At 43.1% G+C, this 72,089-nt stretch overlaps 1 protein-coding gene across 1 annotated transcript; it reads right to left on the bottom strand.

Annotated features, from left to right (window-relative positions):
* Positions 1 to 23,015: 23,015 nt before the first annotated feature.
* Positions 23,016 to 58,423, bottom strand: ETNK1 (ethanolamine kinase 1). The gene is made up of 8 exons (XM_079992935.1): positions 57,795 to 58,423; positions 44,764 to 45,023; positions 41,711 to 41,851; positions 41,124 to 41,266; positions 35,218 to 35,301; positions 32,132 to 32,292; positions 30,450 to 30,523; positions 23,016 to 29,369 (listed from the first exon to the last, which is right to left on the bottom strand). Exons 1-8 carry the CDS (start codon positions 58,008 to 58,010, stop codon positions 29,297 to 29,299), a joined length of 1,152 nt encoding a protein of 383 aa, XP_079849061.1. The 5' UTR covers positions 58,011 to 58,423; the 3' UTR covers positions 23,016 to 29,296.
* Between the last annotated feature and the right edge of the window lie 13,666 nt (positions 58,424 to 72,089).

The raw sequence follows: 72,089 nt of genomic DNA, 5'->3' as shown, positions 1-72,089 counted from the left end.
CAGCTGAAATCTGGGGCCTTTTAGGCTCACCGGCTTAATTTTCTCCCTTTTCAGTATCTCACTGTGGCACTCTCCAAAGTCTTAGTAATCAGTGGTCATCATTTTGTTCTTTCCAGGATCCACTAGAGTATAGGCAAGAAATTTACATGGTGTGGTACTTAACCCCGGTGAAACTAGCAAAAATCTACCACACTAATGATAATCTATGTTGGAAATGTAAAGAGAAAGAAGGCACTTTTTATCATATGTGGTGAAAGACTTCTGGGAAAAGATTGATAACGAATTAAAAAATATGTTGAAAAATACATTTATTAAGAAACCAGAAGCCTTTCTACTTGGAATAACAGGACCGGATTTGCCCAAGAATGATGTTAGACTGTTTTTGTATGCCACTACAGCAGCAAGACTTTTATTAGCCCAAAACTGGAAATTGCAAGAAATACCAACACTAGAAGAATGGCAGGTGAAGATGATGGAGTTTTCGGAGCTGGCTGACCTGACTGGAAGAATCTGCAACCAGAAAGAGGAGGAAACACAAGAAGACTGGAAGAAATTTAAAGAATATTTAGCGAGATATTGTAATATAAGATGATTAAGAAATTCCTAGAAGTAACAGATTAGGCTAAGGGATAGAAAAAGATTAATAATAATGACTATTATGGATTACAATTGGAAGTAAGGATAAGAAGTCCGTAATGAAAGAGGATATTGATGCTATAAATATGAAATTGGGAACTGCTAAATAGGTGCTATGATGAAATTCAGATTGGAAGGTGTTGAGGAAGTCTTTTAGCAATGTAAATATACCAGAGAATAAGAAGGAAAAAAATCTTCTTTTATTTTTTGTGTTTTAATTGTTGTTAAGTTTTTATGTTGTGTTAAATGTAATGGGTTGTTTTTTTCTGTGTTTATGTCTGTGTGCTGTAAGAGAAAACCAATAAATTTTTGGAAGAAAAAAAAAAGAAATTTACATGGTGGTGTGATGTCACTAGAATCTAGAAGGCGCTATTGCCACTGCCAGTAATTTCCCTCCTGGCTTTAGTTAACTAGATAACTCAGTTGGTTAGAGCGTGGTGCTGAGAACACCAAGGTTGCAGGTTCGATCCCTGTGCTGAATATTCCAGCCTGGCAGGGGGTTGGACTAGATGACCCCCCAGGGTCCTTTTCAAGACTACAATTCTATGATTTTACTAGAGTCATAGGTAAACTAAACCTTCACCCCTTTCCTTTTTCTGCCTCCCCACTTTGCCAAAATGCCATCCTAAGCAAGGAATAGGCAAGACTCTTCATTTTGGCTTCCCTCTGTCTGTCATTTTTCCCAAACTTAAGTTCAGATAACCCCTTTTGTGCAGGTTTGCTAATTTAGTTAAGTCTGTGTGAAAACACTTACGCATTTGGATTCACATAACATCCAATGCACACATTTTTGCTTCGTTTATGTGTGTTTTTTTGCAGCCAGATTTTCCATAACAGAACTCCTTTTTAGACTTATTTATTCATTAATTTCACAAAAGTTATATACCACTTGACTGTTAAAAACCTCAAAGCAAAACTGCAAAGCAGGAAAGAATAAAACAATAAAATTACTAGTAAACACAGATATTTAAAACATTCCAAAAATTAAAATCAGTGCCAATAGTTCCTTCAGAAACACACTCTATTTGGTTTAAATCATTTGTTTTGTCTTTTTTTGTATACTTTTTTGAGGGGGGTTTCCACAACCAAGCAGTGTATAATTTTATGAAAAATGCTAAAATAAATAATATCTTATTTATACAAATCCCTTGTCTACAACCTTTTCCTTAATGTGGGAAAGGTTTAATTTGGATTATATAGCTCACCTGTCCATATGTTAAGATCAACCTATTTTAACCAAGTTTTGCTATTTACCTTTTCATTTGCCACACCTAAGCTACTCAATTGCCCATCCTTAAATCTTCATCTTTAATACCGGTAATTGAATAAATAAGATGGCACCATACGAACATTGCTGTTTATTGTTTATATTTCCTATGGCTATTGTGCCATTGTACATACATTGTCAACTGCTTTGAGCATAATCTATTTGTGGAAAATGCAGTATGTAAATAAACTAAATATCACAACTGTGATCATGTAGGAATTACGTTGAGTTATTTCCTTTCTGGGTTTTATTTATTTATTTTTATTGGTAGTGGATCAATTCAGATATCCATCCAAATCATGATTTGCACCACCCATAGATTTTAATCTAAACCATGGTTTGAATTTTCAAATGCACCACCGAACTATAGTTTATTGCTGCACATCTCAGTTGGTTTTTCATCTGCTTGGCACTCCCCATTTCTATGGGGGTCTCTGAAAGTGAATTTGCAACCATCAGCATGCTTTGTCCAAACCTATATATTACACCCAGGGGTAGATAACTAGGGGTAGCTAGCATGTTGTTAGACAGCAGATCCCATCCTACCTGACCATGAGACTGGCTGGCTGGGGCTGATGAGCAGTCTATTTTGTATTTTTTTATTCAGTTTTACCTTATACATTTGAATTCAAACAATAATCATAATCATCAACATATAGGATTGCCTGAATCCTTAGACTTCCCTCCATCCCTCCGTGGTTTCCATTGTCAAATTTTGTCTATTGCATCATATAATTTCTCCATTTTTCTTTTTGAAAAATCCATTTTTACCTTAGTTTTAAATACATCACAAGTGTTGCTAAAATCCTGCCAAAGTTCTTAGTTGTTTACAGTGTTCTCTTAGGTAACTTGTAAATTTCCCCCAATCCTTATTAAACTTTCTATCTTCCTGGTTTCTGATTTTCCCAGTCATTTTCGCCGTTTCGGCATAGTTCATCATCTTTATCAACCATACATCTCTGGTCGGGACTTTATCTTCTTTCCATCTCAGGGCCAGTAGCATCCGCGCTGCTGTCGTCGCATGCATAAATATTTGTTTCTTTTCCTTTGGTATTTCTACCTTTAGAATTCATAGTAAAAATGCTTCTGGTTTTCCCACAAATGTTATGTCAAACTTTTCCCCCCAACTCATTATATATCAGGCATGTCCAACAGGTACATCGCAATCTACTGGTAGATCGCGGGGCACTCCTGATAGATCCTGGTAGATCTCTGGCCCCTCGGTGATCTCCCTCCCCCCTTTGGGTCCATCCAACGACAATGGGTAGATCACTGCCAGTTTTTCTATACTGTGAGTAGATCGCAGTCTATTAGGAGTTGGACGTCCCTGTTATATATCATTTCCCAGAATGTTTTCGTAATTTTGCACTTCCACCGCATATGGTAGAAGGTGCCTTCCGGGGCTGATGAGCATTCTAGTCCAACAATAATTGTGCACCATCTTGGCCAGGCATAAGCAAACTCGGCTCTCCAGATGTTTTGGGACTACAACTCCCATGATCCCTATCTAACAGGACCAGTGGTCAGGGATTATGGGAACTGTAGTCCCAAAACATCTGGAGGGCCGAGTTTTCCTAAGCCTGATCTTGGCTATCCTGGCATCAAACCATAGTTAGCACAAACTATGTTTTGCAAATCCGTTTTAACTTTCCTATGTGCCAAAGAATTTTAAGAAGCGCTGGGAGCAATCAGCAAACACTTAAAGATTCCCCTGAATTCCAATTGAAAGGAAGACAACAGTGTAGCCCTCTGGATAAAAGCAAAGGGCTGGATAAAGACCTTTCCTCCCATGAACAAAAGGGCTCCTTCCATTCATGGGAGACTCATGATAGGGTTGCTGCTGGCAGAGCAGGGTAGATTATTTTCCCCTAGTGCTACCTCCTATTATACCCCAGGAAGTCACGAGGTGGAGGCAAAGGCCATGAGCAAAAGTTATCTCCCTCCATCAACGGTAGTGAAGTCTGCACCCAGTTCTGACACTCTGGATAGGAATGTCCTTCACCTTAAAGCAGAGGTGAGGTTTGTAAGCAATGATGCTTTATCTGTCTGTGTGCGACAAAAAAAGGGGGGATTAAGGGGGGGAAGCAGCAGGGTGCACAAACATGTCAATCAAAATGTTGCAAGTATAGAAATGTCATTAAGTGGGAAATCCTATTTTTACTTTCCCCAATCTAGCAAGCAGAAATATCAAGCAGGTGCAGGAGTAGGAGAAATAACAAACGTGAACCTCCGGAGAAAACCATCGAGGAACGAGGATGTGATATATGACGAATGCGAGCAAAAAATAAATAAATTAGCATTTAGCTCCATGGAGTCAATCTGATGTGCTGAAAGAATCGGGTTTTTCTGTTGTGAGTCTGTGGCCATTGCTGGGCCATGGGCAGCAACCAGAGGAGGGGTGCCAGGAGCCAGGAATGAATAATGTGTCAAAATCTGCTCTCCGGTTTCTCAAAAGTTTTCTCCCCCTGAGAAAGAGGCTTTCGTTTTCCCGACTCATCCTCACCTGAGAATTCCTGAACCATTTTTGCAATGATAATCTTATCTTATCATTGCAAGGTGGCCAGGGGAGGTCCTTGTGGGTTTGTCTGTTTCGAGGCCCCTTAATAGGTTCACAGTAAAAAATTGTATGAGGGACGGTATTTGCGTCACAGTTTTGTATCCTTTCTTTAGGTTACAAATTCCCTACAAATAGAAGAAGAAGAAGAAGAAGAAGAAGAAGAAGAAGAAGAAGAAGAAGAAGAAGAAGAGGAGGAGGAGGAGGAGGAGGAGGAGGAGGAGGAGGAGTTGGAGTTTGGATTTGTTATCCCGCTTTATCACTACCCGAAGGAGTCTCAAAGTGGCTAACATTCTCCTTTCCCTTCCTCCCCCACAACAAACACTCTGTGAGGTGAGTGAGGCTGAGAGACTTCAGAGAAGTGGGACTAGCCCAAGGTCACCCAGCAGCTGCACGTGGAGGAGCAGGGAAGCGAACCCGGTTCACCAGATTACAAGTCCACCGCTCTTAACCACTACACCACACTGGCTCCCAAATAGGGGGCAGGGAGGGAGAGACAGCACAACCCACAAATGATTGGGAACAGAATATTTGTTCCCTCAATTCCTGGACTGAATCCTCTTTTAAATAAGGTGGAATTGCTTTGATCACATATCCTGTATTGGTAACTCTCTTTGACGCCTTAGCACAGGGTGGTCCAACTGGTGGCCTGAGGGCCTCATTTTTGGTGACCTTTGGCAACATTTGACACATACACTCACCCCAGCCCTTGTGCCACCTTCCCAAAGCCGAATAAGTAAGATGCTGTGCTTTGGGAAGAAGGCATGAGCAGCCATGCCAACTCCTAGGGGCGGTTTCAGGGGGCCATATTTTTTTGAGAGAGAGAGGCCTGAGGCCCCCCCCCCCAATTTTCAGGGGGCATTCGGCTCCACCCTCTGGCTCCTTGTGGCATTGCACGTGTGGCGTCAGGGTGTTGTGTGGCACCACACACGGGGCACCTCACTAAAAAAATTGCTTCCCTGGGTATAAGGCTCTGATAGGGTCCTGGAGTCCCTTCCCCTTCTCCTCAAAGTCTAGTTAGTGCTTTCCCAACTTTGGGAGGGACATGGGAAGGCTCTGGCACTGTGCCAGAGCCTTGAGCCTCTTTCCCAAAATGCAGCAACTCGCTTGGCACAAGGCAGCGCAAGGGCTGGGGGCAAATTTTGGCCTCACTCCCACCTCCTGCAGGGCAAGGCAATGTGGGAGTCATGGGTGCCGTGTCAAAGTCCTATTGTGGCCCACTTGGTATCAAAAGTTGGGCCACCCTGCTTTACCAGTAAGTTTCAGCACTCCTACCTGCTTGAGGAGGACACGGGTGGCGCTGTGGGTTAAACCACAGAGCCTAGGACTTGCCAATCAGAAGGTTGGCAGTTCGAATCCCCGCGACGGGGTGAGCTCCCGTTGCTCAGTCCCTGCTTCTGCCAACCTAGCAGTTTGAAAGCAAATCAAAGTGCAAGTAGATAAATAGTACTGCTCCGGCGGGAAGGTAAACGGCGTTTCCATGCGCTGCTCTGGTTCGCCAGAAGCAGCTTAGACATGCTGGCCACATGACCCAGAAGCTGTGCGCTGACTCCCTCAGCCAATAAAGTGAGATGAGCGCCACAACCCCAGAGCCGGTCATGACTGGACCTAATGGTCAGGGGTCCCTTTACCTTTACCTGCTTGAGGTCCAGAAATGCAACCTACAGGATGTCAAGTTCTGCAGCCGGTTTCTGAATGTGTGTGACAAACCTATCTACACTACACCTGCAATTAAGTCCATAGAGCATAAACTCATGATGAGCCATGAACTATCTGTTTCCCCAGGCCTTTAGAGCAGGCATAGGCAAACTCGGTCCTTCAGATGTTTTGGGACTACAACTCCCACCATCCCTAGCTAACAGGACCAATGGTCAGGGATGATAGGAGTTGTAGTCCCAAAACATCTGGAGGGCCGAGTTTGCCTATGCCTGCTTTAGAGGAATTGGTTAGCCTGCTTTGGGATTTTCAAGGTTTGGGGTTGCCCTGCTCCTGTATTGCTTGGTTAGTGGTGACTGGCAGTTCAAAGCATTACAATCCATTCTATCACACCACACACACCCGGCCTTCTCATTTCCCCACTTCTTGTGTAGTACAGCCCTAGTGAAGGATGGACAGTTTAGTCTGTTTCGGGTTCATGCCAGTTTCCCATTTGCTCATTTACAAATTTGTTCTGTCCTACATAGATCTACTTTTTCTTAAAGAAAAAAAAAATCTGTACAAAAATCATATTTAGAGACATATTAAATTTCAGACTTAATCTCATGAATATGTGTTTTATCTCCATGCACACATTTCTAAATGAATATCCTAAATTACTTTTTTAAAAAATCTTGAAAAATTCAGTATTTTATTCTATTTGAGCCGGGGAACTGTATCCACAAGATTTAGAAAAGTGGAAAATGCAACGGATAATGGCATTCTGATCCCGTGTGTTAGACTAGGAGGTGGAAATTAGGTCAGTTCGCTTTGAAGTAAGGACCAGACTTGATTCTCTCCCTTTCCTAGGCCTTCCTTCATGCTTTCAGAATCCGTTTCTCAAACAGCATCTGACCCCCCCCCCCCCATCCATTGCATCCTCCTGTTTAAAAATAAATCACTGGGCACGTACAAAAGTAACTGCAGCTATCCCAGGCAATCTACTTAAACCGTGATTCATTCATCCATTTAACTCAGACACCTTTGTCCAGTGGGTCTACACACTTTGGGTACCTTACAGAGGATTGTATAATCTATTCACCATCGATTTGGAGGGAATGCTAACTTCCCCTCAGCATTCAAGCCCATGATTTCCTTCGTCCAAGTCACCTCGTTAAAGAAGAACTTCCTCAGCTCGAGAAAAACCTGTCTTTTAAAGAGCAAACGCCTCGTGGTGTTATTTCCAGCTTGCCCAACCAATTAAGGTGAATCATTCTGCGAGCACTTAATCCAAGGCCATTCGAATCTTCAGCAGCCGTGGTTTGGTCTACCATCTCTTCAGCACTGGCAGAGCCGGCTCTGCCATTAGACAAAGTGAGGCGATTGCCTCAGGCAGCAGATGCCATGGGGGCAGCAGAGGCAGCCCCACCAACTGTTTCGCTGAAGCCCCCAGCTGTTTGCCCTTGTTGGAAATCAGACCTGTATACAGTGGACGCTCATGCTGCGAACGTGATCCGTGCAGGATGCACGTTTGCAACCCGCAGCGTTCGCAACCCACACCTGCGCGTCTGTGCACGCACAGGTTGTGATTCGGTGCTTCTGTGCAAAGCACGATTTAGCGCTTCTGCGCATGTGTGACCGCCGAAACCCGGAAGTAACCTATTTCAGTACTTCTGGGTTTCAGCAGTCCGTAACCTGAAAAAACACAACCTGAAGCGTTTGTAACCCGAGGTATGACTGTACACCACCAGCCTGTCACACACTTCGTAAACAGTGCAGAAAACCTGCCCTCCCACTTCTCAAAAGTTTTCCATTTGTCTGTCTCGGTCTCAGGTCAGGTAAGAACTACTTCAATATTTTGGTAGGCACATGCTGTTGTTGTTTTTATGCTTACCTGATACTTACAAACTGGCAAAGGGCAGCGTGTCTGTTTTTCTTTCCTGTAAGCATTTATTCAGCACTCTGCCAGCCTCCCCTGCTACCCACATGTCCTAATCTGAAAAAGCCCTTTAGGAGGAAGACTTCACAACGTCTCGCTCTGGGCTCTAATTGAAGCGCAGGCACCCAGGGAGGCTGCAGAGTACAGAGCGACTGGTGACTTGATTGGCAGAATGGTGGAAAGGACATCTGCAAACACCCCTCAGGCACCTCAAAAGCAAAGTAAGGGGGGGCAAACCCCTGCACCCCACACCCATGAGAATTTCACACCAAAAATTGCTCTCCCCTTTGATCATTTTCAAATGCAATCTTATGTTTTGTTGCAGCTGGGGCAGATGACGGCGTCTGGCTGTGCTGCTGCAGACAGAGCCGTCTTTCCCATTGGGTTTACTGGCACATTGCGCCAGGGTGCCAGCCGCTCAGGGGCGCCCCAGTGAGTGGGGGAGCTGCACGGCTTTGCTGGCGGCCTCCCCTTTCCCTCCTGCACGCCCGCCAGCTGTGCCCCGTCAACCATATGGCTGGCGGACATGCAGCTTCCTTCCTAAGCCTCCACGGGAGAAGAGCAATCCCTACAGAGGCTTGGGAAAAGGTCGACAACTCTAGGAAACGGGAGGTGGGACGCAGGAGAGATCTTTGCACCACAGCACCGGATATGCTTAAGACGGCCCTGGCTGCAGATGCACCATTGCATGATATCTCTCTCTGCTTCTCCCAGCAGTCATTCCTCCTCTGGAAGTTGGGATGCATCCAAGGGAACGGGGGCAATTTGCAAGCCCCCAGCTGGCTCCAGCCCACCAGCCGGTAATCCAGGCAATCTCCAGTCCTTGGATCAGCTTCAGAAGCCTTCAGAAGCTGGAGCACGCAACACTCAGCAGAGTAAATAACATTGTGCAACAGAAGTGGCAGGAGACGGCTGTGAGAGCATATTTACAAGCAGTTTATTCAGCGTACATCAGGACAAAGGAAAAACATGTCTTCTCCCTTTGTGTCCAAGAGCAAGCAGCATAAGCAATAGCTATACACAAAACAGAAGTTCCCAGCAAGCTGTGCTGGAGTGTAAACAGACATGTGACTTACAACAATCCACACATCTGTTCTTAAGGTGGAACGGAATATTCTAACACTGGATACATGACCTGTCTGTCTGTGTCCAGGCACTGTGGTCGTCTGCAAGGGATTCCCACATTGAGGTTGATGTTGCCAGACTTCCTGCCACGTTTGCAGAATTTTTTTGTATTCATAGGAGTCAACTCCTAGGGGCTGAGATCCCTTCGCACCCACAATAATATATATGAGGCAGCCACCCACCCACCCCCAAAAATTGATGGGCATTGCCATCTTGTGATTGATTATGTGGGGTGGGGCTTACCTGGAGCCCTGCAATATTTCATTCAAGTTTGCACCCCTGTTTGTAATGCAAAGTTGTTCTGCCAACAGGCCAGGTGCCTGAAGCCAGCTCCCCATAGAGCACGTCTTTGGGGAATACAGAACAAACATCTCAAGGTTTTTATTTAAAAAACCATTGCTTTTGACTGGTCTCGTATACTTTCAGAGTGACTTAGATGTTCTTAAGAGCAGAAAGAACCCAGCAGCAAATCTGGTACTAAAGAACCAAGTTCGGAAGTTCTGTTATAAATGATTAAAGCAAGTGCATAATCAATTTGGTTGAAGCAACCTGATGAGTCAGCTCAGGATTTTGGCAGGAGCATCCGTTAGAAACAAAAAAAAGGAACCTGGGCAAATCTATTTTAAAAAGCAGTGAGAAAGAATAAACTACAATGCGTCACTCACAGAGTATGCTCTGCATCTACCTGCCATAAACTTATGCCAAGGATGCTTCCCAGCCAATATTATGTGGATGGGGGCAATTTTGCCCCTATCCCTAGGAATGGAGGACAAGAGGGGCTCTGGAATGGTTCAGAAAAGAGCAACCAAAATGATCGAGGGAATCACTGTGTCCAGTGTCTGACTACAGTGGGACCTCGGGTTGCATACGCTTCAGGTTACAGACTCCGCTAACCCAGAAATAGTGCTTCAGGTTAAGAACTTTGCTTCAGGATGAGAACAGAAATCGTGCTCCGGCGGTGCGGTGGCAGCAGGAGGCCCCATTAGCTAAAGTGGTGCTTCAGGTTAAGAACAGATTCAGGTTAAGTACGGACCTCCGGAATGAATTAAGTACTTAACCCGAGGTACCACTGTACTGCTTTTTGCCAGTCCTACACTGGGCAGGATATTCACAGGGAAACTAAAATGCCATTGTACTACCAATTTTACTGTATGCTTGCAAAACATGGACCACCTACAAACACCATCTCCAACTACTTGAAAGAGTCCATCGATGGTGTCTTCGAAAAAAAATTAAATATTACTTGGAAGAAAGGCAAGCAAATGTCATTGTACTGGAAGAAGCAAAGATCACCAGTGTCAAAGCAACGATTCATCAACATCAACTTTGTTGGACTGGTCATGTTGTTGGGATTATCATCTTCCAAAGCTATTTCCAATTTAAGAATGGAAAGCAAAATACTGATAGACAACAAAAGATGTTTCAAGATTATTTTAAGCCATTTTTTAATTAAAAAAAATATAGTATAAGCACCAATAATTGGGTAACACTGCCCTGCAAGTGCTCCAATCAGAGAATAGCCTCTACTAGAGGTGTCATGGATTTTGAAGAAGCACGAATTCAGGACACAAGGGAGAAATGTGCTAAGAGGAAGGCACACTTGGCAAACCCTCACCGTGATCAACTCCTGCCCGGAAACCTATGTCCCCACTGTGGAAGGATGTGTGGATGCAGAATTGCCCTTCATAGTCATTCACAAACACACCACTAAGACTGGGGTGCCCAAGCTTTTTCCAAAGAGGGCCAGATTTGATGAAGTGAACATGCGTGTGAGGGCTGACCAAAGTTGCTGAGCTTTTTTTAGGATTTTACCCCAGGACATATACTGCCACTGGGGCCGGATTAGGCCCCCGAAATGGACTTTGGACATGCCTGATGATGGAAGACAATCTTACTTGGTGAGTCAGGCACAAGTGTTGTCCGAGAGAGAGAGAGAGAGATTCTACTTCTTCCCCGGTTCTCTTAAACTTCTGATTTGCCTTCTCCTGCACTTCTTTGTCTCTTCACCTCTGTATCTTAGCGTTACAGCTTTGTGTTCGCAGGAGCTCCTCATCTATGCACCCCTCGCAGAGTGCTATCCCTTGTGAAATGCAAATTCCAAATGATCAATGAGAAACCACTCTCCTAAACTGTTTCATGTATCCTTATTAATGAGCATGAAAAACATAACATCCCTTTATTCCTCCGCCTGTGCTAAGACTAATGCAGAAACAAAGTTTCTCCTTAATTTCCACCAGAGAACACACAGAGCTTCTGATTTTTCCAGCCACTGACTTGCTCAAGAGAACCCCAAGGTTTGCAGAAGATCAAATCAACTTTAGGAGAGGAGGAACATAAAGAGGAGGCAATCCCCTCAAAACAACCCAACAGTGTTCTATGGCCATGGGATAGTTATTGACTGCTTCAGTTTGAGGCATCCGATCAAGGCCTGTATTTTAAAATGAGCTTAAAGATATATTTGCAAATGTTTGTATGTTTCATGCCAGGCAGAAAAGCAGCTGGCTAAGTACTTTGGCAGCTTATCCTCCTGAACAGGGCCCCCCTAATTTATAGCAGTAGCAGGAGACAAATTTCTCAAAGTTGTAAAAGGGAAATACAGGCTGGGAGCAAAGGTTACACTGACCCTACATATTACAGACCCCTTCATGGATCACTGCCTTGCCGTGGCGAAGGGGCTTGAAGAACTCAGAGAAGCTATGAACTATGCCGAGCAGGGCACCCAAGATGAACAGGTCATAGTGGAGAGTTTTGACCAAACGTGATCCACCTGGAGGAGGAACCGGCAAGTCACTCCAGTATCCCTGCCAAGAAAACTCCATGGACAAAGACAACAGGCATATAAAAGTTATGACGCTGGAAGATGAGCCCCTCAGGTCGGAAGGTGTCCAACATGCTACTGGGGAAGAGCGGAGGGCAAGTACAAGTAGATCCAGAGCTGATGAAGCGGCTGGGCCAAAGCCGAAAGGACGCTCAGTTGCGGATATGCCTGGAAGCGAAAGGAAAGTCCAATGCTGTAAAGAAAAATATTGCATAGGAACCTGGAATGTAAGAACCATGAACATGGGTAAGTTGGAGGTGGTCAAAAATGAGATGGCAAGAATAAATATTGACATCCTGGGCATCAGTGAACTAAAATGGACGGGAATGGGTGAATTCAGTTCGGATGACCATCATATCTACTACTGTGGGCAAGAAACCCGTAAAAGAAATGGAGTGGCCCTCATAGTCAACAAAAGAGTGGCAAAAGCTGTACTGGGATGCAATCTCAAAAATGATAGAATGATCTCGATACGAATCCAAGGCAGACCTTTTAACATCACAGTAATCCAAGTTTATGCACCAACTACTGGTGCTGAAGAAACTGAAATTGACCAATTCTATGAAGACTTACAACACCTTATAGAAGTGACACCAAAGAAGGATGTTCTTCTCATTATAGGGGATTGGAATGCTAAAGTAGGGAGTCAAGAGATAAAAGGAACAACTGGCAAGTTTGGCCTTGGGGATCAAAACGAAGCAGGGCAAAGGCTAATAGAGTTCTGTCAAGAGAACAAGCTGGTCATCACAAACACGCTTTTCCAACAACACAAGAGACGACTCTACACATGGACATCACCAGATGGGCAGCATCGAAATCAGATTGATTATATTCTCTGCAGCCAAAGATGGAGAAGCTCTATACAGTCAGCAAAAACAAGACCTGGAGCTGACTGTGGCTCAGATCATCAGCTTCTTATAGCAAAATTCAAGCTTAAACTGAAGAAAGTAGGAAAAACCACTGGGCCGGTAAGATACAATCTAAGTCAAATCCCTTATGAATACACAGTGGAAGTGAGGAACAGGTTTAAGGATTTAGATTTGGTGGACAGAGTACCTGAAGAACTATGGATGGAGGCTCGTAACATTATACAGGAGGCAGCAACGAAAACCATCCCAATGAAAAGGAAATGCAAGAAAGCAAAGTGGCTGTCCAACGAGGCCTTACAAATAGTGGGGGAGAGAAGGCAAGCAAAATGCAAGGGAGATCGTGAAACATACAGGAAATTGAATGCAGATTTCCAAAGAATAGCAAGGAGAGACAAGAAGACCTTCTTAAACAAGCAATGCAAAGAAATAGAGGAAAGCAATAGAATGGGAAGAACCAGAGATCTGTTCAAGAAAATTGGAGATATGAAAGGAACATTTCGTACAAAGATTTCCATAATAAAGGACAAAAGTGGAAAGGACCTAACAGAAGCAGAAGACATCAAGAAGAGGTGGCAAGAATACACAGAGGAATTATACCAGAAAGAAACGGATGTCTCATATACCCCAGGTAGTGTGGTTGCTGACCTTGAGCCAGACATCCTGGAGAGTGAAGTCAAATGGGCCTTAGAAAGCACTGCAAATAACAAGGCCAGTGGAAGTGATGGTATTCCAGCTGAACTATTTAAAATTTTAAAAGATGATGCTGTTAAGGTGCTACACTCAATATGCCAGCAAGTTTGGAAAACTCAGCAGTGGCCAGAAGATTGGAGAAGATCAGTCTACATCCCAATCCCAAAGAAGGGCAGTGCCAAAGAATGCTCCAACTATCGCACAATTGCACTAATTTCTCACGCTAGCAAGGTTATGCTTAAAATTCTACAAGGAAGGCTCAAGCAGTATGTGGACCAAGAACTCCCAGAAGTGCAAGCTGGATTTAGAAGAGGCAGAGGAACCAGAGACCAAATTGCAAACATGCGCTGGATTATGGAGAAAGCTAGAGAGTTCCAGAAAGACATTTACTTCTGCTTCATTGACTATGCAAAAGCCTTTGACTGTGTCGACCATGGCAAACTATGGCAAGTTCTTAAAGAAATGGGAGTGCCTGATCACCTCATCTGTCTCCTGAGAAATCTCTATGTGGGACAAGAAGCTACAGTTAGAACTGGATATGGAACAACTGACTGGTTCAAAATTGGGAAAGGAGTACGACAAGGCTGCATTTTGTCTCCCTGCTTATTTAACTTATATGCAGAATTCATCATGCGAAAGGCTGGGCTGGATGAATCCCTAGCCGGAATTAAGATTGCCGGAAGAAATATCAACAACCTCAGATATGCAGATGACACAACCTTGATGGCAGAAAGTGAGGAGGAATTAAAGAACCTTTTATTGAGGGTGAAAGAGGAGAGTGCAAAATATGGTCTGAAGCTCAACATCAAAAAAACGAAGATCATGGCTACTGGTCCCATCACCTCCTGGCAAATAGAAGGGGAAGAAATGGAGGCAGTGAGAGATTTTACTTTCTTGGGCTCCATGATCACTGCAGATGGTGACAGCAGCCACGAAATTAAAAGACGCCTGCTTCTTGGGAGAAGGGCAATGACAGGCCTAGACAGCATCTTGAGAAGTAGAGACATCACCTTGCCAACAAAGGTCCGTATAGTTAAAGCTATGGTTTTCCCAGTAGTGATGTATGGAAGTGAGAGCTGGACCATAAAGAAGGCTGATCGCCGAAGAATTGATGCTTTTGAATTATGGTGCTGGAGGAGACTCTTGAGAGTCCCATGGACTGCAAGAAGATCAAACCTCTCCATTCTGAAGGAAATCAGCCCTGAGTGCTCACTGGAAGGACAGATTGTGAAGCTGAGGCTCCAGTACTTTGGCCACCTCATGAGAAGAGAAGACTCCCTGGAGAAGACCCTGATGTTGGGAAAGATGGAGGGCACAAGGAGAAGGGGGCGACAGAGGACGAGATGGTTGGATAGTGTTTTCGAGGTTACCAGCATGAGTCTGACCAAGCTGCGGGGGGCAGTGGAGGACAGGAGTGCCTGGCGTTCTCTGGTCCATGGGGTCACGAAGAGTCGGACACGACTAAACGACTAAACAACAACAAACATATTACAGAATACAATCAAGCTGCAAAAACACTAATTAAGAGTTGGTAAATAGTAAGATTTATTGTTTAACAGAAAATAATACCATAAACCATCTGTTTTAGCCATTTGTTTTGGAATGCAGGGGCAACAGGGGCAAAAGGTGATCTGGTAATTAAGGTGCCTTGTTGAGGCAAATGTAAGATATATGGCTACTTGTCTGCCATTTATGGATAGAAGGAAATATAGCTCTTTGTCTCCCATAAAAGGTAATAGGAAATGGGTGTATCTTTTATGATTGGTTCTAGCAAACAGCCAATAGGAATTTCAACCAGGCTGATTGGACAGAGGCAGCCAAAGGAGGAGCAAGGGGGCTGGGTTGAGGAAATATAAGTGCTGGCCATCAGGGCTGGAGGGCAGGCAGAGCTTTGGTAACCATATACTACTGTGTCTATCATTTATTTGTCTGACAAATAAATTATTATTTTAATTTCTCTATTGCTGCGTTGAATATTTCATTCCAGCTAAGCGTTAACCACAAGCAGGGTGCTACAAGTTCTCCCATTGTTTTGAAAAGTGAGAATGAGGTAGCTTTGCCTTGAAATATGAATTTAGTTGATTTTTCCCCTCATCCCTACTCTGTACCTCCTAATCTAGCTTATTGCGCTCAGGAAAATGTGTTCCTTTCATCAGTGTTGAAGGAAGATTCATCAGAACAGCATCACTCCTCATTCACAAATCTCTTCTTTATCATGAGCAGCATGCTTATAATCTAAGTGTTGCTATTTTCTGATTTAGGGCTTCTTTCTTTCAGATGGAATGCTTTTTAAGGGAAAGAGTTGCTTGCTTGGGGTGTCACTGTATTCAAATATCTGAAGGGCTGCCACATGGAAGGTGGAACAAGCTGGTTTCTTGCTGCTCCACAGGATCGCACCTAAAGCAATTTATTTATTTCATGTAATTTATAAACCATTTGATTGTAGGGGAACAAATCTCAAAGCGGTTTACAATTACAGTGGTACCTCGGTTTAAGAACAGCCCTGTTTACGAACTATTCGGTTTACAAACTCCACAAAACCGGAAGTCGTGTCCCGGTTTGTGAGCTTTACCTCGGTCTACGAACGGAATCCAAATGGAAGGGCACCGGCAGCAGGAGGCCTCATTAGGGAAAACGCGCCTCTGTTTAAGAACAGTTTCAGTTTAAGAACGGACTTCCGAAATGGATTAAGTTTGTAAACAGAGGTACCACTGTATATGAAAAGGTATCCCTACATTCTATTGCGAGATCAAATTCCAGAAATTTGGTGTGCTGGGGTTTTTTTTTGGGGGGGGGGTGTTATCATTTCAGAAAGTGCAAATTTGTTAAGCTTGTCTTTAAATGCAAACTGAACCCCTCATTCCTAGCCGCAGGTACCTAGCTCAGCAAAACCTCTCACCTACATGGTAAAATTGGAGCTGAAGGCCATGATGGTATCTGCATCTCAAACCGGCCCTCCCTGGGCTCCGAGCTGCTGTTCACCAAAGTGCAGGAGACGGTCGTAAATGCATAGCAAGAAATGATTGTGGATCTCACTGAGAATTCAGACATCCGGGGCCTGGTCTCCTGTTGGAAGAGAGCAGCCATTCCTTAGCGGTATTGCAACGTGTCGCTGCACCTCCAGCAATCCATTACAGTGGTACCTCAGGTTACAGATGCTTCAGGTTACATACGCTTCAGGTTACAGACTCCGCTAACCCAGAAATATTACCTCAGGTTAAGAACTTTGCTTCAGGATGAGAACAGAAATCATGCTCCGGCGGCGCAGCAGCAGCAGGAGGCCCCATTAGCTAAAGTGCTGCTTCAGGTTAAGAAGAGTTTCAGCTTAAGAACGGACCTCCAGAACGAATTATGTATGTAACCAGAGGTACCACTGTACAGCTCTCTGAGATTTTCTTCCCGGTTTGCAAACTTTACCTCAGTCTAAGAACAGAATCCGAATGGTGGAATGGCACCGGCTGTGGGAGATCTCATTAGGGAAAGCACGCCTTGGTTTAAGAACGGTTTTGGTTTAAGAACGGACTTCCGGAACGGATCAAGTTCATAAACCGAGGTACCACTGTGATTCAAATCAAAATAAAGGAGATTACAACTAAACATGAGGAAGAACTTCTGGCGGTAAGGGCTGCTTGAGTGTGGAAGGGTCTCCCTTGGACTCTACATAGTTTGGGTGGCCACCTGCTGGGCATTCTTAAGCTGCGATTCCTGCACTGCAGAGGGTTGGACTAGATGATCTTTGGAAGTCCCTTCCAGCTCTAAAATCCTATGGTTTTATTATTCTATTTCTATAGCCCAGGCCACGTCAATGCCCACAGTTCCTGTTATTAGGGAGAAAGGGTTTATGTCATCTCCTCATTTGCTGCCATCTTCTCTCCACTTCTTGGTGTCATCTGAGTCACCGTGCAGAAAATAGAAACACAATAACAATAATGGCAAATTTCGGGACCGTCCATTAAAGTATTCCAGTGGCATACAATGCTACAGGGTGCCTCCTAATTAAATCAGAGAAGAATTAAAACTGCTGTGTGTTTCTGTTCACTCAGAGAGTGAAGTAATTATGCCTAATAAAAAGATCAAGTAGGCAAAAGCAGACGGTCATGGCAACCTTCCAGTTGCTTCAAAAACTGAGCCGGCAAGGACATCCATACATCTTGATCCTAGGAGCTTTGGTGCCAAGATTATTAATACAACACGGCTTTAAGAGAATAACATGAGCAAGAAGAAAATATACAGGAGGTCCCTGCCCAAATGACCTTGCAGTCAAAATGCTAGTATGTGTGAGCCAAGAATTAACAAGGAATAAGTGCACTGGATCAGGTAAAAAGTCACAAATCACCCAGCTGCTTTCATAAAATCTCACAAGCTCGGAAAGGCTCAGAGCCGGCCCTATTATTAGGCAAAGTGAGTAGACCGGGCATAGGCAAACTCAGCCCTACAGATGTTTTGGGACTACAATTCCCATCATCCCTGACCACTGGTCCTGTTAGCTAGGGATCATGGGAGTTGTAGTCCCAAAAACATCTGGAGGGCAGAGTTTGCCCATGCCTGGAGAAGACTCTTTTCACTCACCTTTGTTAGATAGGTTGTGCCAAAAAAATCCCCCCTGCACATTTTTCGACCATTCTCCATCAATTAAGGAGAAAAGAAATTACACTCAGAAATGATCAAATGGAAGAGAAAGGTTCAGAGAGCTTCTCATTGCTATGGGTGTATGGTTTTTGTTGCTTACCTTTCTCTCGAGGAGGCCAGGGGGTGTTTACGAGTAGTTTCCCTCCCTTTCACTCTAAAAATAAATAAATTCTGCAGCCTTCCTGGGTGGCCTGCACTTCTTGAAAATGTCATGATGACACCAGCTGGGCTTTTCTGTAAACACAGGAAGCTGGGGAGGCTGCCTTCTGGACACCCAACTCATGTGTGCATGTGACAAATTTAAAAATAAAGAAAGATCAAAGCCAGTCTTCCCTTGCTTCAATTACAGCTCTGAGGAAAACGTTGCGAGGTCACTTCTCCCATGGGGCTTTTCCAGATCAGGAAGTATGGTCAGCCAGGGAGGCTGAAGGGTGTGGGAGAAAGATTTACTGAAAAGAAATATACCACCTGGAGCCACCTCACAAGAACAAAGCGAGCTCCAGTCCACACTCACCAAAATTCTGAAGAAATCTAGATGCTCCCTGAGAATGAAGAAAAACAGAAGCCTTTCATTTGGGAAGACATCTTTTGAGAAATTGAAGGACAGGCATTGCTTTTTGCTATTGAATTTATTTGTTGTCCTGGCTGTTTTTATCTTGCCCTGCAAGTGATGTTATTGGACATCCTTACTCTGTTTTATCGTCCCCTGGTCTTGGGGTTGCTTGTCGATGGAAGGCTGATTAAAACCAATCTTAAATTTGATAAAATAAATGGTGCCAAATGCCATTTTAAATTTGCACGAGGATAAACTGCCCAAACAAAGCCTCACACCTCAACGCTCTGGAGGGCTCGGTAACTAATACCCAAACCGTTTCCCTCTTTGGCTGTACATTTCCCCTTTTGCATAGCAGAAATGGATGTCCTCAGTAGGAAGAAGATGGAGAAAGTTTTAAATTAGGGTCATCTGGCAATCCTCTGTGTCTAATGATGGGTGAACTCCCTTTGGCTCATTTTGGAACTGGACTCGGCTAATAAGGTTTTAAAAGAACAAAAAGAACAAAAAGAAAACCAGAGTTTCCCCACTGTAGAGTTTCCCAAACTGGGGTCTGCAGCTGTTTTTGGACTACAACTCCCATCATCCCTAGCTAGGACCAGTGCCCAGGGATGATGGGAATTGTAGTCCCAAAACAGCTGGAGACCCAAGCTTGGCAAACCCTGATCTAAAGCCTGGCCAGATATTCTGACCCACACACACTCGGTGATATGGAAATACTGTAAACTGTCCTTACACAGACCACTGCCCTATCTAGTTCAGTATTGTCTACCCAGACTGGCAGCAGCTTTCCAGGACCTCAGGCATGAATCTTTCCCAGTGTTGCCTGCACATGCCACATAGAGTGAATTCATGATGAATGTCTGGTCTTTAGCTCGTCCAGACAGGAGGGAGTTTCTGTAACATTCACCCATAATAATAATAATAATAATAATAATAATAATAATAATAATAATAATAATAATTTATTTATACCCTGCCCATCTGGCTGGGCTTCCCCAGCCACTCTGGGCAGCTTCCCAAAAATATTAAAATACTGTAATACATCAAACATTAAAAGCTTCCCTAAACAGGGCTGCCTTCAGATGTCTTCTAAAAGTCTGGTAGTTGTTGTTCTCTTTGACATCTGGTGGGAGGGCGTTCCACAGGGAAGGCGCCACTACCGAGAAGGCCCTCTGCCTGGTTCCCTGTAACTTAGCTTCTTGCAGTGAGGGAACAGCCAGAAGGCCCTCAGTGTTGGACCTGTGTCTGGGTAGAACGATGGGGGTGGAGACGCTCCTTCAGATATACTGCCTCCATGGACAGCTGTGAGTCCAAAATGACTCCCAGGCTGCGCACCTGGTCCTTCAGGGGCACAGTTACCCCATTCAGGACCAAAATGACTTCTACAGACTACTTGATCTCAGAGGAGACCACCACAGGAAAGATGGATCCTAGTTGCTAGGGGGAAAAGAAAGACAAACTTAGGAGAGTCCGAGTACTAGAAAATGAGAAGAGAGCAGGAAAAGTGCAAAAACGGGAGCAGCATTTTAGGATCCAAGTTTCCTGTTACCTGGTGTCCAAACAGCTCACTTATCAGTCACAGCTCTAACTCAGAGCAGACAGACAAGAGCAGCCAGGCTGGTTAATTTTACAGAAACTGCCTAGGATACCTTCACATTTTGCTTAGAATCATAGAATCATAGAATCATAGAATCATAGAGTTGGAAGAGACCACAAGGGCCATCGAGTCCAACCCCCTGCCAAGCAGGAAACACCATCAGAACACTCCTGACATATGGTTCATAACTTTCTTTCTAGGAAGGCTAGAGGTTTGCTTTAAAAAAAATAAATGAAAGCTTGAAGTCTGGGGCATCGCAGGTGCACCATCGACAACCCCTATCTTTCTTGTGTTAATAATGCCGTCCACTTTTGGATCCTTCAGGCCATAAAGGTAAAGGGTAAAGGGACTCCTGGCCATTAGGTCCAGTTGTGACCGACTCTGGGGTTACGGCGCTCATCTTGCTTTATTTGCCGAGGGAGCTGGCGTACAGCTTCCGGGTTATGTGACCAGCATGACTAAGCCGCTTCTGACAAACCAGAGCAGCACATGGAAACGCCATTTACCTTACCGCTAGAGCGGTACCTATTTATCTACTTGCACTTTGACGTGCTTTCAAACTGCTAGGTTGGCAGGAGCAGGGACCGAGCAACGGGAGCTCACCCAGTTGCGGGGATTCGAACCGTCGACCTTCTGATCAGCAAGTCCTAGGCTCTGTGGTTTAACCCACAGCGCCACCTGCGTCACTTCAGGCCATAAAGAGGCATATAAATACACCATCACATGTTTAAGCCACTGTTCTGGGTTTATTCAAGGAAAGGTAATATTCTGAGATAGTTGGACAGTTCCATAAAACTCCACACAAGACTCCCTATGAAAAAAGATCTGCAATAACGGTTGATAGAATATGAACCTCGGGCTCTTTCAAATATATCAGTAATAAGATGGTCAGAAATGATCATGCATTTGAAGCCTAAGGCAATATTAGTAATGGCTCGCTGTCACAAAAGAGACAGAGAAGCAGGCTAACAAATTCAAGAGGCTCTTAAAAGTCAAAATACTCGCTTGCTTCCTCTTAAAGTAGAGGGTTTTTTTTAAAAAAAAATAACCAGAAAATCAGGGGGGAAATATGCTGTTTTTATAGCACAACACAGTTGGCAATCCTTCACTTTCGCAAAGTGTGGGTTGGAACATGCCTGACTAACGATTAATGATGCTCATTAAAAAATGAAGTTCTGGTAAAATTCATTAATGCTTGGCTAGAGTCTTGCTAACAGTTACGCAACATTAAGAGCAAGGCAATTACAGATCTTGGCTGCAGCTCATCAGGAGATAAGCGGGGTGGGAGAAGAGAGAATAATACCTTTTTTCCTGGGTAACACAAGTGTACGACACGTGGGTTTTCTCGAAAGCGACTCGAAAGAGCAGCATGGCAGAGATACTTGCCATCTGGAACTAGTTCCTAGAGGTTGCCCTAGGACAGGCATAGGCAAACTCGGCCCTCCAGATGTTTTGGGACTACAACTCCCATCATCCCTGACCACTGGTCCTGTTAGCTAGGGATGATGGGAGTTGTAGTCCCAAAACATCTGGAGGGCCGAGTTTGCCTATGCCTGCCTTGGGAAACGTGTGGCTATAGCTCAGGGTAGGACGATGGTTCAATCCCTAGCATCCTCACTTTTGAAATAGGACAGGTCGCAGATGACAGTAAAGGCTTTGTGGCCAAAACCCTGGGCTTCCCTCGCGCTTGGATCTGGAAGCTGCCGTTTCCGCAGAATGCTGCAGCACAATTGCAGGCAGCAGGGAGACCCTGTCAGCAGGTTAGCAGCTTTGCTTGGAAACCTGCACCAGGTTGCCAATCTGCTACCGGGCCAAATTTAAGGTGCTGCTGTGTGTACATAAAGCCCTTAATGGCTAGGGACTAGTTTACTTGCATTATCGTACCTTGTGTAAGTCAACGCTTCAATTCGTGGAACCAGCACTGTTAGATGTGCCACAAAATATTATTTCCACACTTGTAAGAAATAAGATGTTCTCGAAGCCACAAACATGAGTTTGACCAAACTGTGGGAGACAGTGGCAGACAGGAGTGCCTGGCGTGCTCTGGTCCATGGGGTCACAAAGAGTCGGACATGACTAAACGACTAAACAACAAGAAATAAGATATTTTGGTGTGGCAACATCTGAACTGTGGAAGTCCTTGCCTATTGGACACCAGGCAGGTGCCTTCACTGTACTTTCACAGCACCTGCTAAAAACATTTTTTCTTTAGGTAAGCCTATCTAGATACAGTGGTACCTTGGGTTACATACGCTTCAGGTTACAGATCCGCTAACCCAGAAACAGTACCTCGGGTTAAGAACTTTGCTTCAGGATGAGAACAGAATCGTGCTCCGGCGGCACGACAGCAGCAGGAAGCCCCATTAGCTAAAGTGGTGCTTCAGGTTAAGAACAGTTTCAGGTTAAGAACGGACCTCCAGAACGAATTAAGTACTTAACCAAAGGTACCACTGTACGTAGAAACTGTTGTGTGTTTTAACCTGGTGTTAGCTTATTTTCAATTTTAATTATTGTTGGAATTTTGGGGGGGATGTGTGTGTTTAGCTGGGATTTTATTTTTTATTTTTGTAATTTTATTGGTTTTCTCCTTTTTGTAAGCCGCCTGGTTTAACTGGTAGCAAGTAATGTTTGTCTTGACAAAGGTTTGCCACAAGTTGCAACAAGCAGAGGTAAAACAGCCGCCAGGACAAAACTCATCACTGCAGTTAGAAACCAGCTTTATTGTTACAACCAATTTTGAATTATTTACATAATATAAATCTCTTTGCAAGATACATTCCTTCATTGAAATCAATAGTAAAAGGCCTTGTTACATAGCTCCAACAATGCTTAGCTTAAAAAGAAATACATTTCACTCCAGTACAAGCCAATGAACAGAATGCACAATTTAATTCCATTCAGAACATACAGATGAGGTTACTTTTCTCCTTTCCTTAGACAGGCAAACCCATTATATTCACAGGACAAGATTGGACTCACAGACATAGGTTTAGAAGTGTAATGGGACAAAGAAAGTTACAGGAAGTGCTCCAGGTGTGCTGTTGTCAGAGATAAGGACAGTGGGCCTCAAGCGAATACCCCTTCAATGCTCTTTTTAATTACCTGAGGTACCAGAATATTTTCAGTGCTGAGACAGTTCAGTACCAAACTATCATGGCCTTTGAAGATGGGCAGCTGCATAAAAAAGGCATCCCAGAAAACATGAACTTTTTACACCAACGTTGCATGGAAATTTGAGGTCTAGCCAGTTACATTGCTGAGTTATGGGCACTTTGTGACTGCTGTCTACGCCTGATCCTCATTTCCCCCAGCGGCCATGATGCATTTAATAGTGTTGTTCCACTATTTCCTCTTTTGCCCTTAAGAAATCACCTTTGCTACAGGCACTTTCAGTTTGCAGTGCTTTGCAACCCAGCTTAAGTGCTTTATCACATCCCTTCGACTCCAACCTGTGAATCAGTACTGCCACTGTTCAGATGGAGAGCAGTATGAAAGAATTTGCTCAGGACCATCTAGAGGAGATTCTCGATTACTATTGGCTGGCTTCCAAAGGGCTGTCAAAATGGCAGATTCCCACACAATCTTAACTCCCTATATTTATTCGTCTTCTAACACACCACGAGATCAAGTTGACTCTATTGCCATGAGAAAAGCTGGATGTTGTGTAGCAATTTTACAACAGCTGGCACCAAGGTGTTTCTGGGAGAGTGGTCTGTAATGGGGATTTTTGGGGGGGCGAGCAGGGGAACGTGTCACTGAAATCAGAAGATAGTACAATGTGATTATCAGTGAATAATGCTATTTGCTTAGTCAAGGTTGGTAACAGATATTTTGGTAAACTGTCACCAAGCTAGCATATATTAAGGTTGCAGAACCACTTTGGAAAAACAAAATGCCCTATCAAGTTTTTCTTGTCATGGACATTGGCAAGGAATTGTCATATGCACTTTCCTCATTCCAGAGGTCTACGTACTAAAAAGATACTGGCTTGACGGGGCACCATCTGGCTGTATCACTTTTGAGTGTCTTCCTCATTATTCTACGACTGCGATTATCAAAAAAAATCCAGGCTCAATATGAACGCAGCAATTATCCCCTAAATTCACAGTGCCAAGTTCAAAGCACTGACATGTGAGGTGCCTGAAACTACAACAGGAATAAAACTGCTTGCCATTCTACTACGGGCAGTTGTAAACTATGTAGAGGACTTGGGATTAACAGATAAAACTGCTCAGGCCAAGCTTGGGGGGTGGGGTGGAATCAAATATTGTGAAATAAATATTTGAGATAGGCTCAGCTGAATCGAACGCAAGTTCTCAAGGACTAAGGTTTTACCAAAGAAATTGGTTCAATTATTTACAGATTTTGCTGCAACAGAAAGAAAAAGCTAGTCAACAATGACATGCAATGTCAACAATCTTCAAGGATGCCACCATTTCTCTTTCCATATGTATGAGGCTTTTTTTACCCCAGAACATCAATGTGTGCCAGTTTTTAAAAAACGTTATGAATAACTAAGCAAGCTTAGATGCAAACTGGAGTTCTTCTAAGCAATTTAATGAAATATTTCATCTCATTTGCTTCTAGTACCTGCAACAAAGTTACAGCCATGTCAGAACACAGAGCAATAATATATAGGGTTTCATTTTTCTATTGCGTTCGACCCGCCTGATGTTTCTGCCATTTACATCACAGGGTCTCTGCTCTGAAACCAACTTGCACAAGCTTTTTCTTCAGCAAAAGCCAATGACCCATGCGCTGAGGAACCGTAACGTTTTTAGGAATTAAGTCGGCCTTGGAATGGAGCTTCACAATTCACCTCACATAAGCATTTCCCCCTCCAACTGGCCAATCTGCTTCCCAGTGGAACAGCAGGCATTGTGAGTTAAAGCCAACTATTGTACCAACTCGTTTTCAGAATGATTACTTCCTCCAAAGTAAATGCGTGAACATGAAAGCAGACACCACGGGCACAATGAGAAAGATGCATTATGAAAGCTAATGTGGTTACCTCCTGGTACTATTATTTTGTTCCCAAATGTCGTTTTCCCCTTTGAATGTGGTCAATTTAACAATAAGGTCAGCACATTTCGGATTTCTCTTTACATACATCAAAATTTCTACAAAAGGAGAGTACAATGAAATACATGAGTTCATAAATGCGAGGTACCATACAATTCACACTAATTTACAAATGGTTATTTACACTATTGTATATACACAGTCAGATCCGGTTACTGTGAATCAGTTCGCTAAGCCATCTGCAAAATTCACCAAGAGAACCCCAGGCCAGAGTTCAAAACAATGCAAAAAATAAAAATCACCATCATTACCTAGGATGCTTTGATGTTTGGATCAATCAGGCATAATGATTAACCTGGTCTGATTGCCAAACTGTGAAGTAGAAGAAGGAAAAGAAAATCACGCAATTCTGCTTTACAAAAGCTACTAGGCCACTACGGTCTGTCAGGTGATGTTACACAGGGCTGAATGCCACTTCTAAGAACCCTCTTCACGTTTTCAGTACTTTATTAGTGTCGTCGGTGACGGCATTCAGAATCAATAGCTTAACGGTGAAGGCAACAGAATAGATTTTGGCAAGTCACAGCCAGAATTACATGAGGTTGTTTCTAGAGCTCTGGAAAAAATAAGAGTTCAAATACTTGATAAATGTGAACAAGTTTGGGGTTTTCGGGGGGGAGAGGGCAAGACCACCCCGTCTTAATAACAAGACCACCACCCTTCTAACTGAGATTAGAACAGGACAAGACAGTGTCGTGTTAAAGAGGCAAACAGCTAGTTTAGAAAATGAGAACCAATTTTCTCTCCATGGCACCATTACATTTGTACAAGGCCTGTGTCAGAATTATTTTAATAGTCTAAATCCATGATGCAGAAGATGCCATACCAAGTAGACCTTTTCCCCCCTCAAAGTAGTGTTTCACAAAGAATAGGCTCTCCCTACTTGTTATTTTATCAATGCTTTTATGGAGTTAAATTAGTGGGTGTTCCATTTCCCTGTTCAACTTGGAACATGCCAAACGCAATGGCACAGACCAGCTTCATATCAGTTAATGACCTTACAACCGCAAAAATGAAAATAATGGGAATGTAGTTAGCGCCTCTTTCTTATGATTTGACATCCTTGTGATCAGCAGCTACCCTGGAGATGTACACAGATTTTTGGGGAAAAAGCAATCATCAGAGAAGCATTTTTATTCACCAGGGATGTGCTTGCCTTTAACATCTGGGAAATATATATTGCTGCCTGATACTTTAATTTGCTACTACTGGAAATGCTAATTATAGGATGATTCACAATACTGCTTTGTCTGCCCTGTACAGCAGCAACTATAGAGGGGAATAGAAAAAATTCATCAAGTCACCCAATATTATCAAATACCAAAGAAATCCACACAGTTGGATGATGCCCACCTGTGAGATAGAACATTGCAAGAGTGGACACCAAGGTCTAAAAATAAGTTTAATGCAAACTGGAGAAGAAACAGGGAGACCTGGGAGAAAATGAACTGCTCCCTCAAGGCAGAAGGAAAAAATTGAGATTCAGTCTGCCTCCCACAATTCTTTGCTCCTGCCTCAATCACATGGTGAGGTCTAGCAAATATAGTAATACAAGGCAGAAATACAACCAGCCACTTATCTCTTCTATGGAACTCAGTATTTGTCAAGAATGGAGGCAGCCTGGGTCATTATTTCCTATCCAGAAAAACGAAGAGCTCAACTGTCTTCCAGCAGATGCAACAAGCCCTCTAAGAGAACACTGTGATCTGTCTAGCCAATTTCAAAAGTAGCCATTAATAAGTATTCCTTAAAATTTGTGAGTGGGAAGAACTAGTTCCTGCATTCAACAATGTATGGCAATTTTCACTTTAAAAGCCTTGTACACTTTGTTGAAAAACATTAAGGTTTTCAAAAATAATATTTTAATTCCATCTATTCATCCGGTACCCAAGACTAATGATTTTAGAATAAGATGCCATTAAAGACTACGAAAAAGCAAGGAGGAACAGACCCTGGTAAAGAAATTCAGTTTTCGCAAGAGAGATTTACTTTGTGCTGACTTTTTCTAGAGCTCCAGCAACATCCTTGACCTGATAAATTACACTTTCCTCTAACTAGTTAGGTCAACACTGAACATCAAGAGAAGCTGCCCAATTTAAGAAAGTATATCAATAAGTGCTTAAAAAAAACTTATTAGAAAGTATAGATACCATAATCCATTAGTATTACAAGTTTTAATAGTGACTGGATTTGAATGCAGTCTACTGTCTAGTGATTAGTTCCACTGTCCAATGTAACTACCCCCAGCAGGGCGTTTGAAGATTGTGGCTTTAGAAACGAGATAATTAAGACACCTCAAAATGTGTAAAACCATGAGATTATTTACAGAAAGAAACAGAAAAATCATTCAGTGATCTTTGGGGTGAACTTTTCATCCTTGTTAATTGCTGTATGTATCATTAAACAAGCCAGGCTTATTTTGGCCAATGTTTAATTTACAGAGTACTATAAAATAATTCTGAATAAATATCCTTGCTGAGTCTGTGCAACAGGCTCCCCGTAATATTTCTTAAGGTTTATTTGGGTTTACATATACTGCGTATGAACACAGACTTTGTACAAATGGGCACTTAAGTGGCCAAAGTGAAGTGTTTCAGACTAACAGAGTTGACTGTGTGGCAATTCAACTCAATGCAGTGACTTTCAAAGTTTAAAGCCTTTTACCCTACCTTTGAATACACACACACACACACACACACACACACACACACACCGCGTTAGCTAAGTAAACATTTGTTTTTCATTTCACATTTCTGAAATTCAAACCATTCTTGGGTAGGATAGTTTTCGAAAGAAAAGGAAAGAAACGCGATTGTGATCAAATCCTCAACTCTTCAAACGCCATCTATTTCAAGAATGATCTTGTAACTTCGCGGCTTTGTGCTGGCCACGAGCTTGCCACCATCTAGCAAAGAAAAGAAGGCAACCTACCAAATAACAGATCTAATGACCGAAAAGGAAGCAGGGTAAGAACAGATTATCAACAAAACATGGCAGAGTTTTGCTCCCAAACGCTACAGGACTGCTCGGCGGATTGTCCTGTTAGCTCCTTTTTGCATCTCTTATGAACATATATAGTCCCTAGACTACATGCCAAAGCGTTCAAAGAGTTTTTTGGGGGGTGGGGAATAAATCACTTTTTAAGGGAGGGGAATGACAATGACACTCTGGAACAGTGGTCATTTAAAGCTTGCATTTGAAGCTAGAAGCTGCCTCCAACAGGATGAAAGCATCTACAGTAACTATGTGGTGGCATGTTTTTCTTCATGAGCGAGCAGACCTCTGTAAAAAAAAATCCATCTGTATGTTACGTAAGAAGGATGTCCAGTCTTTTTTCACAGTACTGAGGTAGAGCTTGGAGAAATATCAGCATGGGAATGACCTCCCATCCTCTCCTAGCAACCCAAGTCAGCACCAATGAATTGCACTTTAATGCAAACTGCTTCTGTTCATGTACAGGTTTTGTACACAGTCTGCAAGAGCACTGAAGTTGCTCCTAAGTTAATGTCAATGTAACATAAGATGTGTGAAGTCCTTCACAGTATTAAGAGCCCACACCCCCTTCCTTTGAAGAAAACTGATGAAAAGCAGCAATGGAATGTTAAATTCATAATAAATAATTCACATTTCACGTTAAAAATTACAAGAGAAAAGATTAAATTTGCTCTCCCTATGTTTTATAAATCTAATGCTTCTATTCCTTCTACAACAGCAGTAAGATCCTCATTTTAGGTTTAACATTAAGAGATTGTTGTTTAGAGGCAATGAAAAGCAAAAAACCACCATAGGAACGATACAAAACTAACAAATGTTTAGCTTTTTCCATTATCTGTACTCGGATGAAAAAAAAAAACTTTAAGGAATCTGATCCAGATGTAGATAACTGAAGCGCTCAGTTGTTACTCAGGAAGTTTTAATGTCATGACTTCGTTTTTCATTTTGAAGTACTGATTGAAGCGAACAATTGCATACCTATTAGAGGAAATAAAAGATGTTAAATCATGTCTTACTGCCTTTGTGGCACAATTAACATGACTCTACTTCCAAGCTTTTTGCAGTTAACTTTAGTTTTTCCTGCCATCTAGTGGTTATAGAATGCCTTGCATATTTGAGAAACTTAGTTGTCATATGCAGGTAAGTAGCTAAAAGGTATTTCATGCCAAAATGTAAGACAGGCCATAATGCTTCATTCAGGGGTTGGTGGATTCAGGTTTCCTTTTTGAGACATTTCAAGCACAAAACAACTACTTAGGCTAATAAATTCAACCCATATAGCACCACAGCCCCTACTCTGTAATGGCAAAATATTGGAGCTGCAGGTTTTGATAAATGCTTATTTAGCTGGCATTACACAGAGTTTGCACAATGCAATCTTAAGCATGGTTACTCAAAAGTCCCAAGAAATTCAATGTGATTTACCTAATAGCAGATGTGCTTAAGAACACAGTTCATATACATTGCCTTGTTGTAATCCTAAAAGGTAAAGGGATCCCTGACCATTAGGTCCAGTCGTGACCGACTCTGGGGTTGCGGCACTCATCTCGCTTTATTGGCTGAGGGAGCCAGGGTACAGCTTCCCGGTCATGTGGCCAGTATGACTAAGCCGCTTCTGGCGAACCAGAGCAGCGCACAGAAATGCCGTTTATCTTCCCACTGGAGCGGTACCTATTTATCTACTTGCACTTTGACGTGCTTTCGAACTGCTAGGTGGGCAGGAGCAGGGACCGAGCAACAGGAGCTCACCCTGTCGTGGGGATTCAAACTGCTGACCTTCCGATCAGCAAGCCCTAGGCTCTGTGGTTTAGACCACAGCGCTACCCACGTCCCAATCTACTTATAGTCACCTATATATCAACCAGTTTGATATACTAACTACTTTAAACAATTAGGCAGTTAAACAGTGGGTAGCTATTCGTCTTAAACAGTCTACAGTACAAGAAAACAAAACTAGTTATATTTCAGAAACAGCACTTCAAAATTCTACATCTCAAACCTGCAGCACTAGTCAGAGGTTCACAGGCAACAGAAACACTTGTAGACTAAGTTACCTACCCAAGAAAATCAAAGTCAATGGTGGAGTATTTGGCTTGAATCAGGGCCCACAATCCCCAGAAGAAGTGAGAGGCCTACACAAAAAAACACACAATGAGGGTTAACACACACTTTATGTCCGTAACAAGAAAGTTATGCTACTATCTCACTAGCACTGTTAGAACGGACTTGCTGTTAATTGACTAGATATGCATAGAACACAAGAACTCTTGAACACTTAACATAGCCTTGTCTTATTGGATTTCAGGGGATCTGAGTTTGATAAATTTAGCAATGATTTCACCATCTCCCTTCCTCCTCAAAGGAACTGAAAGGAGTCCTCTGATTTTTAAATGCCCCAAAATATAACATTATTAGATTTTAATCCCACCCTGTGTTTTAAGGAACACAAGGCAGCAAGCAATACCAATATATTAATTTTTAACCAAGTAGCCTTGCAGCGAACAATTTCAAGGTTGCAAACAACAAAATCAAAACCATGACTTACAACTACCAATGGAATGCCACCTTGGGGGGGAAATCCACTTCCAATTTACTCAGTTACTGTGTGACACAAGTAGTTTGTGGGTGTATGTTAAACATTAAACCACAGCTATAATTTACCCTACTGCTAATGCGTCCCTACTGCAAAAGACACAGGAGAAAAGAGGCTGTTGCTAGAGACCTTCAGAAGAGAAACACAGGGAAGGACGCCAGGTAAAAATGGGATGCACGCAACAGATGAGAGCACTTAAAGGCCAAGGCTGAAGAGAACCCACCTCAGATGAAGGAAGCAAGAGTAAAGCTGAGGGCTTCAAGGCAACCCTTCCTCAACTTTCTTGTGCACTTCCTGCCTTCGGTCACTACCCTTTTATCAATAAGCTGGAGGAGCCCACCTCCACACCCAGAGCTTTATGCCAAGCAGCCGGAACATGAATCAAAGAAAGGCAAGTGTGTTCTCTTAGCTGCATTCAGCCCATTAAGTGCTCTTCCGCAGGGAAGAATATTCCCCAACAACCATGACGTTTACAACAATGATGTCAGGACACAAATACATATCCCAACAGATTAGGTTTCGCTGTATAGTATTTTCCTTTTGCAGATTTCTGTGGCCTTTCCTGGATCTTGTCTCATGTAGCAGTGAGATGGCCCAAGAATATTTTATTTCACATTTCAACGATCTAGAGACAACTCTAAGCCATTCATTTGTGTGCAAAACAGCTGCCAACCTAAAAGCATTATGTAACATTATGTAATGTAGAAGCATTATGTAACATTCATACTACGTGTATGTATTACCGTAATTACTCGAATGTAATGCATTTTTTTGCCAAATTACATCGCAAAAATTAGGGTGTGCATTAGATTCATGTAAATATGGTACAGTGGAACCTCGGTTTTTTAATGTCTTGGCTGCAGAATGTTTTGGAAGCCAAACACCGAAAACCCAGAAGTGAATGCTTCCATTTTCAAACGGCTTCCGAGGCGCATTTCTCAATTTTCACCACAGACTTTGCCAACAGCCCTTTGATCCTCAGTTTTCAACCATTTCAGAAGTTGAACGGTCTTCAGGAATGGAGTACGTTTAAAAACCGAGGTTCCTCTCTCTCTCTCTCTCTCTCTCTCTCTCTCTCTCTCTCTCTGTTACCTAAATTGAAAGAGTTTTTCTGAAATTTATTAAGCCAAAGAAATCTTAAACTTACCAGAGCAAACTGGTTGACTTGGACGTAAAGCACTTCAACCTCTTTCTCAGTCACATCTGTTCCAAATCCTTTATACTCCTTGTAGGCTTCCAGGTAAGATCTCAGCCACTGCTCTTGCAGTTTTCGGCTTGGATAGAGGCTATAGTCAACCTCACTCACACCTAAGAGACAATTGTTTTTGTTTTTTAAAAAGCCTAGTATTTCCAGAAATGTTTCTTCTGCACTGTCATTAGCTAACATGCATAACAGATGTGTGTGTCCTGGTGTTAGAAGTAATAACAAGGAACAGTACAGTCATACCTTAGTTTTCAAACTGCTTACTTCTTGAACGTTTGGCTCCCGAACGCCACAAACCTGAAAGTGACTGTTCCAGTTTGTGAACTATTTTTGGAAGCCGAACATCCAATGCAGCTTCCATGGCTTCCGATTGGCTGCAGGAGCTTTCTGCAGCAAATCAGAAGCCGCGCTTTGGTTTCCGAACATTTTGAAGTCAAATGGACTTCTGGAACAGATTCCGTTTGACTTCCAAAGGTACAACTGTACATATACCGAGGCAAAATACATTATGATTTTTCAGTACTAAAGCATGCAAACTTTTTGCTCTACGAAAACATGTACCTTAGTGGATGATACTCCTGTGTGGCAGAACCAAGTGTATGCTTTATCTATGGATGTTAACTTTCACTTGTTCTCTGTCTTAGGACTGATGAGACCAGCGCTCACTTCCCTGCTAAGCCATGAAGCTTGTTGGGTGACCTTGGGCCAATCGCTATCTCACAGCCTAACCTACCTCTCTCAGGATTGTTGTGAAGATGAGAGAAACTATGCCACCTTGAATTCCTTGGAGGAAAAGTGGATTATAACTGATAAATTAAAAAAAGTGATAAAAGGTACAGGAGGCTAAAAATGTTAGGATTCTTGCTCCATGTTTGCAGTCATGAGATTGTTATCTATCACATGACGGTGTATGTTTTCATTCCACAGTGTGGGAAGTGACAAAGACAGGATGTTTATGTTACTGTGTTCCGTGAAGTGGGACTATTGTCCTTTGTTTCTTTTTCTCTTTGCTGTCTGATGAGAAAGAGGAAGGAACTGAGTCAGAATGCTCCGAGTGTATTATATGTAAATAAATCAGATTAGCCAAGATGCTGTGCTACTGAGTTCCGTTACGCAAACTGCAAATACTCTGCAGGATTGTAAGTGTGCTGATGCTTTTGGTATCAGCCGCTGTGATGTTCGGGCTGAAGAAAGCTTTTGAAGCTCCCGAACGACAAACCAGAAGGGAGAGAACTTGCCAGTCGGGCATGTGCCAGGGTCCTACACAAGAGTAAAAAGGTAAAGGGACCCCTGACGATTAGGTCCAGTCATGACCGACTCTTGGGGTTGCAGCATTCATCTCGCTTTATTGGCCGAGGGAGCCAGCGTACAGCTTCCGGGTCATGTGGCCAGCATGACTAAGCCGCTTCTGGCAAACCAGAGCAGCGTACAGAAACACCGTTTACCTTCCCGCTGGAACGGTACCTATTTATCTACTTGCACTTTGACATGCTTTCGAACTGCTAGGTTGGCAGGAGCAGGGACCGAGCAACGGGAGCTCACCCCGTCGCAGAGATTCGAACTGCCGACCTTCTGATCGGCAAGTCCTAGGCTCTGTGGTTTAACCCACAGCGCCACCGGCGTCCCATTACACGCAAGTAGGACGATCCTTAAAAAAAAACCCACATAGCCAATGACATATGACCTGCTCAGCCATTTCTTCTGCATGGTGGGATCATTTGAGAATCATGAGGATCTTGAAACATCGTCTCCTCGAGTTTGTATAAGATTCAGTATCTGTGTTCAAACCCCACCGTGGGATCCTTCCTCCAGTCCCACTTCAGCCATTGTCCTGCATGGACTGAGGACCGGATGGGAGGGAATGGGAGTAGTAAGGATCACTGCTCACAATGGGAAAGGAGAGTGAACACCTGAACATAGACATATTTAGGCTTGCCATACGTCCAAAAAACTCCGGACATTACGGAAATGAGACACCTAAAATGGAGTCCAGGGGAGAAATTTTGAATGTTAAGAGATCTCCAGAATTTCCTGAACATATGGCAACCCATTTCCCCCCGTTTTCTGCTTTTGGGGTTTTTTCTTCTCCCAGGGGAGGCTGAGCCCCAGTGGCAGTGGAAGTGACAAGCGGTCACTTTCCTTGGCGGGGGAGGAAGGTAGGTGATGCAGCGGCCTAGCCGCCCCTAGCATATTGAAAAAGGGACCCCATGCCAGGTGTGTCCTGCAGGCGGCTCAGTCATAGTGGCAGTGGCAGTGAGAGAGGGACTGCAGCTGGGAGCTCGGGGGCTGCTGGCGCAGCCACCCCGCCCGAGGGGGTTGAGGTAGCGGTGTTGGTACAGCTTGCCCACCAGGTACATGGCAGGAGGCACCTCCTTGTGTTGCCAGGGCAGGCTGCAGCCGCTTAGGGTCACCGTCCCCTTCCAGCTGCAGCATCATAAAGGTGGAGATGGGGCCCGGGCAGATAATGTGTGTGTATGTGTAAGCATGAGCAGGAAAGAGTTTAAACAAGATCTGGATAGGCCTGGATAGCGAGGGGCAGCAAACTATGAGGAAGGGGAACAAAACCGGCTGTGGTAAATTTGAGGTTGTGGTGGGGAGAAAGGTGGCGGCGCCTCACTACATATTTCTAAGGGCTGTTGGGGGCCTGAGCAGCTGGGTGGGGTGTAGTAGTGAGGAATGTAAGGTGGGGGGCTATGTTGGAAAAGGGGATGCAATAGGACCTGGCCGTTTTTGTTTTTCCCCGGGAGGGGTTTCCAGAGGTTTTTCCCCCCTAGGTTTCACCCCCTTTCTTTCCCTCTAGAAGAATTGGCTCCTCAATATGCTTGGGGGGGTGGTTTTTTGTTTGTTTTTAGAGATTTCCTAAAAAAACACACACAAAAAAAACACCTCAACGACTTTGGGGGTGTCAGGAATTTTACTTTTTGAAATATTGCAAGCCTAGACATATCAATCTCAATATTAACAACTAATCCAGATCTCAACAATAGAGCTTTAAATGAGATGTAATATAAGCAAACCAAGTAAACTACCTGCAAATTCATTGAAGTGGTTCCCAATGTCATAAGCCAGGTAATTGTATCCACAGTACTCATAGTCAATGAACTTAACGTCACCTACACGAGACACAAAAAATAAATTTTGTAAGAGTAAGCACAAGGCAGTAACCCCAAAGCTTCACTGTGTCTTTAGCCACTTCCCAGTGTGTCGGCCTGTTGTGCTCAGATGCATGCACTTTAAGACATTCAAGGTTAGGGCTGTGTTTTTGTTCATTTTAACAACTTTAATAAAGATATATACTGACCACAGTCTCACTAGAGAGCTTAAGATCTCTAATCATCACATCTGCTTTTGTGCCACCAGGGGCATCAGTAATGAACATATAATACTTCTTTGATTAGCTAGCATCCTTACTGGGTGTTTGTTTTTTAATGCAGTGCTAGTAATTTTGCACAAGGGAATGTGTGCTACGCTATTTTGTATAGCCATTTCTTCCTTCACACAAGACTGAACGTTTTAAAGAGTTTTTATTTTATTTACATTTCGGCACATATTCTCCCTGGCAAATTATTCTAAAATATCAAAACATAAAAGCTGTCCATTATAAGAGACAATACTGAGAGAGGAATTCAGTAATCTTTCAGTTAAGCTTTCCTCACATTTTAAACTAAAATTTAAATTTTGAAGAATTCTAGTAGCACCATTAGAGAGTTTCAAAACAATTTGGGAAGAATGGATATACATCTCAAATCTTGAAGACTTTTGAGTGGGAGAGACTAGCAGTATGACTGATTAGGGGACAATACTGGGTTGTGATGGGAAACATTTTGTTGTTAAACCTGGTGCATTAGGTGTTCCCACTGCATGAACATTTTGCTAGTAAGCCTTATCTGCACTACAGAAATGAAATAGATCTAAATCAAGTTAACTTATAGTTCTGGAAGGGAATTATTGTTCTGTAAGGGGGCCAGGAATCTCAGTCTCTCCATAACTACAGTTTTTAACAGGATTCTTTGGGTGACATGATGACCGTTAAGTTATAAAACCAATACAGGACTGTAGCATATATATTCCCTTAAGAGTTTACAAGAAAGTTTTTAGACTATACTTTAAATCAATGGAGTTTCTACGGAGGCTCCTACACCAATGCATTAACAGCAAGCTTGCAGACAAATCATTTAGACCCTACTGGCAAATCATGAAACTAGTTGTTGTAGCCTCTAAATGAATGCCATTTCCTAAAGTACTCAACTTGTTTCATAAAGATATACTAGTAAAAAAATCAATTCTGGTTTAAATCTCGTTTTGCCCAAACACATTGTTTTAATGCATATGTCCACATTAAAAAAAAAAAATCCAATAAAGATGGCAGGTGAAAGGCCTGCATATACAAAATGTAAGACAGTTATTTAAAGATAAACATTGTTTGGATTCAAGCTTATATACATTAAAATATAGGTCTGCAGTGCCATCATCACCACCAGACAACCCTTGCTTTTATTCAAATGCTAATTTCCAGGAATAATTAACAGTATTACAAAATAAGAAAATGAAGCTAAGATACAGATGAGGCTGTTACCAGGCTCCGTGCTCTCCTAGGGGGGAGGTGCATGCGAACAAGTGATGCGATAAACCTCCAGTCAGTGCCTTTAAGTAGCACGGTGCACGCCGCCACTTGGCAGCAACAATGGCATACCTAATCTGTAGCAGATGAAGAAAATTTGGCAAACTCATATTTGACAAGACACAAAACTTTAAAGAGAAAAGTTCTGCATTTCACTGGTCCTCCTGTTCTAGACTGACATCACAGTGGAACTCAGCCTTAAATTTTAAGTTTTGCAAGAAATACAAATGTTCAAGATGCACTGCTCCCTTCGATTTTGGGGCTTCAATGAAACTTGGGTGTTGGCAAGCGTAATTTCGTCCGTCCCCTGTCCCGTCCCCCCATGTTTGTGCCATGCTGTTTTTAAAGTAAGTTTATTTATAGTTTCCTTTTTTATCAAATAAGCATTAAAACAATTCTCACCTATCAAACCTCTACTTCTATCCCTCTCAATGTTTCCATGAATGTTCCCTCTTTTTTTCTTCTATATAACCCAGTTATTTCTATTTATTCTTTCCCTCATCTGTTTCATCTATGTTTCGTAATTTCAACTTTTAAGCATAATGCTCTTCAACTGTGTGGCAGAATCAGTAAGCATGTTTTTCTTGAAGGGCAGCTATTCTTTCCAACTATGTGCCAAGATGAAATTAACTACTTTGAAACATTCTTCTCCTTGTATCAAAGAGATTATCGTTACAGTTTAAAATGCGAGCAAAGACTGTAGACACTTTTGAAAATCTTAAACTATCACTTATTGAATGCCTGATTTTGTGACCAGTAGGTTGAATTCAATGCAGCGCAAGCAACCGGGGGGAACTGGGTGGGAGCAGCTGACACAATTTCCCCTTCCACCCTGCTCTACACCCAGGCTTGGTACCCTGACTGGAGTTGGGAGAGCAGGGAATTCTCTTTATGCTCACACTGCATTGAATACAAGCCAACCCTTTCAAGAGCCTCAAATGAAAATTAGAAGTAATCCTAGCTGTTCCATAACAACTGGGGCTTTGAAATGGTGAACAGCTTCTCAGGACAGTTCTACCAGAAAGAAAAACTAGAAAATGGGACAGGGAGATACATAAATGCACTTGGATTTAGAGTCAATACAGAGACAACTGCAGCAGTACAGTATGCTATTGCTGGGAGAGTGAAATATGAATGCAAGAGCTAGACTTCCATGGTTTCTTCTTAAAAGTGTAAATGAAGTGTAAAGTGTAAAGTCCCAACAAAAGACTAGCAGTAAGAACAAATGCTAAAGCTATTCAGCAAGCTGCTTTTTCATAAATGATAGCTGGCAATTATAGGTGTTCTATGCAAGGCAATACAACTTAAAACATTTAACATCCTGAATGTTAGTAGCCTGAATTAGTAAAGCAGAAAGAGGCAGCAGCTTCACCTGGCATATTAAAACTAAATATTATAGATTTAAAAATTATTATATATAAATGAAAATCGGACCAAGTTTGTTAAGTTTGTAAAGTTAGAATGTGCTGGAAGAAGGCATTTTGGAACCCTTATTTTATGTGAAGTGTTATAAACAGACATTCAGATATTTTATAAAATATATTTATAAATATTTTCCTATTTTATAAACAATTGAAAGCCCATATGGTAACTTTAAGACATAGCTGTGAACCACTCTCCTCTAGCAAATAATTAATATAATGGACTTTATATTACCAGAGACGAACTTTTCACAGGGATAAAGTTAAAGGAGTAATCAATGTGGCACATTAGTACTGTGGGCCAAAAGATTAAAATCAGAATAAAAAGTTTTAAGTAAAGAAGATAGTTTAAAAGGGAAGAAAATCCAGAGAGACACGTGCTTCTTTCAAGTAGCTTGCAAAACATTTTTAGCATGGCAGCAATATTTTAACTGCATGATTTTTATTTCACTGCATGACCAGGTTAAGTTAAAAGTTAAAGCTGAGTTTCCACTGCAAAAGTATATAGTTCCTCTTAAAATACTATTATGCACCAGATTCATAAACATTGTGCCCAGTACAAGACAATACACAGTGCCAGACTTTTATTCATGGTTTATTTATTCTAAGATAAAAGCAGTGCTCAACATTTCAGCATTGCAGAAGTCTTCAGCACTGCTAGAGATAATTCACAAGACCTCTTGAGGTGGAAGTTATCAAATAATAGCATGGCTATAATTTGCTAACTGCAACTTTCACACTGAAAACATAGTCACATAAGATCTTTCCTTGCTGTGAATACTTAATGCACTACACACTTAGTATTTACCCCGTTTTTAAAGAGTTGCAAGCATTTCCCCCGTATTTAGAATTCTCCCTCTCCCCCTCCCTGTTCCCAAGTGCTAAACACTCACACACTGGTTTTTGCAGAAATGCTCTTAAATGATGCACTGCTCTCACTGATTTATTCTCCACTCTGTTTACAAAAGAAAATGACAGCAGATTTGTTTCAAAAGGGGGGGGGGTGTCAAGCCTAGAAACTCTGACAGTGTTCAATTCTGAACTTTTTGTCTTGGGGTATTTAGTAAAAATGGTTCCAGTATGTTGTAAACAGCCCTTTTATCTTCAGATGAAGAGTGGTACATAAATTTAATAAATAATAACAAAGTGCCTATGCAGAAAAGTCACTTTTCTCAAATTTGAATAATTCACACATAATTCGATTAGGTTTACATATCTCTTTTCAAAATATTTTAGGACTGCAAAGTAAAATCCAAGGAGTGTGATCTAGAAAAGCCTCCCAAATGGCCATATTTTTTTCTCTTAGACTCATCTGTGGGCAAAGGACCCTTGTGGTAATACACATTGCAGCACAACATATATAGACCCCCAGGAAGAGCCAATGTTACACCTTTCATAAAAAGTTTGGAAGGCATTTGATTGTTTAGAATGGGAAGGCAGAAAAAACAAATGAGCAGTGTAGCCATGCAAAATACATTGAATAGCATGACATGCATACTATTATTTTTTGCACAACCTTAGGAGAATATTACTTGACCACACTGAAGGTAGAGAGAGAGACATGCCTCTAGTGCCAGGAAATTGGAAATTTCAAATGCTAGTCTAGTTTGGTTTCTGTTTGTTTGTTTTTAAAGGAGAAGCTTGCCTCAACAGCTGTGGGAACTGTTGTAGAGGAAATATATTTAAAATACCTATCTTTGTGTGCAGTTTCCTTTCAAATAATTTATTTGGGTCACATTCAACATGCCAACTTCCTGATAAATTTATCTGTTTTAAAACAATATTCTATAAATCCAAATTTCTAGTTCCTAAATGCTGCATTCCCTTCAATATGAACATACCAGTTTGATTAAGCTCAGACAAAATTGGAGCACAGGAAATGCTGGTTCCCTGCAAGATATCTTTTGCAAATCAGAACTCAGCCTTGGGTATTCACATTTCCGCCCGCACCCAGAATTATTTCCCGTTCTTTTCCTAGAATTAACTATGGTTTTGTTACAAGGTCTATGCAAACAATATTATAAACACGGATTACAAGTTTCAAACCATGCTTGCAATCTCTAGTTTATAATAGGACCATTTTTTGTACTGGTGCACACAAAACACAAACACATGGTTAATACCAGCAAGAGAGGAAAAACCACTCCCCAAAGGGCAAAGAATATCCATTTCTAATGTTACTTTTAAAGGGGTTTAAAATGTTTAATATAATAACTAAATTTATCACATCACCAAAATTAATAAGCTATAGGTGATTCATTTATTCAAACACAAACAGTTGAAACTGACAATGAAAACAAATCCAATTTCCCAGTCTTCAGAATACCTCTGACCTCAAATATATTTACAAACAAATCTTCAACTTTAAAGATACCTATGTACCTCATCATCAGCGTATAAAGAGAGCCTTGGAAAGTATCTTTCCAGATACTTCACCATGTAGAATTCATCATGTAGAATTCCTCGGTGTCATCAATATATCTGACAAATCAGAATACAAAGATAATACACAGTAACCTGGAGACATTTGCTCCCAAGGCTGTTTGAAACAGTAAAATCTGGATCAAGGACAGTTACACAACAACAATTCAGCTTGAAATTTCTGCTGTCAACACAGTGGAATAATAAAATTATTATGGTAAAAATTATTTTTTTCTGTAAACTATTAAATATTAATTAAAGTATCAGTTATAGTTATCAGCAACAATTCTATACAACAACTGCTATGACACAAAGTTTGCATCAAGCAACAAATGGTAATAAAGTATAAATAGTTAGATGTTATTTAAAACGAAGTACAGCTGTCATTATCCACCCACCACAATTTACTGTTGTGTATTAAGCAATACAAAACAAGCCTTAAAGGTTACTTACAGCTGTGTTCAATACCTACCTTGTTTTCCATTGTAGATTATATTTTTACACAACAGATCATTGTGACAAAGTACCACTGGGGAACCCAGGTTGGACAGTCTCTCTTTCATCCATGCCATTTCCTCTTGAAGGATTTGAGGACTTGGTACATCAGCTATAAACCTTTTGAGTTTAAGAAAAGGGAGGGTACATGTGTAAATAATAATTTCAAAACTTTCAGACAGCACCAACAGAAAACAGTTCTCAACACTTTAATCAGAAATGTGGTTTTCTCCATTCTCTCATTATTTCAGCCATTTTATTCAATAAACAACAACTTCTTCTTCTTCTTCTTCTTCTTTGGCGATCACTAGTAGCCGAGTAATATTGTCTTCCATAAACACGGTTTTAACACAGTCCGTGACTGTGGAGGCCAATTCTGGACCCTCACATCCTTCCACAGTGGGGAAATTGGTTCCCAGGTTAAAATCCCCTAAGCAACATGAAAAGCGCTATGGATATATTTTACATTTTTGAAATGAACATGGGTACAATCAGTTTAATGCTTCCATCTTCATTAACAAGCTTTAGAACGCTACAATCATAGAAACAAGAATAGGCATTCACCTTTTGTGCAACTCCTCATCAGCAAATTCTGTTGGAATGAGAGAGAAGTATTTTCCCATCTTCAACCACAAGTTAGACTTGGGGATCCATCCATTGTGAGCATGAATAGCATGTATTTTAGCAAGCTGTCTGGCTATGAGCCTGCAATAAAGTGAAATTTATACCAGAATAAATCCTTTGTATAATTACAAATACATTATTTCAGCTCGGAACACAGAGAATCTATTAGAAGCACATTAATAGGGTGGGAGGAGGTAACGAAATGTGGTCATTATTAAATGGCAGCTTAGGACCTATTTGTTCCAGCAGGCCTTTGGCGTGACACCATTTGCATAATTAATATTAATTATTACTGTTCTCTGCATTTTGTATTGTGGTTCAAATTTTGCTTTTTACACCTCATTTTTACTGTCTGCCACCCTGGGCTGTCGTGAGAGAAGGGGTGGGGTATAAAAATATATATTTTATTATTTTAAAGCACACACAAAAATTCAGTGACTGTTTCTTGGAAGCTGAGGTCATGAGGCTAGGCTAAGTAGGCTGAGACTTAATTCAAAAACATGAGTAGGAAAACTGATCTGGGATTAGGTGTACAGTCAGTTCTGGCTGAGGATATGATTTCTTGAAGGATCCAGTATGCAGACTGAGAATGTTCCTGGGTGCTCAAGTGGTATCTGTGGCATAAAACACAACCAGGTTAGTCTACTGCAACAAACCCTATGTGGATCAACTTTTTGAAACTGCAGTTGGAGGCCACAGCGCCAGTGTGGGCCTGTTTTCGGAGTATCTTGCTCCCTAGTGTGAGATCAGAATTAGTTGTTTCTGCGCCCAATTCAAGATCCTCACCATCTCTTGTAAAGCTTTAAATTGTTTAGAACAGAGGTATTTACAGGGCCTCCTACACTTTCACACCTGTTCATGAAGCCTTTCCTGGGAGGCTGTGTAGCGTCCCACTGCCTTCAAGAAGTATGATGAACCAAACACTGGACAGGACCTTCTTGACTGCAGCGTCCAAAATGTGAACTCCCTCCCCAAGGAGGCATTGTCCAGCACTGTCCCTTCAGCAGCTGGTAAAGACCATCTCATTTAGAAATGCATAATATCCTGGCTAGCTGTCTTACTAATTAGGCTCCTGGTTTTTGTGTTTGCTTTTTTTTTGAACTTACTATATTTCTGTACTCAAGACATTGTGCAATTGGTTTATAAATTCAATCAAATTTTAATTTTTCCAATATATTACCTTAAAAGCCAATTGGGTGCAAAAAATGTTTATAATTTTGATATAAATATAAAATAAATGACGACTTTCCTAAAATTCTTCTATTTGTTTCTACTTGTCTGCAAAAAAACAGGCGTTTCTCACCTGTGGTCCATGGACCCTAGCAGGTCCATGAACTGAGCACAAAAGGGGAGATCTCCTCCCTGTTACTTTGAAAATTGCTCTTGTTGGGGGGATATGGGGAGGAGGTTCATAGCTTTCAGATTCTCAAAGGCATCTGTGACCCCCAAAAATGTTATGAGCCGATGTGCTAAATATGATAAATTACACTGAAATACAGTGATATACATGAATCTGAAGGAGCTGAATAGGATTATGTTAACAGGCAGATTAAATGCTCCATAAAGCAAGATCATTCATTATTGACATCTTTAGAACAGCAATTATTGTCCATCAGCACCACATTTTGCTAAGTTTCTGCTCTGGCAGTAACTTCAAAAACTTTGCTTATTGCTTAGGATGTTTCCATGGTCCTTGATGGTTCAGTCGGTTCTAAGGCTTTAGCATGGAAGAAACCTGGATATTTGTAACGGCTAGAGCCATTTTGAGTCCATGGCTCCCTTAAACAACTACAATCTTTCTGCGTCACACCTGTGGGGCTCAGGAGCCCAGTTATGTCACCTGTTGCCTGCAGAGATGGCAGCCTCTTACCCTTTTTCGAACACCCTCTCTTGTGGAGTGTTCCCTCTAAAATGCAAACTATCACCAATCTTAATGAAACTGAGAGCAGCATTTCTTCCAGTGGTCTGAAGAACAAGCCTGATGACTGAACAGCTCTACTAATCACAAAGTCATCAAATTGGCCCTGCTGCCAGTCAAAAGTAAAATGAAACTTTAAAATCTCCTGTAAATGTAAGAAATCTGGCCCTAAATAGTTGTCAGAGAAGAGAGGAAAAACCAATTAAGTCTCAAGTGTGCCACAATGTTCCTAGAGCCATCACAGGCTGAAGTGCTCAAGATGGACAGACTGCCTTCACAATAGTCTAATACAGGGTTCCCCAATCTGGTTTCAAATGTTTTGGACAACTCCCATCTTCCCTTACCCAAGCTGTCTGGGGCTGATGGGAGTTTTGGCCAGAACATCTGGAGTTCATCAGGCTGGGAAAGCCAATCTCGCAAATTTGAAAAAGTAATTGTATCAATGTCTATTATGTTCCACATAGTCACGTTTGAATGTCCCATGCAGATTATTCTGGAAAAGGTCTGGGAACAAGGAAGGATAGAAAAAGACAGAATAAGCAAACAATCAGATATCTTTGGGTGACAGAGGATGGCCAAACTAGAGAAACAATGGAAAGAACACATTGCAAGACAGATTAAGAAAATTAAGGAGGGGCAAGTGCATGAAGAGACTTCAAGGAAAGACTACGTTAAATGTGTCAGAGGCCGAAGCAATGGGGAACCAGTAAAGACATTTGAAATGGATGTGCCACCTGGTTCGAACAATGGCAACTGAATTGCTCTGGCAGCCATTACGGACAGAGAAGTAACAAAAGCATGTCAGAAAAAAGAAAGTTACAGTAGTTAAGATGGCAGGTGACCACAGCATGAGCCAGTGTTTTAGCCAACAAATAGAGGAATGGCTGGGTAACAATACAATACAATATTGTATCAGCTGCCTATACTTACGGTCAATCCTCTAAGTATCTATTCATCCTCAAAAATAGCACTGTCTCAGGAATGGGGCATCAGGCACCAGAGAGCCCTATGGAATATGCAGCATGGGAATATACCTAACATCACTCTTTAGAAGAAAGAGTGCTGAAGGGCTTACCGAAAAATCTCTGGGTTGCACACATGTTCTGGATCCAGTGCTTCGCCTTCCATAAACTCATAGCACAGGCCGTTGCGGAAAGTACAGTAAAGTTGTGGAGCACAGCCATGGGCCTGCAACACACGGAAGCTCTTCACTTCTTCCTCTCGATCAACTAACAGCTCTGTTTTATTTCCATAAATTCTAACAAGGACAACATCATCCATTTCCTCACCCACGTAACAGCCAATAAGCTTATTGGTGATTCCATCTGTAAATACCTGTAAGGAAGAGTAATTTAGATTTATTTTAATTAAAACTTACTACTACTATCACTACTATCACTACTACTATCACTACTACTACCACAACCACCACTACTGTATATTTATTTATACCCCTATTTCCCCTAACAGGGCCTCAATACGGCTTACAGATAAAGCAGGAACAGCTATAGTCATTCATGGCTTCCTGTTTCACAAGAGTGAGAACAGGTGCTCCTTCGCGAAGGCAGGACAGACTGACATGCTGCAATGCACCATGGCAGAGTCTGCTTCCCACAATGCTGTGCCTGCCTTTGGTGATTGACAGATTCAGTCCCACAGCAGGAGGACAGAACAAGACAACCAAAATACTCCAAGGAAGGTTGTCAATGAGTACCTGACTACTCTCTCAGGGGTGAGTGCACAAATGCATCCCACCAATCCACACAAATTCAGGTTAGACCTGCAGGACAGGCCCATATGCTGCACTCATCGCCAACAAGAACCCTTTATGGCAAGTCCACCTCTTCATTCTTGGTCAAAAGAGGTGGTTGCTCAGAAGCAGTCTCTCCAGAGACAAATAAGACAACCTCCTCTTGTAGTGAGTGCTGGAGTATTCTCCTGTGATGAAAGGATACCTTGGTCAAGCCAAACTTGTCTACTTTGTAGTAATGATAAATACAAAGGGATAAGTCCAAGTGGCCATCTTGCAAATGTCTTCCAAAGAAGAAAATATTATCTTTACACATTGGAATGGAAGTACTTCTCAGTTAGCTTTGTAGTTCATTGCCACAAGATGTACTGACTGCCACTAGCTTAGAACAGACAAGTGGATGTGTCAACAATGGCTATTAGCTGGGATAACTGAAAATAGAGTCTCTGTTCAGAGACATTGCAAGTCCAGCATCAGATGCTAGGAACACACAGAGTGGCTATTGTCACCCCACCCCCTGGCACATTCCCCAGGGCTGCCAACCATTGTTCCTTATAGTGGCAGGATGATGGACTAGACAGATGTTTCACCAGCTACAGAATGACAATACTTATGTACTCCTCATAGCAGCAAACTTTGTACAAGATAAAACACAAAGAGCAGCAAACTCTTAGTACAAGATAAAACACAACTCCCCAAGTGTTACAAGACCACACAAGAAAACATTTTAAATGAACTGAGTTGACATTTTTTGCATTCACAAAAGCTATGCAGAGATATTTAACCACACTGATAAGCTAGTTTAAAAAATAATAATCAGGTTTCTAGCAGTCAGTAGCATAAATTAGTGAAGTCTTCCACAAACAGAAAAACTGCTCCCTCACCCAGGGTCACCACCCCACCTCTAGCTCCTTGGATTTTATATTCCAAACAGCTGTATATGCCATGTGGTTGAATTTATTTAGGATGAAATTGAAAACATGTTCATTAGCATGTATTTTTGTATAGTTTCTCACTGATGGATTGATGCTTACACACAGCTGTTTTGGTTTCTGTTATCTCTTGAACTATACTGTCATGTTAGCTACAGTATAGGGCCCAGGATACACAATCTTTTACACACCCACAAAAAGGGATCAATATTCAAGCATGACACAGTATTTCCTAGAATAAAATAATATATTCCAATGCAAAAACTGTATTGCCTAATATAATGGCATGTTTACCAGGGCATGACGCTGCCTGAAGAAGTTGCTGAAGACACTATGAATTACAGAATGAAACACATGAAAAGTCCTGCTCATAAAGTTAACAGCAGAGGCAGACTAATAATAGACATTAAGATAATGATTTTAAGCTATATTGCATATTTATTTGGAATTTATGCCCTTACACAGACCAGAAATTAAAATGAGCAACATGGAATACAAAAATATGATATGAATTGCTGAATTACTAATGTGATTAATGACATACATTAAGGAATTCTACATGCATAGAAATAATCTAAGTTAATGCAGTCAATTCTGACTCAAGCGCCATTTTTCTTGCTCTAATATCTATGAGCCAGGGAGGTCAAGTTAACGGAGGAGTACTGCCGGTTCCAAGGAAGGGGTAACTTCAATCTTTATCAATGTTTAAACAATTGCTACATTAACACTGCCTGCAAAATGTATTACTAACAATTTTGATGAGCCCTGTCTTGTGAAGACCACAGTTGTGCTAGTCCCTTCCACCCTAAATATTTCTTGCATGCTTCCCCCCACCCCCATTGTGGACTGTATCCAAAACTAGCTGATAGTATGAAATTGAAAACAATTCAACAGCTACTTATGGGAAACTGCAAAATGCAGTCTTCATTTTCTAAGCTCTACCACTTTCAGCCATTTTGAAGTGGTCCTAAAACTGCTCAATTCTCACTTGCTGCCTATGTCTTTAACTTCCTCCCAGAATTTCCTCAAACCTAAGACTTTCCATTAAGGTTTAAATCCCCATCCACAAATGAAATAAAGTCTAACTACAAATGCACGCATTTACCCTTGGTGACCCTTATCTCTTATCCCTTGCCTCCATATAAATTTAAACTATGGGGTCATCTTTGAAAGAACTGTACGGTTCCCGTTGTCTTAGGAAAGCAAACAACATCCTGCAGGATGCATCTCACCCGGGATACAGTCTGTTTGCACTACTGCCTTCTGGCAGGAGATATAGAAACATCAAGTCAAGGACAAATAGACTGAAAAATAGTTTCTATCCAAGAGCTGTGGCCTTTTTGAATGCTGTAACTCGATAGTGTGACCTGGGAGTTTGATGGGTGTGGGTGTGGGTGTGGCTGGAATGTGGTTTGTTTGGTTGTTGTTGCTGTTTTGCTTTTGTTGTTTTTTTAAGGGATGACATCCAATTTCGTTGCACTGTGCAATGTTGCACTTGTGTAATGACAATAAAGAATCTATCTATCTATCTATCTATCTATCTATCTATCTATCAGGGCAAGGACCCATCCTTTGAGTATGTCATGGTGCTACTGTATATATAGTGGTACCCCATTTTATCCTCCCAGTAGTCCAATGATGTCCATTTGCACCCTGGTCTCCTCAGTCCAAATCCGTGGTACTCACTCTACCACAATGGCCATTTTGTGTGAAACACCTGAATAAGACAGTGCAAAGTCAGTGGGCCACAAGGTTGACAAGTCTTGTTTGACAGAACAGTACCAAAAATAAAGTACTCTAATGCATGGGTGAGGAGCCTATAGCCTGATTCCATCCAGCCCTCAAGAGTCCTCCAGACACTGCAGCCCACTCTGGGAAAGCACAAGCAGGTAGAAGGTTCTTCTCCACAGAAAATGAAGTGAGGTGATAGAAGTGAGTTGGGTGAGGGCCTGAGAAGGTGAAGACTGGGTTGGGTGACAATCAAATCCATGATTACAAAAGTATCTCTTGGGCCATACGGCTGGCCACACACACACACACACACACTTTTTGTGGGTCATTTAGCCCTTGTGCACCCTGCTCCGTTATTTATGTTAATATTTTCTTTCCTGCAGTTGCATATTTTAGACACTGGATGTCACTGTGGGACTTTGCTGAATATACTCAGCAATCTTCCATTGCCTTTTCAGTAAATCTTTTAAGTACATGAACTTCACGCTTTGCTGACTGCTGGTAACAAAGTTATTCCACAAAACAGATGTTTAGGACATGGAGAGCCAAGGTGGGGAGGGTGATTAGTGATTCACTGTACAACTAAGTTACAACACCTCAAACTGCAGTTCTGTCTACACTGTGCAAGTGCCAAATCTGTCCAACAAAGCAAGCCAATTTCAAGTGCACTCACAAAAATTACGCCTATGACACAAGCAGTACTTCATCCAAATTAAAATGCAGGTGTTTTACCCATTTTATTGGTAGCTATAGCACATGAGGTGAGTTACCTGGATCAGAAATCAGTTCTCTGCTTTAACAGTCATTATTATGATTATGAACCAGGGTCTCCTAGCCAAGCCACAGGGTTATTGTAAGGATACAACTACAAAAGCATTTAAAACAATGATGGGGTTTAATTAATTGGTATTTCTACATGGATTTGTAATACTCTTAAAAGACAACCAGCAGCAATACTTTGAAAGAGGATTAGAATCTCATCTCCATAAATTTCATACTTATCCTAATGCTTTAATTGCTGAAGCTAAAGGGTCAGACTTTTAAGTCATTCATTTCTCCTCAGTGTGCCAATGTGCAAACAATTCTGTTTAAAAGCAAAACAGCAAAATCTAGATCTAAATTACTTTCTCTAGCACCCAGACCCATGCAAACCAAATTATACAACAATCCAGAAACAGAGTGCTATAGCCATTTGCTTATAAAGGATCATAAAGCACATGCTTCAGTTTTCATAGGGTGATTACTATGTAGTTGCTCCAGGCCTCATAGTTTGTCACATTATGTCACATGACCAGATGATTCTAATCTAGATTACAAAATAGCTGTTGCATAATGTCATAAAATACATGTCACTGAACTATTTACCAATTCAAGTATTCTATTAACATTCTAGCAATAATCTCTTCTTTTTTATTAATAGTACCTGTATTTTCAAAATGGAAAGGAGAAATGTCTTATTTTTACATCAAAAAGGTTATGGTTAAGAGTTATCTAAGTAGAAGTAAGTGAATTGTCGGTGCCATAGTAGAAACTTGTGCTGCTAAACAAAATGTCTGGTGTGAAAAAACTAATGAGTATCAGCTCTCATGCAAACACAGCAGGAAGCCAGATAATTTGACAGGAATTACATACTAAGGTTTAAGGTGCAAGTGAACAGAACAAGACCATAGTTGACAAGCACAAGAAAAGAATCTTAGTAACGGAAGTCTCAAAAAGTCAGATCACTGGAGAATAGATCCCAAACCATAGAACTACATGAAAGATTTGTCCATAACTCCAGGTTCTAGAATTGAGCTCTGAATGTTAAAAAAAAGTAGCTGGGTAACAGTCACTGAAAATGACAGTGTATCATGCAAGCCAGGAAGTCATGTGACCACATCTAGTTTGAGTGTGCATCCTAGAGGCAGCCAACCTTTTTGAACTCAAGGGCACATTCAAAAACCTGAGGTCCCAGAGTAGGTTACAGCAGGTTTTTTTAAAATAATAATTAAAAAAACAATATTAAGAACTATTTAAAACAGCTTACAGACCTATACTCAGATCTACTCAAAAGTTAAGTGTGTGTAGGACAGCAGCCTTAGAAAAAAGGAATGTAGTAATAGGTCAAGCTCTTTTCTAAACTGTAACGAATGACAATGGCTGTAATTAAAGATAATCCACTGAGTTGATGTGCATGCACACAAAAGCTCATACCAATAACTTAGTTGCTCTTTAAGGTGCTACTGGAATGAATTTTTTTATTTTGTTTCAACATGGCTACCTACCTGAGTTGATAATTGTTAGACTTTTAAAAGGCGAATGCCAAAGCTTAACATAACTCCAAAATAGTAATTAGTACACCGGCTAAGTGAAACTTGAAGCTGCAATATAATGCTGCTGCTAAGTAAAAAACAAAACAGAACACCCCTCTACAATGGAGCTAGTATGCCAACCTTCGGCTAACTTGCTGCAGTTTAGTTTAGGAATAGCCATTTCTGAAAATTCTACAGGGTAGAGACACGGTTCACTAAAAGATATCAAAACAATACAACTGGAGGAAGTGCTGTTTCCCTCTTCAGTTTCACATTCGTATTACCAGAATTTGTTGGCACTTTCATAATCTATATTACAATAAAAGACCCACTCAGAATATAGCATGCAAAAAACACTCAACTTCCATGGCCTGGTCTTGAGTGAACTAGTCTTCCCTCAGTTGTCCAGGCTGTACTAATCTTACACACAATATATATATATATATATATATATATATATATATATATATATATATATATATTTACATTTTTAAAAAATCTTATACCACTTTCTCCTCGTCATACAACTGAGTGGCTCACAAAGTAAACACCCCCAAACATCAACAGCGTATAAAGCATTTTTAGAAAACCTGTAACCATATATAAAAAAATAATAAAATGAGATAAGGAACAGCACAAGCACATATCAAATTTAAAGCATTCAGCCAAGGGTCTTCTCAAACTAGGTTTTATGACTTCTGTTCTATTATGGAGTAATCTGTCCCAACAGCTGAAAGTTGTCGGTGTACTACATAATACTGTTAGTTAAATCAGCTGTAGAAGCATTTATCCTGTTGCAAACTGTTGAATTTTATTGCTTAGATGTAAGCCCTTAATTCATCTAATTTTATATTCGGTCTTCTAATTATTCTACTCAATTTTTGTTTGGTAGGTTGTGTCAACCAAATCACATATGATCGATGGGTGTGTTCTTCAAAACAGCTCACAACCAGATTCACCTCTACATGGGCACTAGCCATTATGTTTGTTCAGCAGAAGTTCCAAACTTCTAGGAGAAAGAGATAGACCAGAGCTTCAAGTAACTATTTGCTACTTCTTTAACAGAAATAGTTGGTTAAAGTATCCTTTTCAAAAAGGCAACACAATAGTCATTCTTCCTCACGCAACACTAAGAAAAATGAGATAATTACTATTTAGTGCCTTCTTCTCAACATGCACAATGAAGAGCAGCAGTCCTCACTGAAAATAGCAATGTGAACCACATACAACTAATTCATCAGGGATGGCGCCAACTAACACTGCTTGTAAAATTAAGTGAAAATGCACTCATTTTCAAGTACATATTCAAAATACATATTTGAAGTGTGAATGAAGACCACCTGTTTGAGAATGCAAATTTGTACTGCATAAAGAAAAGTACCAGACAGAAAACTATCTATTTCAGGAGTTTATATCTGAAACAAATCCATTTATTGCAGCCTTATATTAAATCACATGGGACGCAGGTGGCGCTGTGGGTTAAAGCCTCAGCGCCTAGGGCTTGCCGATCGAAAGGTCGGCGGTTCGAATCCCTGCGGCGGGGTGCGCTTCCGCTACTCGGTCCCAGCGCCTGCCAACCTAGCAGTTCGAAAGCACCTCCGGGTGCAAGTAGATAAATAGGGACCGCTTACCAGCGGGAAGGTAAACGGCGTTTCCGTGTGCGGCTCTGGCCAGAGCAGCGATGTCACGCTGGCCACGTGACCCGGAAGTGTCTCCGGACAGCGCTGGCCCCTGGCCTCTTAAGTGAGATGGGCGCACAACCCCAGAGTCTGTCAAGACTGGCCCGTACGGGCAGGGGTACCTTTACCTTTACCTTTACCTATATTAAATCACAAGATACCTGTATATGGTAACTAGAAATTCCAAGATGACGACACAGAATTCTATTCCAGTAACCGAATGGGATGGTATCGAAGGAATGGATTGCTCTGTACCTTCTCTGCCAGCTCACTTGGCTCCTATAATAGTTGCAGCGAGGGAGAAGGATTGCACGTCCCTCATTCACCAACCTGCTTGGCTTCCTTGCTAGAGAAAGCAAAACCTCTTGTTTTCTGGCAGCACAGAAGTCAACTGGCCACTACACTTTTCAGTTGATAATGCTTCAGAAGGCAACGCTTCTTCAGGCATGACCAATATAGAAATCAAGTGGTCTGGCAGTAGTCGTGAACTGCTCCATTTCTCCAAGGCTAGTCATCCATCCTGGATACATACCCTAGATAAATACAGTGGTGCCTCGCAAGACGAAAAGAATCCGTTCCGCGAGTCTCTTCGTCTAGCGGTTTTTCGTCTTGCGAAGCAAGCCCATTGACGGCTTAGCGGATTAGCGGCTTAGAAAAAGGGGGGGGGAGGAAAAAAAACCCGCAGGAACTCGCAAGACATAGGAAATTCGTTTTGCGAAGCACCTCCAAAACGGAAAACCCTTTCGTCTAGGCATTCGTCTTGCGGGGCACCACTGTACATTTAATTCACTATGGCTCAATTCAAACAGACTGACTCATGCATTGTGGAATGCCACAGTCACAAACTATGCCTCACAGTGACTGAGCAGCATTTGTACTCAACTTTCTCTCATAGTTTGAAGCACAAGCACTCGTTTCTCGTGCAAAACTAAGCCAGCACTGTGGTTTGTTTCCTCTTAGCCACAGAGGACCCAATTTGAACAGTGCACACGGGCTTACTGTAACGTGTAGATGAGGAGAATCCTTCAAATCATGATTTGAGGATTGAGAATGTGCCATGGACTCATGCACCCCATTCTATACTTTCCCCCTCTCTGTGGATTGCCTCCCCCATGTCTAATTTTCTCTAACAGCTTGCTACAACATATGAATTGGGCAACTACTTCCAGTCAAGTATAATCCATGTCAAACAATGAATTGGATGTTACAGCTAAAGACATGCGTCCTAATGATCAGGAGGAAACTCCATTAATTTTTGTGGTTTTATATTGTAAACCACCCTGTGATTCTCAGATGAAGGGCTGTATGGAAATATTATTAATTTCCAGAGACAAGTGTGTACATTCCTGTTCTAGAATATTCTATTTGAATCATACCTAATCAGAAATGCTATACTGTACATAACCTCTAGGCCAAAACTAATCTCAGTTTACAAACTTAATCTGTTCTGAAAGTCCATTCTTAAACTGAAACCATTCTTAAACCGAGGCGCGCTTTCCCTAATGAGGCCTCCCGCCACCGGCACCCTTCCACCGTTCAGATTCCGTTCTTACTGAGGTAAAGTTCGCAAACCAGGACACTACTTCCAGTTTTGCGGAGTTCGTGAATTGTTTGTAAACTGGACTGTTCTTTAACCAAGGTACCACTGAAATTTAAGCTGTTTAACCACTATTTACTCTTTCTAGTGAGACCACCCTCACAGGCATGCTTAGTAGGAATGAAGGAGAGGGCTTTGGAACTAGGTGAAGACTTTGTTCTAACAGGCTTTTGGAAACTGACAGTTTTTAATGAAATGACTAGTGCCATGCTATTTTTATTATAATCACTGCTATGGTTTTAATAGAGTTAAGATATATGTATTTAATTGTTTTTAATGATTATTTTCTATGTTTTTAACAGTTCTAATATTTATCTGTAAACTGTCTTGAGTCCCACAAGAAAAAAGATGGAGTATAAATAAATATAGTAATAATTATAATATATACTCCCTGTCACTGATGTGGGGTAGAAATTTTTGCAAAGCAGAATTTTTATTTATTTTCAAATGGAAACATTTCTACGTATTTCATAATTCAATTTGTAATAATGTAAACTGCAAATACAATATTGTAATTAATGTTTTTAGGTGACTATCCCTAGAAATCATGTGAGAATAAATATCACTGATCTGTAGGCAAAGGGGAGAGTAAAAATAATAAATATGTTATTTTAGAAGAGTTTATCTGGGATGATTATCTATTGTATTGATTTTTAATTCTTGTACATGCTTAGAGCTGTTGATCTTATTTATTTTAATACTGCACTACCTCCTTCAACATATATTTAGAGAGGAAGTATTTGTAATATTTAAGTAAATAAATTGAAACAAAAAGAATCCAATTTTTAATGGAATTCACCACACTGGCCATGCAGGTCAAGTAAAATTCCAAGCTAAAAGGTTTTAGTACAGGCGTACTTATGCGGGGGTTATGTTCCAGGCGCCCGTGCACATAAATAAACACCATGCAAGTAGACAGAACCTTCTAAAAGCCCCTTTCTCCTGCTCTACAGCTTTCTCTCCACACATCTCCCTCTTCAACAACAGTTGAAGCTCTTGGGCGGGCGGGAGGCTGCTGCTGCGCTGCTGTGGAAATCAGCTGCTAGGCGGGGAGGCAGAACAATCTAAACAAATCTCTTTGGTCTCTCTGGGGCTTCCTCTGCCCTCACTGAAGTCCTCTTCAGAGTCCAGGATAGGTCTCCTTGCAAACAACTAGGATTTTCCAGCTCTCTCCTGCTATTTCCTGGTTTGAATCTACCTATTTATTTATGTATTTCCTGGCACCATGTATATATGCAGTTGTGCACAAGTCACTTATGTGTAATAGGGTGTGTGTGCCTGTAGTGACATCAGACTGGAAGGCCCCTGACAAGCTAAGTGTAAAAGAAGTGAACTTTGCTGAAATAGATTAGTTGTCATCAGCAAGTCAGAGTTCTTTGAGTTGCTAAATTTTAGTGTAAGCAAGTTTCAGCAACTTAACTTTTGAGCAGTACATGCTATTTTGAATTTTCATAAGCATTCCAATAAAAAAACATTTAAACCACATTAAATGTGAATTAATAGTCTAAAATAAAATGTTTCAGATACTGGGACAAAAAACTAATAATGATTTGTTTACTAAATACATGTTAAAAAGGCAAGCTAAATTAAATCACTCCAAGGCATAAGATTTTTTCCCTCATTGCCAACTGAAAATTTCCCAAATAAACCTACATCACTGATGTGTATTTTTTAGAAGTACAAACATCGGCTAGCATAAACAGATCTTCAACATCCCTAACCAAGAAGCCGAATAAGCTCTGCAACACCCACGTCAGGAAGATAATCCAGTCAAATGCTGAAATTTTTAAATAACAGCTACAAAGCAACTTTTATGAAGACCACAAGCTGTCCCAATATTAAGACCAACTAAGGAGCCAAGACCCTCTACTGTCATACCTGTTTGCCTGTAACCTACCTGATCCAAGAGATTCAGGGTAGATTTTTTAAAAGCTATTACTATATTTGTATAATGTTTTATATCAGCTATATTCTGTTTGTAACCCTTCCCCTCCCACACTTTAAAACAATGCAACTATACACCAAAAAGTGCAAAATAAAGCTATTTAACATAGATATTTCAATTTATCAACTTAACATGCTACGTTTATTACTACAATGCAAAACCTCTGAGATTGGGTAAACACCCATTTTGAAGCAGAAAATGGTTAGAAGGGTGACTTTGCCCCTGAAAAGACTTGAAAGAGAGACAAGAAAGGAAGACAAGGGGTTATATCTAATGCTAGCCATACAGAGAGAAGACCCATTGAAAGGAAAGGACTAACTTGCTTCATTAATTTCAGTGGGTCTGAGTTTAACTTAGTTGTATGCAAGCTTATGCCACTTTACTCATCCTCTCCTTCAGAATGTTTAGGATCTAGCCTTTATTTCCTATGTGCTGCATTAATGCAATAGTTCATTAACACCTTTCCTTGAGGTGAAAGTGATAACCTAAAGCTGCCCCATGCTTAATTATTCAGTAGAGTGTGAAAGATTTGACAGGGACAATGTTTAGGGAAAAGGTGAATAACTACAATGTGCTCTCTGAGAGAAAATACAGAAGAGTATTCACTCAACTCCTGCTGCTTTATTATTGTAACGCTTAAATCCCTCTACAAAGAAAAGTGCTTTGGGGAAAGGGTGGAGGAACATATTGTCATCACAGCATATTGTCCCTTTGGGCTAAAACTTGACAGAGAAATTCAAGTTTTTCTTATGGTTTTTCTGGAAAGACAAGGAGAGAAAAGAATGCTGACTTCCTCAACTGAGATTTGTATGGATGTTGTGTGCTTGCTACATGGCAACCCCTTGCCTCTCAAGCTATAACACTGCAAAAGCCTACATGGCAACCTATACTAGTGTATTTTTGGTTTTTATGGAACCCAGCCAGATGGGCGGGGTACAAATAATAAATTATTATTATTATTACTAAGGAACCCAGCCCAGCCCCCAATCTCTCTTGTTCCATTTCCCCCTTCCTGCACACTAGCATGTTTTAAGTGTGAAAATCAGTTCAGGGTGGATCCCATTTTAAAACAATCATAGCCTCATGAAACCGGGTTGGGAGGGGGAAAGCAAGAGAGAAGAGATGAACCCTGTGAAAAGAGAGAAGCAAGAGGTGAGGTTTTTTTTTTAAGGAATGGTGAGCAGGGAAAGCTTATTCTCCCTTTCTCTATATGCATGGTATACGCACCCACAAGTACACATAAGACTTCAGGCTATACTACAAGAATACAAGCTCACCAACACACACGCAACTCCCTGCCCTATATCCTTCAGGCTATATTAACAGAGTACAAGCTCAGTCAGATACAAAGATGTATCACACGTGCACTCCTCCCTATTCTGCATCCGTTGAGCTACGTTGCTGAAATAAAAGCTCAAACATACCTACAGGTATCTCTCTCTTTCTCTCTCTCTCTCACACACACATGTATATTACACACTGCCATGTCACATAAACACATATATATTACACACAAGTGTATTAAACCCAGGCATATCATATATGCACATATATATTACGTGCAAGCATATTACACACTTGTATTTAATATGCGTGTATCACACACTCACACACATATGTGTCACATACATACACTACACACAGGCATATCGCTCTCTCACACACACACTCCTCCCCATCGTGTATCATCTGAGCTGTTACTAGAATATAAGCGCTCTCTCCTTCTCTCTAACACACAGGCGTATCACGCCATACGAGCACGCACCCCTCCCCCCCCAGGTCTATAATTAGAACACGGCTCGGGTTCCGACTCGTCCGCCTTGCACAGAAACGTGCGCGTGTGAGCGCGCGCCTCCGTGTAGTCCATGTACGAGTTGGAAGCGCACGGGCACAGCGCGCACGCCCAACCTGCCTGCTCCTCCTTCGAGCGGAATGGAAGCCGAGGCTGCCCGAGCCGCTCTCTCCCCCTCCCTCTCTCATTCTCCCCCTCAAGAGGGAAGCGCTGAGGGGAGACAGAAAGAGAAAGACAGAGCCGCCGCCGCCGCCGCTCCTACTCCTCCCTCGCCACAATGGCTGCCCGCCATCTCTCCCCCTCCTCCTCCTCCTCCTCCTCCTCCTCCCGCTTCTCCCTCTCTTTCCCCCCCTCACAGCCGCCCTCAGCCGCTTCGCCTCAGCCGTTACCTTCAGCGTCACCTCCTCGGGCTTCCAGGCGGGCCTCAGTTGGCTGAGGAGACGGAGGGCCCCGCGGCGGTAGCCGGGCCCGCCGCCTCCTCCTCCTCCTTCTCCATCTCCGCCGCCGCCGCCTCCCGCCCCCGAAGCGGGGTCCCTCTCGCTCACGACGACGTCCAGCTTGGGCACCTCAGGCGAGCCCGGCGGCACGTGGATGTAGTTGGCCATGGAGGCGGCGACGGCGGCGGTGGGCGAGCGCAGGCGGCGACGGAGCCTCGGCAGCAGGGCGAGACGGCGGCGGGCGAAGAGGAGGAGCGGCGGCGGCGGCAGCAGCAGCAGCAGCAGCGTCGTCGTCGTCGTCGTCGTCACGCGAGCGGGAGCAGCCGGCAACTGAGCGGCGCGAGACCAACCGGCGGAGGGAGACAGCCAAAGAGGCGGCCGGCGATTGGCTGGCTCGCCTTTCTTTCTCCTCTCGCTCTCCTCCCTCCAACGCCCCTTTCCCCCGTTTCCTCGGATTGGGAAGGGGAAGCTCCGCCCCACTCCCACCAGCCTATTTATAGATGCGGGTTTTCTGGTAGGCCCCGCCCTCGCTTTTCTCCCCCACAATGCTCCTCTTCGCTTTCACGCGGACAGACATGCGGACACACACACACTCTTCGCAGACCTCTCCGCCGAGGTTCTCTCGCCGCGGGGCATGCCGGGAGAGACGGGCTGGTTCTCTAGAGCGCGGGGGGCGGGCCCCCGTCAATGGAACGCTCGCGCCTTCGCTGTCAATGGAATGCTCGCGTCTCCGCCCTTCTCCCCCCCCCCCCGCACCCAAACCTCCCTCCCATTCAGTTATATGGTCCACGATTGGCGTGCCTTTTTCCCAGACACGTTTTTTCTCCGATGACTCCTTTTTTTTTTTTTTGCCCAAAATGACAGAATTACAGAGTTGCAAGGGACCCTGCCCCAAGTCCTTTAAGGACCTAGCAACACGCCTAGCAAAGGGACCAGCCGTGGGGCGGGGATGGCTGACGCTCAGACATTTGTGTACACGGATTAGACGCTCATTGAGTGTGACGTAGGAAGATTCCCTTTGTAGATTTGCACAGCTCGGCTAAGGTGTCCACAGCCGCAGCGCACACAGCTGCGGAAAATTACATGAGAACATTGCAGCTCAACTGGTATCCACAGGCTTTACACTTGAACATAAGAATAACTGTGCAGTTCCAGTGATTGCATACACTTGAATGTTACGCGTGAATAACGTTTTATGAGTGCACAGCTCAAGTAGGGCTCATTCCACCAACTTTGCTAAAAGCCCACTGTGCCAGATGGTCATTGCAGGAACAACTATTTAGAAATTGGTGTCCGACGTTTGATTTTTTTCCTCTTCCCTTCTTGTCCCTTTTTCCTTGTGTGTCATTTTAAAATAAATATTGTAAGCCTGCGGGTAGGGACTGGGGGTGTGGGTGGGTGTAAACCACTCTGGGAGGCTCTAAAACAAACAAATGGATTTAATGCAACACTTAAGTCTTTCTTACGTCTTACTCATTTGAGGCAGAGTTGCCATGATCACAGTTTGATTAATCATAACAGAAGGAGGAAATGGGACTTTGGCTCAGCTGAAAGATCAGTCTCCTCCTATGACTGTCATAATATGGCAGCCATTCCACCGAGAAAGAACTACAGGGCTTCAGGTGAGAGACCAACAACTTTCAGCTCTTCCTTTCCCCAAATACTGTTTCCAGTGGGTCATTACAAAACCCCACAACTAAGACTGAGTTGCCTGAGTTTATCAACTCCCAGACCTCCTCCTCCCTACAACTCCTTTTCCTTTTGTGTCCTGTCTTTAACACTGCAAGGCTGTCAACTGTCTTTTTTGTGGCACATCAGCAAAGTAAAAAAAAAAAAAAAATGCTTCAGATAAAATAATAAGACCATCACTTTGCAACCCCCTTGCAGTTTTTGGATAGCTCAGTCGGTAGAGCATGATACTTTTCATTTCAGGGTTGTGGGTTCGAGCCCCATGTTGAGCAAAAAGATCCCTGCATTCCAGGGGGTTGTGCTAGATGACCCTTGTGACCCCTTCCAACTATGGATTTCTAGGATTCTAGGACTGGGATGAAAAAAGAGAAATGAGCTTATTGAGCAATCGTATCCTTGTCCATACATAACACAGGAATGTGTGCAACCTCAAAATCTCCAAAGAACTTTCGGGGCATGACCCAGACCAGATTGACTTGTACATTCATTTTGTAATGGCTCAAGGGTGTGTCCAATGTTCGTGAAAATGTGCAGAGTTCATTTTATCTGAATCATTTTGAACCTTGTCCCTATATTGACTTGAAAGCTTTCTCTCCCCCACCCCCTTCAGAGGATATTCAGCATATCTAACCAGGCATTTGCACCAGTCATTTACTTCCAAGTAAATACACTTCTGTCCCAGACATAAGTCTTCTTCAGCAACTATTAACCCTTCCATATTTACACAATGCTATTCACTCCTTCATCCACTTAGTATTACTGTATTCTCAACTTAATGACTGATCCCCAAAAGAGAAAGAGGGATCTGAGGAAATGATTAATGAAAGCGAGATGGTTATCTAGTGGAAAAAATGTGCCATTCAAATGCAAAAGATTAACCCTGCAGCACAGGTCAGGCAGACTCTCATCAACTAATAGTTCAGCTATTAATGGTTGCAAAGTAAATTACAGCCCCTGACGCAACTGCGTTTACTACCAAGCACAGTGCATGGCATCACTGCATGCTTATGTAATTGCTGGCTCCTTTCATTTCATTTATGTTTATGTTATATGATTGTCTGCTTCCGCAGCATATTTCAATCCAGAGTCCTTTCCTTTATTGGCGTATGTGCACCCCTAACCTATGGTTACCAGATGTCCCTGTTTCCCGGGGACAGTCCCCAGATTTACAAATCTGTCGCCGGACAAAATCCGTCCCCGGATTTAACTTAATGTTCCCGGATTTATATTTTAAGTGTTGTAGATTTATTAGTAGGGAATGAATGTTGCGTGGTTGGTTCAACGGCACAAGACACATCATATGGGGACTTCCAGAGAGGCAAAATGGCGGGCTCCATGGCAGCGAGCAGCTCCTGAAGCCAGCCAGAGCCAACTGCACTACCAGGCTGGCTCCGGGCTGCTGAGACTGCCGCTGCCGCGGGGGAACCGGGGATGCCTGGCGCATCAACTGGGGGACCCGCAGATCCCACCTATGACCCAAATTGAGGCAGGAATGAGAGCGCCCGGCCACCTGGTTGACTGCTCAACAGCACTCGCAGGGAGAAGGAGGAGAAGGAAGAGAGAGAAAGAGGAAGGAGAAAAAAGTGGGGAGCCCCGACCCTGCCGCGCTGTTGCCTCTGCCGCTGCTGAGGAAGAGGAGAGCACCGGGTGAGCAAGGACAAGTGGCCGAGCCCAGGCCCAACCCAAGCCTACTCCATGGCAGATAGCACTCCAAGAGATCAGGCTGGGGCCCAGAGGAAGTCTGCGTGACAGAGGAGACCCAGAAGAGAAGATATTACTACTTATTTTTTTTAATCATTTTTAAAAAATAACTTTTTTTCTCTCTTTTTTTTAAAAAAAGTGTCTCTGGATTCTTTGGGGGGGGGGGAAATCTGGTAACCTTACCCTAACCCTTCTGCTGCAGTTCTTAATGCTTTATCTTTATGCTGTGTTTTAGCTTGATGACACATTCTTGAGTTAGGCAATAAGGTTTTGTTGTTTTAATGTGTATTGTGTTTTGTTGTTTTAATGTGTATTGTGTACATGGGTAGCCAGGAAAACATAAATGTTGCTGCAAAGCTGAGCAAAAAAGGGCGTTGGCACATGGAACCCTTTTGTAGTGTAGCAGCATTAGAGATAATCCAAAAACAAGTAAACCCCTTTAAGATACAGTGTTGTAGTGGTCCAGGGTCATTGGGGGACGGGCGACCCTTACTAATTTCCTCAGCATCTTAAAGCCACCCAATCAGCATGGAAGGGGAGCCTTTGAACCACTCCAAAGCTAAGTGTTTAGGTGCTTTAAGTTTCAAGCAGATGGTGCGCATGTTCCGTAACGGACAATGGCATGCCCTCTAAGCGGCCCTGTTTTCCAGGAACAGTCCCAGAATGACGAAAGCCCTCCTGGCTTCTGAATTGATCCCAGAATGTCCCTGTTTGCCCCACTCAGGAAGGAGGATCACCAGCACTTGTCTCCAGCCTCCTCCCTTGGGCAGCTCACAGTGGCTGCTGGAGAACAGGTGAGGACGAGGAGAGGCCACACCAAGGCCCAGCCCCATGTGATGGGCTGGCTCTCAGGTGCAGGCAGAGGACAGGCCTCCCCTGAGCAGGAAAAAGGAGCAGAATGGGGTGCAAGGGGTCTTGGTTTTTTAAAAAATGCCTCTGTAATAAACAAAAATCTGCCCTTATTCCTTGATGGGGGACACAAAAGCCCTCATAGAGTCCTTTGTAGGTTCTCCATCAGTAGGAGAAAATAACAGAGGCCAACCAGAGAATATCGAGAAGCAAAGCAGCTTTATTGAACAACAGGGTGCAACAGGGTGGCCCCTCACCCACAGGAAAGGGCAGGCACACCTTGGTTCTGAGTCAAAATGGTTTCAGAGCGGTTTTCCTGTGCTGCTCCAGATAATGTGGTCCACATATCTATGTACGTGCTTGGTGGGTACATTTATGAACATTATATATATAATGCATGCTTATGTAATTGCTGGCTCCTTTCATTTATGTTTATGTTATATGATTGTCTGCTTCCGCAGCATATTTCAATCCAGAGTCCTTTCCTTTATTGGCGTATGTGCACCCCTAACCTATGGTTACCAGATGTCCCTGTGTCCCGGGGACAGTCCCCAGATTTACAAATCTGTCGCCGGACAAAATCCGTCCCCGGATTTAACTTAATGTTCCCGGATTTATATTTTAAGTGTTGTAGATTTATTAGTAGGGAATGAATGTTGCGTGGTTGGTTCAACGGCACAAGACACATCATATGGGGACTTCCAGAGAGGCAAAATGGCGGGCTCCATGGCAGCGAGCAGCTCCTGAAGCCAGTCAGAGCCAACTGCACTACCAGGCTGGCTCCGGGCTGCTGAGACTGCCGCTGCCGCGGGGGAACCGGGGATGCCTGGCGCATCAACTGGGGGACCCGCAGATCCCACCTATGACCCAAATTGAGGCAGGAATGAGAGCGCCCGGCCACCTGGTTGACTGCTCAACAGCACTCGCAGGGAGGAGGAGAAGGAAGAGAGAGAAAGAGGAAGGAGAAAAAAGTGGGGAGCCCCGACCCTGCCGCGCTGTTGCCTCTGCCGCTGCTGAGGAAGAGGAGAGCACCGGGTGAGCAAGGAAAAGTGGCCGAGCCCAGGCCCAACCCAAGCCTACTCCATGGCAGATAGCACTTGTTGTCACGTGGGGTTTGTGATTTCAGCTCTCTTGACATAATATGCTGGAGACAGCTCTCTAGTAACACTTCTTTATTAAAGCAACAAGACTAAGACCTGAGGAGGGGAGAGCTACATTTATAGGGACAGGGAACTAGCTAGAAGGGATACATTTTGGAGGGAACAATAACAGGCAATCACAGTCCTGCCTTTTGGAGGCAACCAATAAGACAGAGGATCCAAATACAGCAGCTTAAATGAACCAATAGTAGCTGTACCCTCTGGAACCAAAAGGCAGTTACTTTACCCTAATGCAATTACAGACAATAATAATACAGATATAAAATCCTTTGACTCAATACACAACAGCACTCCAAGAGATCAGGCTGGGGCCCAGAGGAAGTCTGCGTGACAGAGGAGACCCAGAAGAGAAGATATTACTACTTTTTTTTTTAATGATTTTTTAAAAATAACTTTTTCTCTCTCTCTTTTTTTTAAAAGTGTCTCTGGATTCTTTGGGGGAGGGGGGAAATCTGGTAACCTTACCCTAACCCTTCTGCTGCAGTTCTTAATGCTTTATCTTTATGCTGTGTTTTAGCTTGATGACACATTCTTGAGTTAGGCAATAAGGTTTCGTTGTTTTAATGTGTATTGTGTTTTGTTGTTTTAATGTGTATTGTGTACATGGGTAGCCAAGAAAACATAAATGTTGCTGCAAAGCTGAGCAAAAAAGGGCGTTGGCACATGGAACCCTTTTGTAGTGTAGCAGCATTAGAGATAATCCAAAAACAAGTAAACCCCTTTAAGATACAGTGTTGTAGTGGTCCAGGGTCATTGGGGGACGGGCGACCCTTACTAATTTCCTCAGCATCTTAAAGCCACCCAATCAGCATGGAAGGGGAGCCTTTGAACCACTCCAAAGCTAAGTGTTTAGGTGCTTTAAGTTTCAAGCAGATGGTGCGCATGTTCCGTAACGGACAATGGCATGCCCTCTAAGCGGCCCTGTTTTCCAGGAACAGTCCCAGAATGACGAAAGCCCTCCTGGCTTCTGAATTGATCCCAGAATGTCCCTGTTTGCCCCGCTCAGGAAAGAGGATCACCAGCACTTGTCTCCAGCCTCCTCCCTTGGGCAGCTCACAGTGGCTGCTGGAGAACAGGTGAGGACGAGGAGAGGCCACACCAAGGCCCAGCCCCATGTGATGGGCTGGCTCTCAGGTGCAGGCAGAGGACAGGCCTCCCCTGAGCAGGAAAAAGGAGCAGAATGGGGTGCAAGGGGTCTTGGTTTTTTAAAAAATGCCTCTGTAATAAACAAAAATCTGCCCTTATTCCTTGATGGGGGACACAAAAGCCCTCATAGAGTTCTTTGTAGGTTCTCCATCAGTAGGAGAAAATAACAGAGGCCAACCAGAGAATATTGAGAAGCAAAGCAGCTTTATTGAACAACAGGGTGCAACAGGGTAGTCCCGTCACCCGCAGGAAAGGGCAGGCACACCTTGGTTCTGAGTCAAAATGGTTTCAGAGCGGTTTTCCTGTGCTGCTCCAGATAATGTGGTCCACATATCTATGTACGTGCTTGGTGGGTACATTTATGAACATTATATATATAATGCATGCTTATGTAATTGCTGGCTCCTTTCATTTCATTTATGTTTATGTTATATGATTGTCTGCTTCCGCAGCATATTTCAATCCAGAGTCCTTTCCTTTATTGGCGTATGTGCACCCCTAACCTATGGTTACCAGATGTCCCTGTTTCCCGGGGACAGTCCCCAGATTTACAAATCTGTCGCCGGACAAAATCCATCCCCGGAATGTCCCCGGATTTAACTTAATGTTCCCGGATTTATATTTTAAGTGTTGTAGATTTATTAGTAGGGAATGAATGTTGCGTGGTTGGTTCAACGGCACAAGACACATCATATGGGGACTTCCAGAGAGGCAAAATGGCGGGCTCCATGGCAGCGAGCAGCTCCTGAAGCCAGCCAGAGCCAACTGCACTACCAGGCTGGCTCCGGGCTGCTGAGACTGCCGCTGCCGCGGGGGAACCGGGGATGCCTGGCGCATCAACTGGGGGACCCGCAGATCCCACCTATGACCCAAATTGAGGCAGGAATGAGAGCGCCCGGCCACCTGGTTGACTGCTCAACAGCACTCGCAGGGAGAAGGAGGAGAAGGAAGAGAGAGAAAGAGGAAGGAGAAAAAAGTGGGGAGCCCCTACCCTGCCGCGCTGTTGCCTCTGCCGCTGCTGAGGAAGAGGAGAGCACCGGGTGAGCAAGGACAAGTGGCCGAGCCCAGGCCCAACCCAAGCCTACTCCATGGCAGATAGCACTCCAAGAGATCAGGCTGGGGCCCAGAGGAAGTCTGCGTGACAGAGGAGACCCAGAAGAGAAGATATTACTACTTTTTTATGATTTTTAAAAAATAACTTTTTTTCTCTCTTTTTTTTAAAAAAAGTGTCTCTGGATTCTTTGGGGGGGGGGAATCTGGTAACCTTACCCTAACCCCCTGCTGCAGGTCTTAATGCTTTATCTTTATGCTGTGTTTTAGCTTGATGACACATTCTTGAGTTAGGCAATAAGGTTTCGTTGTTTTAATGTGTATTGTGTTTTGTTGTTTTAATGTGTATTGTGTACATGGGTAGCCAGGAAAACATAAATATTGCTGCAAGGCTGAGCAAAAAAGGGCGTTGGCACATGGAACCCTTTTGTAGTGTAGCAGCATTAGAGATAATCCAAAAACAAGTAAACCCCTTTAAGATACAGTGTTGTAGTGGTCCAGGGTCATTGGGGGACGGGCGACCCTTACTAATTTCCTCAGCATCTTAAAGCCACCCAATCAGCATGGAAGGGGAGCCTTTGAACCACTCCAAAGCTAAGTGTTTAGGTGCTTTAAGTTTCAAGCAGATGGTGCGCATGTTCCGTAACGGACAATGGCATGCCCTCTAAGCGGCCCTGTTTTCCAGGAACAGTCCCAGAATGACGAAAGCCCTCCTGGCTTCTGAATTGATCCCAGAATGTCCCTGTTTGCCCCGCTCAGGAAAGAGGTTCACCAGCACTTGTCTCCAGCCTCCTCCCTTGGGCAGCTCACAGTGGCTGCTGGAGAACAGGTGAGGACGAGGAGAGGCCACACCAAGGCCCAGCCCCATGTGATGGGCTGGCTCTCAGGTGCAGGCAGAGGACAGGCCTCCCCTGAGCAGGAAAAAGGAGCAGAATGGGGTGCAAGGGGTCTTGGTTTTTTAAAAAATGCCTCTGTAATAAACAAAAATCTGCCCTTATTCCTTGACGGGGGACACAAAAGCCCTCATAGAGTCCTTTGTAGGTTCTCCATCAGTAGGAGAAAATAACAGAGGCCAACCAGAGAATATCGAGAAGCAAAGCAGCTAGTAAGCCTGATCTTTATTGAACAACAGGGTGCAACAGGGTGGCCCCTCACCCACAGGAAAGGGCAGGCACACCTTGGTTCTGAGTCAAAATGGTTTCAGAGCGGTTTACCTGTGCTGCTCCAGATAATGTGGTCCACATATCTATGTACGTGCTTGGTGGGTACATTTATGAACATTATATATATAATGCATGCTTATGTAATTGCTGGCTCCTTTCATTTCATTTATGTTTATGTTATATGATTGTCTGCTTCCGCAGCATATTTCAATCCAGAGTCCTTTCCTTTATTGGCGTATGTGCACCCCTAACCTATGGTTACCAGATGTCCCTGTTTCCCGGGGACAGTCCCCAGATTTACAAATCTGTTGCCGGACAAAATCCATCCCCGGAATGTCCCCGGATTTAACTTAATGTTCCCGGATTTATATTTTAAGTGTTGTAGATTTATTAGTAGGGAATGAATGTTGCGTGGTTGGTTCAACGGCACAAGACACATCATATGGGGACTTCCAGAGAGGCAAAATGGCGGGCTCCATGGCAGCGAGCAGCTCCTGAAGCCAGCCAGAGCCAACTGCACTACCAGGCTGGCTCCGGGCTGCTGAGACTGCCGCTGCCGCGGGGGAACCGGGGATGCCTGGCGCATCAACTGGGGGACCCGCAGATCCCACCTATGACCCAAATTGAGGCAGGAATGAGAGCGCCCGGCCACCTGGTTGACTGCTCAACAGCACTCGCAGGGAGAAGGAGGAGAAGGAAGAGAGAGAAAGAGGAAGGAGAAAAAAGTGGGGAGCCCCGACCCTGCCGCGCTGTTGCCTCTGCCGCTGCTGAGGAAGAGGTGAGCAAGGACAAGTGGCCGAGCCCAGGCCCAACCCAAGCCTACTCCATGGCAGATAGCACTCCAAGAGATCAGGCTGGGGCCCAGAGGAAGTCTGCGTGGCAGAGGAGACCCAGAAGAGAAGATATTACTACTTATTTTTTTTAATGATTTTTAAAAAATAACTTTCTCTCTCTCTCTTTTATTTTAAAAGTGTCTCTGGATTCTTTGGGGGGGAAATCTGGTAACCTTACCCTAACCCTTCTGCTGCAGTTCTTAATGCTTTATCTTTATGCTGTGTTTTAGCTTGATGACACATTCTTGAGTTAGGCAATAAGGTTTTGTTGTTTTAATGTGTATTGTGTTTTGTTGTTTTAATGTGTATTGTGTACATGGGTAGCCAGGAAAACATGAATGTTGCTGCAAAGCTGAGCAAAAAAGGGTGTTGGCACATGGAACCCTTTTGTAGTGTAGCAGCATTAGAGATAATCCAAAAACAAGTAAACCCCTTTAAGATACAGTGTTGTAGTGGTCCAGGGTCATTGGGGGACGGGCGACCCTTACTAATTTCCTCAGCATCTTAAAGCCACCCAATCAGCATGGAAGGGGAGCCTTTGAACCACTCCAAAGCTAAGTGTTTAGGTGCTTTAAGTTTCAAGCAGATGGTGCGCATGTTCCGTAACGGACAATGGCATGCCCTCTAAGCGGCCCTGTTTTCCAGGAACAGTCCCAGAATGACGAAAGCCCTCCTGGCTTCTGAATTGATCCCAGAATGTCCCTGTTTGCCCCGCTCAGGAAAGAGGTTCACCAGCACTTGTCTCCAGCCTCCTCCCTTGGGCAGCTCACAGTGGCTGCTGGAGAACAGGTGAGGACGAGGAGAGGCCACACCAAGGCCCAGCCCCATGTGATGGGCTGGCTCTCAGGTGCAGGCAGAGGACAGGCCTCCCCTGAGCAGGAAAAAGGAGCAGAATGGGGTGCAAGGGGTCTTGGTTTTTTAAAAAATGCCTCTGTAATAAACAAAAATCTGCCCTTATTCCTTGATGGGGGACACAAAAGCCCTCATAGAGTCCTTTGTAGGTTCTCCATCAGTAGGAGAAAATAACAGAGGCCAACCAGAGAATATCGAGAAGCAAAGCAGCTAGTAAGCCTGATCTTTTTTGAACAACAGGGTGCAACAGGGTGGCCCCTCACCCGCAGAAAAGGGCAGGCACACCTTGGTTCTGAGTCAAAATGGTTTCAGAGCGGTTTTCCTGTGCTGCTCCAGATAATGTGGTCCACATATCTATGTACGTGCTTGGTGGGTACATTTATGAACATTATATATATATAATGCATGCTTATGTAATTGCTGGCTCCTTTCATTTTATTTATGTTTATGTTATATGATTGTCTGCTTCCGCAGCATATTTCAATCCAGAGTCCTTTCCTTTATTGGCGTATGTGCACCCCTAACCTATGGTTACCAGATGTCCCTGTTTCCCGGGGACAGTCCCCAGATTTACAAATCTGTCGCCGGACAAAATCCATCCCCGGAATGTCCCCGGATTTAACTTAATGTTCCCGGATTTATATTTTAAGTGTTGTAGATTTATTAGTAGGGAATGAATGTTGCGTGGTTGGTTCAACGGCACAAGACACATCATATGGGGACTTCCAGAGAGGCAAAATGGCGGGCTCCATGGCAGCGAGCAGCTCCTGAAGCCAGCCAGAGCCAACTGCACTACCAGGCTGGCTCCAGGCTGCTGAGACTGCCGCTGCCGCGGGGGAACCGGGGATGCCTGGCGCATCAACTGGGGGACCCGCGGATCCCACCTATGACCCAAATTGAGGCAGGAATGAGAGCGCCCGGCCACCTTGGTTGACTGCTCAACAGCACTCGCAGGGAGAAGGAGGAGAAGGAAGAGAGAGAAAGAGGAAGGAGAAAAAAGTGGGGAGCCCCGACCCTGCCGCGCTGTTGCCTCTGCCGCTGCTGAGGAAGAGGAGAGCACCGGGTGAGCAAGGACAAGTGGCCGAGCCCAGGCCCAACCCAAGCCTACTCCATGGCAGATAGCACTTGTTGTCACGTGGGGTTTGTGATTTCAGCTCTCTTGACATAATATGCTGGAGACAGCTCTCTAGTAACACTTCTTTATTAAAGCAACAAGACTAAGACCTGAGGAGGGGAGAGCTACATTTATAGGGACAGGGAACTAGCTAGAAGGGATACATTTTGGAGGGAACAATAACAGGCAATCACAGTCCTGCCTTTTGGAGGCAACCAGTAAGACAGAGGATCCAAATACAGCAGCTTAAATGAACCAATAGTAGCTGTAGCCTCTGGAACCAAAAGGCAGTTACTTTACCCTAATGCAATTACAGACAATAATAATACAGATATAAAATCCTATGACTCAGTACACAACAGCACTCCAAGAGATCAGGCTGGGGCCCAGAGGAAGTCTGCGTGACAGAGGAGACCCAGAAGAGAAGATATTACTTCTTTTTTTAAATGATTTTTAAAAAATAACTTTTTCTCTCTTTTTTTTTTAAAAAAGTGTCTCTGGATTCTTTGGGGGGGGGGAATCTGGTAACCTTACCCTAACCCTTCTGCTGCAGTACTTAATGCTTTATCTTTATGCTGTGTTTTAGCTTGATGACACATTCTTGAGTTAGGTAATAAGGTTTTGTTGTTTTAATGTGTATTGTGTTTTGTTGTTTTAATGTGTATTGTGTACATGGGTAGCCAGGAAAACATAAATGTTGCTGAAAGGCTGAGCAAAAAAGGGCGTTGGCACATGGAACCCTTTTGTAGTGTAGCAGCATTAGAGATAATCCAAAAACAAGTAAACCCCTTTAAGATACAGTGTTGTAGTGGTCCAGGGTCATTGGGGGACGGGCGACCCTTACTAATTTCCTCAGCATCTTAAAGCCACCCAATCAGCATGGAAGGGGAGCCTTTGAACCACTCCAAAGCTAAGTGTTTAGGTGCTTCAAGTTTCAAGCAGATGGTGCGCATGTTCCGTAACGGACAATGGCATGCCCTCTAAGCGGCCCTGTTTTCCAGGAACAGTCCCAGAATGACGAAAGCCCTCCTGGCTTCTGAATTGATCCCAGAAGGTCCCTGTTTGCCCCGCTCAGGAAGGAGGATCACCAGCACTTGTCTCCAGCCTCCTCCCTTGGGCAGCTCACAGTGGCTGCTGGAGAACAGGTGAGGACGAGGAGAGGCCACACCAAGGCCCAGCCCCATGTGATGGGCTGGCTCTCAGGTGCAGGCAGAGGACAGGCCTCCCCTGAGCAGGAAAAAGGAGCAGAATGGGGTGCAAGGGGTCTTGGTTTTTTAAAAAATGTCTCTGTAATAAACAAAAATCTGCCCTTATTCCTTGATGGGGGACACAAAAGCCCTCATAGAGTCCTTTGTAGGTTCTCCATCAGTAGGAGAAAATAACAGAGGCCAACCAGAGAATATTGAGAAGCAAAGCAGCTTTATTGAACAACAGGGTGCAACAGGGTGGTCCCGTCACCCGCAGGAAAGGGCAGGCACACCTTGGTTCTGAGTCAAAATGGTTTCAGAGCGGTTTTCCTGTGCTGCTCCAGATAATGTGGTCCACATATCTATGTACGTGCTTGGTGGGTACATTTATGAACATTATATATATAATGCATGCTTATGTAATTGCTGGCTCCTTTCATTTCATTTATGTTTATGTTATATGATTGTCTGCTTCCGCAGCATATTTCAATCCAGAGTCCTTTCCTTTATTGGCGTATGTGCACCCCTAACCTATGGTTACCAGATGTCCCTGTTTCCCGGGGACAGTCCCCAGATTTACAAATCTGTCGCCGGACAAAATCCATCCCCGGAATGTCCCCGGATTTAACTTAATGTTCCCGGATTTATATCTTAAGTGTTGTAGATTTATTAGTAGGGAATGAATGTTGCGTGGTTGGTTCAACGGCACAAGACACATCATATGGGGACTTCCAGAGAGGCAAAATGGCGGGCTCCATGGCAGCGAGCAGCTCCTGAAGCCAGCCAGAGCCAACTGCACTACCAGGCTGGCTCCGGGCTGCTGAGACTGCCGCTGCCGCGGGGGAACCGGGGATGCCTGGCGCATCAACTGGGGGACCCGCAGATCCCACCTATGACCCAAATTGAGGCAGGAATGAGAGCGCCCGGCCACCTGGTTGACTGCTCAACAGCACTCGCAGGGAGAAGGAGGAGAAGGAAGAGAGAGAAAGAGGAAGGAGAAAAAAGTGGGGAGCCCCGACCCTGCCACGCTGTTGCCTCTGCCGCTGCTGAGGAAGAGGAGAGCACCGGGTGAGCAAGGACAAGTGGCCGAGCCCAGGCCCAACCCAAGCCTACTCCATGGCAGATAGCACTTGTTGTGACGTGGGGTTTGTGATTTCAGCTCTCTTGACATAATATGCTGGAGACAGTTCTCTAGTAACACTTCTTTATTAAAGCAACAAGACTAAGACCTGAGGAGGGGAGAGCTACATTTATAGGGACAGGGAACTAGCTAGAAGGGATACATTTTGGAGGGAACAATAACAGGCAATCACAGTCCTGCCTTTTGGAGGCAACCAATAAGACAGAGGATCCAAATACAGCAGCTTAAATGAACCAATAGTAGCTGTACCCTCTGGAACCAAAAGGCAGTTACTTTACCCTAATGCAATTACAGACAATAATAATACAGATATAAAATCCTTTGACTCAATACACAACAGCACTCCAAGAGATCAGGCTGGG

Source organism: Podarcis cretensis, assembly GCF_951804945.1.
Source record: "Podarcis cretensis genome assembly, chromosome: 10".
NCBI classification, from domain to species: domain Eukaryota; kingdom Metazoa; phylum Chordata; class Lepidosauria; order Squamata; family Lacertidae; genus Podarcis; species Podarcis cretensis.
Note: the sequence above shows the minus strand (reverse complement) of the source record. Positions and strands in the feature narration are given on the sequence as shown.

What these genes read in the sequence shown, in the direction of transcription:
- ETNK1 (XM_079992935.1), bottom strand. Translation starts at nt 58,010, where the DNA reads ATGGCCAACTACATCCACGTGCCGCCGGGCTCGCCTGAGGTGCCCAAG. An exon ending in GATGAGGAGTTGCACAAAAG is followed by an intron (nt 41,267 to 41,710) that starts GTGAATGCCTAT and finishes TAAACTCAAAAG; the next exon opens with GTTTATAGCTGATGTACCAA. An exon ending in ATTGACTTTGATTTTCTTGG is followed by an intron (nt 29,370 to 30,449) that starts GTAGGTAACTTA and finishes TTCCTCTAATAG; the next exon opens with GTATGCAATTGTTCGCTTCA.